Source organism: Lolium rigidum, chromosome 6 (assembly GCF_022539505.1).
Source record: "Lolium rigidum isolate FL_2022 chromosome 6, APGP_CSIRO_Lrig_0.1, whole genome shotgun sequence".
Classification (NCBI taxonomy): domain Eukaryota; kingdom Viridiplantae; phylum Streptophyta; class Magnoliopsida; order Poales; family Poaceae; genus Lolium; species Lolium rigidum.
This window is the reverse complement of record NC_061513.1, coordinates 181415940-181488028: the sequence shown is the minus strand read 5'-3', so window position 1 is coordinate 181488028 and position 72089 is coordinate 181415940.

Genomic DNA, 72089 nt, shown 5'->3' with positions numbered 1-72089 from the left:
TTGGACGAAATCAAAGCCCGGGGGCCTATTTTTCCACGAAGCTTCCGGAAGTCCGAAGGACGAGACGAAGAGGGGCCACGGGGTGGCCAAACCCTAGGGCGGCGCGGCCCACCCTGGCCGCGCCGGCCTATGGTGTGGGCCCCCGTGCCGCCTCTTGACTTGCCCTTCCGCCTACTTAAAGCCTCCGTCGACGAAACCCCCGATGCGAGAGCCACGATACGGAAAACCTTGCGAGACGCCGTCGCCGCCGATCCCATCTCGGGGGATCCGGGAGATCGCCTCCGGCACCCTGCCGGAGAGGGGAATCATCTCTCGGAGGACTCTACACCGCCATGGTCGCCTCCGGAGTGATGAGTGAGTATTCTACCCCTGGACTATGGGTCCATAGCAGTAGCTAGATGGTTGTCTTCTCCTCATTGTGCTTCATTGTTGGATCTTGTGAGCTGCCTAACATGATCAAGATCATCTATCTGTAATTCTATATGTTGTGTTTGTCGGGATCCGATGGATAGAGAATACTATGTCATGTTAATTATCAAGTTATTATACATGTGTTGTTTATGATCTTGCATGCTCTCCGTTTCTAGTAGAGGCTGCGGCCAAGTTTTTACTTTTAACTCCAAGAGGGAGTATTTATGCTCGATAGTGGGTTCATGCCGCATTGACACACGGGACGGTGACGAGAAAGTTCTAAGGTTGTGTTGTGCTTGTTGCCACTAGGGATAAAACATTGGCGCTATGTCCGAGGATGTAGTTGTTGATTACATTACGCACCATACTTAATGCAATTGTACTGTTGTTTAGCAACTTAATGCTTGGAGGGGTTCGGATGATAACTCTGAAGGTGGACTTTTTAGGCATAGATGCGGTTGGATGGCGGTCTATGTACTTTGTCGTAATGCCCAATTAAATCTCACTATACTTATCATGTCATGTATGTGCATTGTTATGCCCTCTCTATTTGTCAATTGCCCGACTGTAATTTGTTCACCCAACATGCTTTTATCTTATGGGAGAGACACCTCTAGTGAGCTGTGGACCCCGGTCCATTCTTTAATCTTGAAATACAAATCTGCTGCAATACTTGTTTTTACTGTTTTCTCTGCAAACAATCATCTTCCACACAATACGGTTAATCCTTTGTTACGGCAAGCCGGTGAGATTGACAACCTCACTTGTTTCGTTGGGGCAAAGTACTTTGGTTGTGTTGTGGGTTCCACGTTGGCGCGGAATCTCGGTGTTGCGCCGCGCCACCACGGAACAGGCCGAATATGACCGGTTGGTCATTCAGGCCGATGCACTGGCCCTCAGTAAGTCTTTTACCTTTCTCTTTGCTTATAAGCTTATTGTTTCTAGCGGTATGTCCTTATACCGGTTGTTCTTTTCTTTTCTTTCTTTCCTTGCAGAGCTTTTCCCTAACTCGCAGGCTTTCGCGCACAAGAAGGTAACAGAGCGCAGGGTTGAGCAAGCTCTCAGCAATCCAGATGCGCTCTGGGATGCTTATGACCATCTGGTCGCGCTTGCCACCCGGATCTCCCACATGAGGGATGTGGACCGGCATCTGGTTGACCTGCCGGATAGGGCCATGCAAATCTTCAAGGTGCTGTGGCCTGGGGAAGCCGTTCCGGCAAACCTGACACTCCTCTCTGATTGCCTCAAGGACGCCTGCAGAAGGTTCCGGGAGTGGAAATGCTCATCGGCCCGTGCCGGAGCTGATGCAGCGCTACGCGTTGCCTGGTCTTGGTACGAGGACCTGGACCTCGACGCCCTTCACAGCCTTCGCGGCGATGCGCCTACCGATAAGGATCCGGTCTTAACCACCAAGCGCAAGGACCGCGCCTACCGGGTCGCTGAATTTGCCCGCATCCACGCCTTCATCCCTCCTCCCGCGGACCTCAAAGACGAAGTCACTGATGACGAGGAAGACGGTTCAGGCGAGGATGAGGAGGAGGATGCTGAAGAAGGTGATGCGCCTCCAGAGCAAGTTCCGGAAGCTCCTGCAGCTGGCCCCCAGCCTCCTATCGCTTGAATATTCTTCTCACGTGTTAGTCATGCCTGTTTGTCTCAAAACAATGTCGGTTTAATTCTACCCCGGTATGCCGGGGTGTCTGATGTAAGATAAAACTTAGCAGTCTTTTGGTTGTGCTACACTGCATCATGCCAGTGTCTTTTATACCGGTAAATTATCAAGTTACGTTGGTGTGCTACTTTAGCAATTTGCCTTTGTTGTTTGCTTTGATCTTGCACTGTGAAGATTCCGGAATTGTTTCAGCATCCAATCTGATGCACACTTGGTTCTTTTGCTTTGGCTCTGCCTACCTCTCTGGATTTTTTGGCGTACGAGTCACAAAGTTCTTTTGCCAAGCAAGCAGTTTCTTGAACTTAGAAATAATTCAAAAAAATTCACAAAAAACCGGTATAACCGGGGTTAGTCAAGCTTTCTTCGGATTGCTTGTTTTCAACCTCTCTTTGCGTTTTTCACGTGCTTAGATCCTTCCTGTTTATCTTGCTTGCCATGAAGCCGGGTTTCGGACAGCAGCAAAGTCGAAGACTTCGGTAGGTTTAGCACTTTACTAAACCGGAAAGAGAAAACGTCCAACAACCAACCGGTATACTGAAAAAATAAACACATTGCATGCAACTTCGGTAGAGGCAGTCCCCGAGTTTCATTCGAGGTGCCGGCATCTTTTATTCATAGTAAATAAGGTACAAAAAGGAACTCCTTACAGCACATCCTCAGGAATAGAAGGGACGCAACAAAGCTATATTCCATGGGTGCTTGGTCTCCTCTCCTGACCTGTTCGCCTTTCCCTTCTTTGATTCCTGTGCATCGATCAAGTAGTATGCATCGTTGTGTAGAGCCTTGCTCACAATGAAAGGTCCTTCCCACGAAGGTGAGAGTTTGTGGCGTCCCTCAGTGCGCTGCACTAAGCGTAGCACCAGGTCCCCTTCCCGGAACACTCTCGGATTAACCTTCCGGCTATGATAGTGCCTGAGGTTCTGCTGGTATATGGCCGTTCTTGCCAAAGCCAGCTCTCTTGCTTCCTCGAGCAGGTCCACATCATTTTCTCGGGCCTCGTTTACCTCTTCTTCGGTATAGAGCTGAACCCTTGGTGAATCATGAATAATGTCGGTTGGAATCACGGCTTCCGCCCCGTAAACCATGAAGAATGGAGTGTATCCGGTAGACCGGTTCAGTGTTGTTCTTATGCTCCACAACACTGATGGTAGCTCATCAAGCCAGCATCCCGGTGTCTTTTCAAGCGGTTCCATAAGCCTTGGTTTGATACCGGAAAGCACCAAAGCATTGGTTCTTTCCACTTGGCCGTTGCCTTGCGGGTGTGCCACTGAACACAAATCCAACCGGATGTTGTTATCCTCACAGAATCGCTTGAACTCTCCTGTAGCAAAGTTTGTCCCATTGTCAGTGATGATACTATGCGGGTATCCATACCGCAAGATAACGTCTTTCAAGAATTTCACCGCCGTATGTCCATCACACTTTACGATAGGTTTCACTTCAAGCCACTTGGTGAACTTATCCACCATCACTAGGATGTGAGTCATGCTTCCCCTTGCAGTTTTGAATGGGCCAACCATGTCCAGGCACCAAACAGCGAATGGCCAAGTTAACGGTATAGTTTTCAGACCGGATGTTGGGGTATGGTTTTGCTTGGCGTACCTCTGACACCCGTTGCATTTTCGTACCAAATCCTCAGCGTTTTCCAGTGCCGTGGGCCAGTAGAACCCATGCCGGAACACTTTTGCCACCAGCGCCCTTGATGAGGCGTGATGCCCACATTCTCCTTGGTGAATCTCCACAAGCATCTCTTTTCCCTCTTCCGGTTCCACACATCTTTGGAGGACACCGGTAACACTTCTTTTGTACACCTCACCATTGATGATGGTATATGCTTTGGATCTCCTCTGGATCCTTCTTGATTCATTTTCGTCAACCGGCAAGGTGTCGTTGATCAGGAATTCCTTAATAGGTTCAACCCAAGTTGGTGCTTCCCGAACCAGAAACACATGTACGTCTATCTCCATACTGTCCACCAGCATCGCTTCTTCCGGCATGGACCCTACAGTCCCCGGGTTTCCTTCGTCAATGTCCATTGGCACAACATGTGACTCCGGTACAAAAATTGATTCCGATTCCAGACTAGGTTTGATCGATGGCACCCTTAGGTGAGCCAAAGCTACCCCGGGAGGGATTTCTTGTCTGGAGGAACACAACTTAGAGAGCGTATCCGCGGCTTCATTTTCCGCTCGTGGCACGTGGTGAAACTCACACCCCTCGAAGAATCCGGCAATCTTTTGCACATGAAACCGGTAGGAGGCCATGTTGGCATCTTTCGCGTCCCAATCTCCGGAACATTGTTGCACCACAAGATCTGAATCACCATAGCAAATGATCCGGTGTGCACCGATTTCTTTTGCGACCTTGAGCCCATGGATCAGAGCCTCATATTCAGCGACATTGTTCGATGCCCTAAAATGTACTTGTAGAACGTACCGGAGATGATCTCCCTTTGGTGAAGTAAGAACCACACCGGCACCTAGACCCTCTTTGAGCTTGGATCCGTCAAAGTGCATCTTCCAGTATTCTATCTTTTGTTCCGGCGGTTTGTACTGCATTTCCGCCCAATCGACCAAAAAATCTGCCAAGGCTTGTGATTTTATGGCATCTCTTCTCTCGTATACCGGTACATACGGTGATAGCTGAATTTCCTATTTGGCAATCCTGCCGCTAGCATCCTTGTTGCACATGATATCTGAAATGGGTGCCTCACTCACCACCTTCATGGGGTGCTCTTCAAAGTAGTGCTTTAGCTTCGTGGCGGCCATGAACACGCCGTAGGTCATTTTTTTGGAAGTGAGGGTAGTTTTGTTTTGAGAGGGAGAGCACCTCACTCAGGTAGTATACCGGCCTCCGCACGGTTTTTCCTTCCTCTTCTCTTTCCACCACAACCGCAACGCTCACGACCCGGTTTGTTGCTGCTATGTACAACATCATGGGCTCCCTTTCTAGAGGCGAAGCCAATACCGGCGCAGTTACTAGCATTTTTTTAGCTCTTTGAACGCTGCGTCTGCCTGAGGGGTCCAGACGAAGGTATCGGATTTTTTCATCAAGGCATAGAGTGGCAGAGCCTTTTCTCCCAATCTGCTTATGAACCGGCTTAGCGATGCCAAGCTTCCGGTAAATTTTTGCACATCCTTGAGATCTTGCGGTATAGTCATTCTTTCGATGGCCCAGATTTTTACCGGATTAACCTCTATACCGCGGCTCGATACCAGGAAGCCAAGCAGTTTGCCGGCAGGAACACCGAAGGTACATTTTGCCGGATTGAGTTTCATCCGGAACCTCCTCAAGTTGTCAAATGTTTGCCTCAGATCATCGATCAAGGTCTCTTTTACCTTAGTTTTTATCATGACATCGTCCACATAGACTTGCACGTTTTTTCGAATTTGATCAAACAAACACTTTTGCATACAGCGCTGGTACGTTGCACCAGCGTTGCGCAAACCGAAAGGAATAGTGACATAGCAATAAGCCCCGTGCGGGGTAATGAACGCCGTTTTTATTTGATCTTCCTTTTTCAGGGGAATCTGGTGGAAACCGGAATAAGCATCCAGAAAAGACAACAGCTCACAGCCAGCAGTAGAATCAATCACTTGATCGATCCGGGGTAAAGGGAAAGGATCTTTCGGGCAAGCCTTGTGCAGGTTGGTGTAGTCGATGCACATGCGCCACACCTTTGGAGCCTTGGGGTCTTCCTCCCTTTTTCTTCTTGACCAGCACCGGATTGGCTAGCCACTCAGTATGCAGTACCTCCACGATGAAACCGGCAACCAGTAACTTTGTCACTTCTTCTCCAATGATCTTTCTCCTGTCCGCAACGAACCGGCGTAAGGGCTGTCTTACCGGCCTTGCATCCTTCCGGACATTCAGAGAGTGCTCAGCCAACTCCCTCGGAACACCTACCAAGTCATCAGTAGACCAGGCAAAGATATTCCGATTCTCACGGAGGAAGTTGACGAGCGCGCTTTCCTATGCCTCACTTAGGTCAGGACCGATACGAACGGTACGCTCAGGGTATGCCGGGTCCAGCACGATGTCCTTTGTCTCCTTGGTTGGCTTGAATGCCGGTGTGCCCAAGTTGCCACTCATTGCCGCTAAGCTCAACTGTGAGGACTGAGCTAGCGCAACCGCAGTCTGTATCCTTCTTTTTTCCTCTGCAATCACCAGCGACTCAGCCAGGTTTGATCCGGCGGAAGCGGTTTCCAGTGAGACCTTATAGTTCCCCACCACGGTTAAGGGTCCGCGAGGTGCCGACATCTTCATCTTTAGATACGCCGTATGAGTTGAGGCCATGAATGCCGCCAATGTCGGCCTCCCCAGCAGTGCATGATAAGGACTGTCTAGGTCCACCACCTCAAACAGAAGGTTTTCGACCCGGCAATTGTCACGTCCTCCAAACGATACATCCACCCGGATTTTTCCCATGGGCGAACATGATAGGCCCGGAACGATTCCGTGGAATGTAGTGTGAGTTGGTTGTAGCATGTTCTCCGTTATCCCCAGCGTATGCATGGTGTGCCGGTACATGATGTTTATGCTGCTCCCATTGTCTATCAGCACCTTGCTGAACTTAACTCGAGTCGTTGGCCCATGCATGATCGGATCCACGACAAGAGCGTAACCACCCGAGTTCGGCATTATCTTTGGGTGATCCTTGAACGACCAGGTAACTTCCTGATCAGACCACATCATGTATTTCGGAACTGCCGGTATCACCGCGTTCACTTCCATGGAACGGCGATGCATGCTTTGCTTGTCTGTTGGCTCAGTAACGAACACAACACAGCATAGGTGCGGATCCTTGTAAACGTTCCGGCCCAAAGGTGCCGGCGGTGGTGGTTGGCCATTGCCATCCTCCACCTGATGAACTTGTTGTTGTTGCTGCTGCCGGTTCGGCTGAGGTTGTATCGGTAGAGCATTTGCTCCGGTAAGCGGAGGTGGTGGTGGTAGTCTTCCGGCACCCTGATCCCTTGGATCTTTCATCATGCCTCTTTCCATCAATCTCTTTGTCCAAGTACAATCCTTTGTCAAATGGTTCGCCGGCCTCGCCGGATTCGGTGTGTTCCAGTGGCACGGCTGATCCATAGCGGATTCCATGGTATACCTCTCATCATTTTGCCATGGTTTCTTTCAACCCATTGTTTCTTAGGACCCGCCCATGGCTGCGATCCGGTTTTTTGCCTCTGGCTTCCGCTGGCGCTGGAATTATCCTGCACCGCGGCTACTTGCTGCGGACCATACCTTCGATCCGGAAAATCTTCCCTTCTTTTGTTGTGCCGGTTATCCCGGTATTGATCTTGGCGCGGTTGGCTCGTTTTGGCGCCGGTTCACCTTGAACCGCCGGTTGCATTGGGTGTCTCCCAATGCGTAGCTATCTGCCACACGTATCATCTCTGCCAAAGTTACCGGCATGTTTCTCTGCAGCTTTTGCCACAGCGGTGAACCTCTTCTGCACCCATTGCAAAACCAAGCAATGGCCTGTGCCTCGATCACCCCCTCACAGGAGTTACTTATGGAGTTCCACCGGGTCAAGTAATCCCGGTCTGTTTCATTGGAGCGTTGCACGCACAAAGCGAGATGTTGTGGCCTGTTCGGCCTCCGGTATGTACTGCTGAAGTTGCTTACAAAAGCTTCCTCAAAATCCAACCAGCCGTTTATGCTTCCTGCTGGTAAATTGTTAAGCCAGATGCGTGCCGGTCCTACCAGGAAGGACGGTACGATTCTCACGGCCCAACGCCGGTTTCCTCCGCCTGTTACGGTTCCTCCGCCGCCAGCGACGTATACTGCGGTCACGTAATCCGCAAGCCAGTCTTCCGGCTTAGTGGTGCCATCATACGTTTTTGTGTCCCGGGGCAACTGGAAGTTGCGAACCGGTGGTTCCTCTTTCATGATTCGTGGGCCAAAGCACTTTGGACCAGGAGGACCTTCTGCCTCAATCATCTCAGATAAATACACCCTGTCCAGCCTGTGCCTCGCATCCTGGTCTGGCAGGCATCTTTCTCCTACGCGTTCCCCCAAAGGGTTCCGGTAGGCTGCGATTCTTTCAGTACCTGAATCAACTTCATCGTAACGTTCCGGTACCGCGGTTCTTGCCTGCCGGTACCTTGGCGGAGGCATTTCCTCCTCAACATAAGCAGCTCTTGGTGCACGATAGTTTTGCCCGGTTTCACCTCTACCGGCATAATCATTCCCGGCATAGCCATTTCCGGCATAGCCTCGACCTGCCCCTTGGCTTTTTCTTCCGGCCTCGTGTCGCCCGGCTTGTTGTTTCCCGGCAAGTACCGGATCATACACAGTCATTTGCTGCGCATTCACTTCTTTTTCTTTTCTTCTGTCCGGATGGGGGGACGATGCCTGCCCATGGGACTTGCTTCCGGCATTCTTTGCCGAACGCACCGATTTCGATGCCGCAGCTTTGTTTACTCTAGCAAGCTCAGCATTTTGTTCCTGTATCATATCAAGCAACTCCCTAACACGATCTTGCTGTTTTGCTAAGGCATCTCCGGTAAGCGAGTCACACAGCTCTACAGCAGCCCTAGCAGCTTTTATGGTTTTATCCGGGCTACTGTACTTAGGTTTTTCTACGATGCTCAGAGATGCAGAGGTACTTTTTCCGGCAAGAATCTCCTTACGCAAATCCTGATCTAGATTGCGAGCTCTAAGTCGGTTTTCCGGTACTCTAGTAGCCTGAGCGCTAACAGAAGCAAAGCCATGGGCAGCGTTATACTCACGTAGGGTTAGGTTCAGCTCGCACTGCGCCCGGATGATGTCCACGCCTCCGGAGAGCAACTTCTGTCGCTGCGTCTCCAACTCCGCCTGAGCCGCTGCTGGGTCGATGTTCTGTGCGATGGGCGTCGCCAGCACGTTCGTCGCCGCTTGGAGAGGAGTCTCCGGTGGCGCTGCAGAAGCACCCGCAACCCCTTGGTCACGCTCCGTCGGCGGCTTGGCCGTGCGCGTGGACTTCGTCTGTCCAGCGCCTTCCACCGCAACCTCCTTGCCGGCGTCAGCCGCGCCAACCACCAGCACCTCGACGCTGCCAGCGGCGTGGCCGCTGCGAGCTGCAGATCTTGGCGGGTCCGGCGCCACCAGCACCGACGAGAGGCAATGGCGGTCCGGGAGGGTGCCGTAGTAGACGCGGAGGCTGCCGAACTCGATGATGCGGCCGTTCTTGGGGAACTTACCGCCGTTGGCGAAGCACCCAGTGTTGTCGTTGATGAAGTCCATGGCGAGGACGCGGTCGACAAGCGCAGTGACCACACGCTCGCCGGAGATGGTGAGGAGGCCCGCCTGAATATGAACTCCAGCAAGCGCAGCTGCTGGCCCCACGGTGGGCGCCAACTGTCGTCGTGGTGAACAGACAGATGCCATGGGATGGCTTAAGTTGGGGCCGAATGTGCGCTAGAGGATTCGGGGGAGGGTTTTGGTTATATGGGGATGGATTCCGGATGGAATACCGGATGCTCTCTTGATGAACTTAGCCTTGGCCAGAGGTTGAAGAAGAAGAACAAAACAACTAGCTCAACTTTGGATCTCTCTATTCCATGGTCGAACAAGGTTACAGGTTTTCAGTACAAGGTAATCGTCGTCCCCACGCAAGGGTGTGCCCCATCTCCTTATATAGGGGAGAGGGTGGCTTACAGGGGAAGAAACCCTAGGAAACCCTAATGGCATCTTTGACTAGACAAACTACTTTACAAAGCCTCTTTGGCAGCTGATGACACCGGTAGACCTTTAATCAGGAACGGTGACATCCCCCGGTACCTTTTACGTCATCATCTGCTTTGGCCTCAGAGCTTCGATTAAAGCTGAAGTGCTTCGCTCATCTTTGTCCTCTAGCTCTTGAGAGAATCTTTGACCAGCTTGCCGACGTGCTACAGTGTAGCCTGTACCGGTAATCCGGTACCTTCTTAGCCTATTCCGCTATACCCCTCCTGGGATACCGGCATAAGCTCACTTAGCCATCAGCTTAACTCTTTTGTCCGGAATAATCTTTAAACCGGTACCTTATCAGCCTAAACTAGGCAAGCTCGGCATGCCTTTGGCATACCAGGGGTCATCCCCCCAACAACCCTAGAAATTAACTTCCCTTATATGAATCTTATTCTCCGGACCATTCCGGACCTCCTCGCGATGTCCTGCATCCCATCCGAGGTACCGAAAAACATTCGGTATGCATCTCATATTCCGAATCTACTTATACGACATCGAACCTTAAGCGCGTCACCCTATGGTTCGTGAACTATGCGGACATGATCAAGACTCCTCTCCGATCAATAACCAATAGCGGGACCTGGAGATCCATAATGGCTCCCACACATTCAGCGATAACTTAGTGATCGATTGAACCATTAACATATGATACCAATTCTCTTTGTCCCGCGATACTTTACTTGTCCGAGGTTTGATCATCGGTATCTCCATACCTAGTTCAACCTCGTTACCGACAAGTACTCTTTACTCGTACCGTGATATGTCATCTCGTGTGACCTTATCACATGCTTGTAAGCTAATTAGATGACATTCCACCGAGAGGGCCCAGAGTATATCTATCCGTCATCGGGATGGACAAATCCCACTCTTGATCCATATGCCTCAACTCATACTTTTCGAATACTCAATCCCATCTTTATAAACACCCATTTACGCAGTGGCGTTTGATGTAATAAAAGTACCCATCCGGTGTAAGTGATTTACATCATCACCTGGTCGAAGGACTAGGTTACTATGTATCGAAAGCTTATCGTAAGATGAACTTAATGACTTGATCTTATGCTACGCTTATTATGGGTGTGTGTCCATTATATCATTCACCCAATGACATAACCTTGTTATTAACAACATCCAATGTTCATGATCAGGAAGCATGATCAGCTATTAATCAACAAGCAAGTTTAACAAGAGGCTTACTAGGGACTCTGGTTGTTTACACAACACACATGTATTAATGTTTCCGGTTAATACAATTATAGCATGGGGTGTAAACATTTATCATGAACACTAAGATATAATAATAACTACTTTATTATTGCCTCTCGGGCATATCTCCAACACCAACATATGATACAGCAAACAAAACAAAATAAAACAAAAAACAAAAATAAAGATGCTCCAAGAACAACACATAGCGTATGAAGTAATAAAATATAGCGCATAGAGAGATGACCTATTGCTTTGTTGATGAAGAGGGGATGCCTTTGGCATCCCCAAGCTTTGACGCTTGTACCTCTTGAATATGTCTTGGGATGCAGGGCATCCTCAAGCTTGAGCTTTTGTCCATTCTTCATCTCATCACATCATTCTTCTCTCCCTACACTTGAAAACTTCCTTCATACAAAACTTCACACAATTCTTTATTAGCAGAATTAGTACAATCAAAATAAACAAATACACTTGGGTTCAGTTCTAACATATATCAAACATCTATTAAAGCATTGGATACTGTAGCAACTCTTCAAAAATCTCTTTGATCAAAAGAACTCAAAAAGAAAGAGATTTAAGAGACAAATGCAAAAAGTGCGGAAATCTATCAAAACAGAACATCAGGTAAAGATCGATTTTTCTGAAAATCCTCTGTTGCTCATCTCGAAAAGTGGTCAACTAACGAAAGTTAGATAATAACCAGGGGCATATGCATAAAAATGAAAACTCAAGATTTTGCTCTGCATATTTTTACGAATGTTTATGGTAGCAGTACATAATCTGTTTTCAGGACAACAACTTCTCCAAATCTTACTTTCTTCCTATTAAAGGGTATCCTTGACACAAAATTGAAATAAAATGATAAGGAGAGGTTATTACAGAGGTAATAACTTCCAAGACTCAACAAAAGAAAAATTACAGAAAATAAACATGGTTATCTCCCAAAAGTGCTTTTCTTTAATGCCTTTCAGCTATGCACGGGAAAAGTGCGAGCATCAAGTATTATCAAGTGAAGAAGCATCAACATCATAATTTGTTCTAATAATAGAGTCATAAGGTGACTTATTTCTTTTTCTAGGAAAGTGTTCCATACATTTCTTGAGTGGGAATTGATATTTAATAATCCCATCTCTCATATCAATAACAGCACCAACTGTTCTAAGAAAACAGTCTTCCCAAAATAATTGGACAAGAAGCATTGCATTCAATATCCAAAACAACAAAATAAACGGGGACAGAGTTATTGTTAACCATAATAAGAACATTATCAACTCTCCCGAAAGGTTTCTTTGCAGGAATATCAACAAGATGAACATACAAATAACATTGTTCTAACGGTGGCAAATCAAGCATATCATAGATTTTTCTAGGCATAACGGAAATACTTGAACTAAGCTCACATAAAGCATTGCAATCAAAGCCTTCTATTTCATCTTAATGATGGACTCCCAGCCATCTTCTAACTTTTTAGGAATAGAGGCTTCACGTTTTAATTTCTCCTCTCTAATTTGCATAAGAGTATTTATAATGTGCTTTGTAAAAGCCATGTTTACAGCACTAGCATTAGGACTTTTAGAAATATTTTGTAAGAACTTAATTACTTCAGAGATATTCAAATCATCAAAATCAAAGTCATTTTTATCAAAGGTAAAAGGACTCTTGTCTCCCATACTCCGAAAAATTTCAGCACACTTATCACGAGCAGTTTCAGTGGTTCTAGGAAATTTTGTAGAAGGAGCTGGGACTTTTCCTACACCATTTATTTTACCATTAATAGTAGGAGAGTGGCTAGAATTTGAAACTTCATTACTACTGGTGGTGGTGATGGTACAAACTTTAGTCAAATTATTATTTCTAGCAATTTCATCTTCTCTTTCCCACCTAGCATGCAATTCCACCAACATCCTAAATTTTTCATCAATTATAACTTGAATGGCTTCCAAAGTTTTACTTTCTTTAACATCATGAGGCAACACTTTTAATTTAATAAAATCAACATCATGAGCATGGCTATCAACTTTAGAAGCAAGAATATCAATTTTGCCAAGCTTTTCCTCAAAAGTTTTATTGAAAGCAGTTTGTTTACTAATAAAATCTTTAAGCATGACTTCAAGATCAGAGGTTGCAATTTTATTGTTGCGTTAGGAATTACCATAAGAATTGTCATAAGCATTACTAGTATTAGAAGGATATGGTCTATAATTGTTGCTACCAAAATTATTCCTATAAGCATTGTTGTTGAAATTGTTGTTTTTAATGAAATTCACATAACCATGCTCTTCTTGAGCAACCAAAGAAGCTAACGGAATATTATTTGGATCAACATGTGCTTTACCAGTAATAAGCATAGACATACTAGTATCAATGTTATCACCCCAGGAGGAGGATTCTTTGACAGAATTTGCCTTCTTACCTTTCGGAGCTCTCTCAGTGTGCCATTCAGAATAATTTATCATCATATCATCAAGTAATTTAGTTGCAGCCCCCAAAGTAATGGACATAAAGGTACCTCTATCAGCTGGATCCAGGAAATTTCTTGAAGAAAAATTGATTCCTGCATAAAAAGTTTGGATGATCATCCAAGTAGTCAGTCCATGAGTGGGACAATTCTTTACCAAAGATTTCATTCTTTCCCAAGCTTCAGCAACATATTCATTATCAAATTGTTTAAATTTCATTTTGTCACTTCTCAAAGATATAATCTTAGTAGGAGGATAATATTTTCCAATAAAAGCATCTTTGCATTTAACACAAGAATCAATATTATTTCTAGGCAAAGATAGCAACCAATCTTTAGCTCTACCTCTCAAAGAGAAAGGAAACAATTTCAGTCTTATAATGTCACCATCTATATCCTTATATTTTGGCATCTCACAAAGTTCAACAAAATTATTAAGGTGAGAAGCGGCATCTTCAGTACTAACACCAGAAAATTGCTCTTTCATAACAAGATTTAATAAGGCAGGTTTAATTTCATAAAAAGCTACTTCGGGAGCAGGTGGAGAAATAGGTATACAAATAAAATCATTGTTGTTGGTGCTAGTAAAGTCACACAACTTAGTATCTTCAGCTGAAACCATTTTAGCAAAATTAATACTAAGCAATAGAAATAACGACTATAACAAAAACTATTTTTTTGTGTTTTTGATATAAAGACAACTATAAAAGAAACTATTTTTTGTGTTTTTGATATAATAAAGAAAACAAAACAAAATAAAGTAAACTAAGCAAACAATAACAAAGTAAAGAGATTGGAGATGAGAGACTCCCCTTGCAGAAATCCTCTTCCTCCCCAGCAACGGTGCCAGAAAATCTTGATGGTGCTCCGGTGATGGCGCCAGACAATCTTGCTGAGCGTTGTTGTGGAAGCGGTTGGGAAACCCCAAGAGGAAGGTGTGATGAGCACAACAGCAAGTTTTCCCTCAGTACAAAACTAAGGTTTAATCAACAAGTAGGAGAAAGGCGTGACTTCTGAAGGTATTGCTAGCTGACTAGTGGCAGGGCGCACTACAGGCGTCAGCAACAACGTGGAACCCGCACACAACACAACCAAAGTATTTTCCCCAACTTACAGTGAGGTCAATCTCACCGGCTTGCTGAACACAAAGGATTAGACGTATCAAGTGAAAAGAGATGATTGCAGTAATTAAAAAGAATAGGAATTGCAGTAAGTAAAAAGAACAGGATGATTGTACCAGTATAAAAGAAATGACCGGGGTCCACAGTTCCCTAGAGGTGTCTCTCCAAAAAGATAAATAGTATGTTGGGTGAACAAATTACAGTTGGGCCATTGATAGAATATCGACCATACATGACAAGATGATTACTATGAGATTTAATAGGGCATTCCAACATAATACATAGACCGTAATCCAACTGCGTCTATGACTAATAATCCACCTTCTGGTTATCGTCCGAACCCCTTTCAGTATTAAGTTGCAAGCAACAGATTATCGCATTAAACAATGTGTGTAAAGTAACAATAGAATTACCCTTGGATAAAACATTGTTGTTTTCTCCCTAGTAGTAACAGCACATCTACAATCTTAAAAGTTATTGTCACTCTCCCAGATTACTAGAGGCATGAACCAACTATCGAGCATAAATACCCCCTCTTGGAGTCACAAGCATCTACTTGGCCAGAGTATCTACTAGAAACAGAGAGCATGCAAAATCACAAATAACATATGACATGAATATATAATCGACCTCAACATAGTATACAATATTCATCGGATCCCAGCAAACACAACATGTAGGATTACATAAGGATGATCTTGATCATGTAGGGCAGCTCACAAGATCTAAACATAAGGCACAAATTGGAGAAGACAGCCATCTAGCTACTGCTATGGACCCATAGTCCAGGGATGAACTACTCACGCATCACTTCAGAGGCAGGCATGGAGATGTAGATGCCTCTGGCGATGATTTCCCCCTTCGGCAGAGTGCCGGGAAGAACTTCAGAACCCCCCGAGATGGGCTTTGCGATGACGGCCGCGATGGAACTTTTCGTGGATGGAGCCTCGGGTATCCAGGGTTTTCCCAAGATCGTGAATAAATAGGTGGAGGAGGCGTGGTCGGTAGCCGCCTGGGGGGGTCCACACCACCCCATCGTGCGGGCTACACCAAGGCCGCGCCATGGGGTGGTCTGGCCGCCCTGTGGCGCCACTTCGCTCCCCTCCGGACTTTGTCTTTGTTACGGTAAAATATTGACTTTAGCTTTTGTTTCGTCCAATTCGGATTTTGTTTCGTCCAATTCCAAGAATATTTCTTGTACAACTTTTCTGAAATACAAATACAACATAAAATAGCATAAAATAGGGAACTGGTGCTGTGGCATCTTGTTAATAGGTTAGTGCCGGAAATCATATAAAAGTGCATCGAAGTGTAAGCAAAACATATATAAATTGGTGTAAAACAAGCATGGAGCATCAAAAATTATAGATACGTTTGAGACGTATCACCGGCGCACTAGGTAGGTGCGTCGGGGATAACTCGTGTTACCGCCGGCAGTAGCCCATTATCACCGGCCCGTTCACATCGACGGGCGTTGGTGCGCCGGCAATAGCCAAATTTGGTGCACCGGCCATAAGCATTTTCCTAGTAGTGGTCCATCAGACCATCGATCCCCGTATGTATTTTTATCTGATTTCAAGTACTCAATTCTGATTTCTAGATGCAGTGAATTATAAGCAACATACACGTGTTACCAAAACTACCACATGACAACGAGTTTGGATTACAACTTGTTGGTCTGGTTGATTAATATACTTGCTCATTAGACTATGTATTTCCTTACTAATGTAGTGTATCTTTAGTTTGATTACTTTATCTCTAAGGATGAATAGGAAAACTATATCGATATATCAATTAATTTATGCCTAAGAATAAAGAGGAAAACATCACCAACAATTATGAAGCTTCTTTGATAAATACCTAGCCATCTAATGAATGAAATATTAGGATATATAGTGATGCTCCATCTCTTGTGCGATAATTTTTTTTTTCCACCCGCTATACCCAAATCCTGGCTCCACCCTTGTGTCCAACATAGGCAACCATATTGCAACAAATAGCGATGATTGCCTACACAAGATACCGGGGTCAACAGTATTACCTTCAGGAACACTTCTCCCATCATCTTTAGAGATGATGTCTGTCATAGGTTTACATCATGAGTCCATCTTTCCAAGCTAGCTAAGACATGTAAACACAAGAACAAAGTAAGCAACATTTGTATACCCCTGGATGTTGAAGCCATAGCTAAATCTTGATACTCTAGTAGCAACATGTGCACCATCCTACGCCAACATGAACAAGTTGTCATCTGTTTTTAGGTAAAACACGAGCTTTATTGACTAGGTGACAACGTTTATAAATTCATTCGCCATCAAGGTCAACATGCGACCCGGCGCTAAATCACATAACACAAGATCTTGGTGATATTTACATACCATGGGCACTAACAAAGTGTAGCTTACCTTGAACTGTGGATACATGGGCTAGTTCTTATCTTTTATGGTGTGTAACTACTTGGTGGCTCGATCATATCACCTCTAAGTTCTACCGACACGACTTGCTTGCAATATCAGTGAGTCGTATATGATGATTGGCTATAGGTGCTGTTTGAATCATCTAAACCTTTTGGGTATGACCTACCCCATGAAGGGACATTTCTACATGCTCTCCCACAAATGTGGAGATGATATCTTCTAGCAATCCTATGTCCTGAAGTGTGTTGCATATGTGTACAAAAGGGGGATCTTCTCATCCTAAGCATGCTCATCCTCTACATCATGACAATTGCTGATCTTGTGCAAGTTTTTCTTCCTCTCTTAATCTCATTTGGACATTGGACCACATCTTATCATATGTAGATTAAATAGCCCTCATAGAGACCAAAAGCAGCTGAATTACAATTATGGACAGACCAACCTATATGATAAGACTCGTTCGCCATCCCAATAAAATGTAACCGTTTCCTGTAAGTACGGGTAAATTTGTCGGTCCATGGTTCAATCTATTATATCCGAGTGAATTAGACTAACATATATATGATGGGTTCGTTGCATGGAAAACAAAATTTTTCTACCGTGAACATGAACAAAAACCAAGATCCAATCTAGGAAGAAGCAAGATCTAATCTACGAAGATCGAAGCAACGAGATGTATGTGAGACTAACCCTCGAAGATTCCAAAGCTTACGAGATTAGATCTCGTTGTTGATGTAGTCGATCGTCCCGTGCTGCAATCCGGCAACACTTCCGTACTCGGTCGTGCGTACGGTGTCGATGAAGCCCGTCCTCTCCCCGTTCCAGCGGGCAGCGGAGGTGGTAGATCCCCTCGGAATCCCAGCAGCACGACGGCGTGGTGGTGGAGGTGGAGGAGAAATTCCTGCAGGGCTTCGCCAAGCCTGCGCAGGAAGAAGGAGGAGGGAGAGAGAGGGGCGGCTAGGGCTTGGGGGGATGATGTGCTGCGCCCCAGCCCTCCCCTCCCTCTTATATAGACATGGGGGGGTGCTGCCTTGGCCCCTCCTACAAGCCCTAGGGTCGGCCAAAACAAGGGGGGCAACTTCCCCCCCCCCAAGTTAAGTCACTATTTTCAAGGGATTTGATCTTATCCACTTGATCCAACCACATGGGCCTTGGGGGGCTGGTGTGCCTGGCCCATGTGGGCCTATGCGACCCCTCCGGTCCATGTTCATCGTCCGGGATAGGTGGGCCCCACTATGGTACCCTATGGAACCTTCTAGAACCTCCGATACAATACCGAAAAATCCTGAACTTTTCCGGTAACCCTGAAAATGACTTCCCTATATGAATCTTATTCTCCGGACTATTCCGGACCTCCTCGTGATTTCTTGGATCCCATCCGAGACTCCGAACAAACTTCGGTCTCCATCTCATATTCCGAATCTACTTATGCGACATCGAACCTTAAGCGCGTCACCCTACGGTTCGTGAACTATGCGGACATGATCGAGACTCCTCTCCGACCAATAACCAATAGCGGGATCTGGAGATCCATAATGGCTCCCACACATTCAACGATAACTTAGTGATCGATTGAACCATTTGCTGACGATACCAATTCCCTTTGTCACGCGATACTTTACTTGTCCGAGGTTTGATCATCGGTAACTCCATACCTAGTGCGACCTTGTTACCGACAAGTACTCTTTACTCGTACCGTAGTATGTCATCTCTTGTGACCTAGTCACATGCTTGCAAGCTAATTAGACGACATTCCACCGAGAGGGCCCAGAGTATATCTATCCGTCATCGGGATGGACAAATCCCACTCTTGATCCATATTCCTTAACTCATACTTTCCAAATACTTAATCCCATCTTTATAACCACCCATTTACGCAATGGTGTTTGATGTAATCAAAGTACCCTTCCGGTGCAAGTGATTCACATGATCTCATGGTCGAAGGACTAGGTAACTATGTATCGAAAGCTTATAGCAAGTTGAACTTAATGACTTGATCTCATGCTACGCTTATATGGGTGTATGTCCATTATATCATTCACCCAATGACATAACCTTGTTATTAACAACATCCAATATTCATGATCACGAACCCATGATCATCTATTAATCAACAAGCTAGTTATACAAGAGGCTTACTAGGGACTCCTTGTTGTTTACATAACACACATGTATCAATGTTTCGGTTAATACAATTATAGCATGGGATGTAAACATTTATCATGAACACTAAGATATAACAACAACTAATTTATTATTGCCTCTTGGGCATATCTCCAACAATATATATATATATAGTTTAGGAGGGTGGGGGAGTCAGCTGCTTACCATAGGAGAAATAGGAGACCACCGCTGCTACTAGAGAGGGATACGAGCATTGTCATGATTTTCTAAGAGGGAGGAGACCATTGCCACTTTCAATAAGGGAGGAGAGAACTAGAAGAGAAGGCGAGGATTTCTTTTTCCCTACTATCGAGCTGAGTGAGTGAAAGAGAGCTAAGTTTTGAACTCCGCCAAAATGCATAGTCACCCACCAACTCCCTTCCCTTTCTGCGTCGCTCCCACCGAGCCACCATGTTTCCACTTTGTACCTGAATGGGCTTGGCTAGATGGAAATGCTCGAACTTTCCCAATGGTCTAGTTGAGAGATGGTTTAAGAACCATGCAATTCTGACTAATCCCCTTGTACATAAATCAACCTAGAAATGGTGGACGCATGCAGAGAGGTGGCATTGCCTGGCGACGTACGCAGTATGCCTAGCAAGGTTAATGCATTGATCTCTATCATGAAGATGGTCCAATGGAAGATAGAGGTAGCAACTTCTGGAGCATGTGTAATGGAGTGCGCTAAGAGATTGCTGGACCAGTTTGTGGTCCTGCCTCACCCTTGGACGGGTTGGTGAGGCCTCCAGTTTATATGATGTGCGTAGGTGTGAGGTCAGGGCACACGATTCCAATCATGACTACACCTTCGTCAAGATTATAGGTGTTACGACCGATGTCCCTCATGAGGTGGCTTTCATCTAGTCATTATATTTTTTCGTAAGGATTTGTTGAATAATAATAAAACTCAAACGATTTTTTCTCTTTAATATAATGGCCTACATATAATGTACAGAAGCAAGAAAAAATTGTGCTAATTACAAGATAATTGTACCCACAAGACCAGAGAATGATTAATCAAACCCCAAGGATAAATTTTGATTTGTTTTGGTTTCTACACTCCGCGTTGAACAAGATGCTCGTCATAGGCATCGCTACCACCGGTAATGTCAATGACAACCGTGGGCTCCATTTCGACATTATCAAAAGTGAATAATGAAAATTCTACATCTAAACAAAAGGAAAACCCTATTAAAATAAGATCAAGAGTGAAAACAAGAAAATCCTATTGAATCGACTAAGCTTTGTTGGGGGAGATTAATATTCATCTAAAATCGGTACAACTACTACAGGTACGAGGGACATCTAGCTTCACCTACACCTGGATATAAATAATCCCCTCAAATCCGATAAGTACCGAGGCTATTTCGTGTGAAAAACGATCTAATACTACAGGGGGGGGGGGGGCAATAGTAACTAACCTTGTGCGTTGCAGATATGGAGTTAAGGAGGCAGCTTCTTCAGTTTGTCGCCCGTCGACCAAAGAAGAGAAGATGAGGAAAGTGAAAATAGGAGACAAGGGCTCACAGTTCCCCACTTAAATACAAGATGTAATGTGCACTTCCATCATCCGCCCATAAGTACTTTAGAAAAAAAACGTGCATGAAAGATATACTTATTAATAATTATTTAGTCTGCGAAATTACTTACGTGCGCTGATATAAACTTATAACACCCTTCTCCCTCAATATGTTAGAAAATTGTTTTTGAACTAATTTAGACAAACATATGAGGGAAATCCTACACACGACGAAACTACAAAAAGCGTTTTAGATAGCTAATGACATACACACGATTTATGCAAAAATCCCGTGTGCAAACATGCCAATGTACACTGGAGATTCTTCCCTACGGAATTGTTTGCAAAACATCACACACAATCTTGTTCTATTTTTCCGTGTCATGGCCGGCCGAGTCTAAGCAGATGGTCAACTTTTTAGGAGGTCAGCATTATACAGCACAACACACGATAATAACGACCTTACGTGTCATGGGAGGTCTTAAAAGGCTGGTCTATACTAGTGCAACCTCCTTTTCGAAAGAAAGAATACTGGATTTGATGATGTGAACTGTGAACATGACAACTGCAGTAAGCATAGTTGTTCAGATGAGAAGGTGCGATTCATTAGCGCGTCTTCTAGCTCACTGAATATTCAGAGAGTTCAGACGTTGGTTTGGCTGACGCCATAATCGGATTGTGTTCACCCGGAACTGCAAACGAGCTGTAGAAGCACTACAGATTGGAGGTGGTGCTCGCTTCTGTGAGCCTCGTTTTACTAAGGTTTTCTTTGTATACAACCGAGGAACTTCAGACTGGTGAACCATGTTTTGCCACGGTTGTCTTGTATATTATCGAATTGTATAGTTTCACATTTACAGGTTTACATGTCTGCCTCAGGACGAATGTCACTGAGCTCTAGCATGGGCGTAACAAAATATATTTTTCAACATTTTAAATCAAAGATCAATGGGAGAATTGCAATGGGTCGGGTGGATAAACGCACAAATGAAAGAATCATGAATTGGGCGCATTGTTCTTTTTAAATCTAGATACACTTGTATCTTGGATATAAGTTGTTCTTGTTGACAATCTGGTATTAAGAAAGATGACAAACAATTTGGAAATAAGAACAAACAAGAAGAAACAGAACTCAGTGTTTACCAATTTTCTATGACATAACAGCCATCAGCCTGTGTTAGCTCTTATCATGGCGAAGGTAAGGGAATAACTCTGCAGCATCCGACAGGCGAAATGCAATAAAGTTCACTTTGTCAAGCTAGTTTGACCGATTCACCTGTTCTCAAACTGAAATGCAAAATAAGGGTCAAAATCCATCGGTATGTCAACTAGGGTCTATCTTTTTTTTCCTGAAATATAACTAGGGTCTAAATTTCAGAGATTGAATGGCATGGAGCATTCAGGGATTTAGGCGGCCTCACATCCCAGAGATTCAGACAAACTTACCGCTCCGAAATTTGTAACTCACTGCTAGAAGGAATCTATTTGCAATCAATCCTTATGCACAAATGCTTCACAACTTCAGTTCAATACATCGTAAACGAACGAGTGGGAAGCTATTGCGTTGCAGTGCTAATGTGCTATGACTGATCAACATCGAAGGATATATGGTAAGGGCATCATTAGCTTCCTGTTATCCCAGGTCTGCCTCCTGAGTCCTGCCTCAACAGCATAATTGTATATTCTCTCAAAGGCGGGATCTACATACAGATCTCTTAACTATTCACCCGAGATCTCTGGCTAGTTAACCAGGGGACCAGGTGGACTCAGCATACTGATCAAAACATTTGACAAACCCTCACCGGACTCTCCAACATAAACCCATCAGCAACCTAAATGTTTGGCGTTTGTGTTTCTAAGAGCATACACTGATACACAGTGCGGCTCTTATCTGCCGACGCCAGGGTGAAAATCTGGCCAACAAGCAGCTACCAACTAGAATCCCAAGCACCTGACGCAAATCCAATCGCCCGACCCTACATGGTTTCTCACTTGCGGCCGGCAAATCGCATGCGTTCGCGAGAGCTAATTAGCGTCTCAGCCAAGCGCCCAGCGTTGCGTGAGTGAGCACTTCACCTACTATTTTATTTTGTTGATTCTAACTAAGTGTTGCTGCATTGTGGATGCTCTAATCTGCCTGTGCCACAGAACGTTCAATTCTATCTGCTTGCCTTTGTTCATGCTTTACAACTTAGCTAGATGGCAAACTGCTCTGCCAAAAAAAAAAACTACATGACAAAGTGGCAAGGTGCAATCATGAAAGCAGATCAACAAAATGTTCCCGCCAAAAAAAAAAACAGTTAAACCAAAATAAACACATGGCAACGAGCCAGCTCACGGGAATACAGGATAAGGCTCTAAATAGTAGCGATAATAGCACGTTCACCAGTTCATAATATTGCAGAATCTTAGAAGCGGCACAGTGCAAAAGTATAGTTGTGCACGATGACAGAACTAACAAACAAGTAGTTTCACTATTGCAACGGCCACGGCAGCCATCCCTACAGCACTACCGACTCTCAGAAAGCCAAATCAAAATCTTACTACTCTTTGCAGTGACCCAGTTGACGTTGACGGTTGGATGCATCAGCCCCTCTTCATGGCGTTCTTGGCAAAGTCTGCAAATTGACAAACACTTGTCAATCTTGAGAACATGTACCAGCATCAATAGTTCCACCAGATAATCTAGTTGCAAATGTGACTCCCAAATAGTAACAAGAAAGCAAAGATGTCAAAATGCTACCAAATTAAGTAGTACCTAGAGTGTAGAAGCTTGTGTATGGAGTGATATAAAGGGCGGCGCTTCTCCTGTCGGATATCTTCTTCACTCGGCCAGAGTTGATCTCAAATGTGAATATCTCTTCATTTGTCCCCAAGATAATGATGCCGGCGCCCTCTACGAAGCCATTCACAAGGGGTCTGGCTTGGAGGGCACGAGGCGGGAGCACCGTCCCAAGCTCGACGACTGTGCGTTCCACCCATGCCACAGCGCCTTTGGCATCAGCACTCATCGACCACATGGAAAAGGTGGAGCCATGCACGCCTGCGAATCCCAGCGCGCCGTCCTCGGTGGCCACGAGGACAATGTTACAGTAACAACCGTTGATCCTGCAGGCCTTGGGGCGGTCGATGACCGATAGTTCCCGACCAGCCAGATCGTAGCGCAGAATTTTGGTGCTGGGCTCGTAGAGGAAGTAGAGCGAATCCCCGACGAGGACGCTGGATCGCATCCCATATTCGGGACTCCCGTGATCAATGGAGGTCTTGTCGCTCCAGGCACCAGCCTCCGTTGAGTAGACACGGGCGCTCGTGACCCCGTCGTCGTTGGTACCCACGACGGCCACGATGAACGGGTCCCCGCCGTGGCAGCCGCGGTGGTCGCAGCCGGCCTTGCCGCACAGCACGGCCGCGCTAAAACCCTCGGGGCGACGCGGGAACACGGGTAGGCGGAACTTCCAGTCCGTCACGGGGTCCCATACCCAGAGGAGGAGGTCATTGGATCTTGTAGTGGTATCTTGGAAGAGGGCGCGGCCGTGACGGGCGCTGATCGCGCTCCAGCCGCGTCCGGGACGCTGGCGCGGGCAGAACGCAGCTGTGGAAAGGAAGCGGGAGGAGATGTTGAAGTAGCGGTCGTTGTCGTTGCAGAGGTAGCCGAGCATGGGTGGTGTCCGGTGGAAGTCGCGGTAGTGGCGGCAGAAGGTGGGGTCGGTGAGGACACGGCGCCAGGACTTGCGGACGAGAGAGGCGCGGACGAGGCTTTCCGGCTCGTCCGGGGGGATGCGAAGGAGGATCTCGCGTATGGCGTCGGCGGGCAGCTCACGCGGCGGTGGCGGTGGCGGTGGCGGCGAGAGGGAAGTCATGGTGGTTCGTGCGGCGGCCGGAGGACTTGATCTGAATGGATTTGACCTCCCTCTTTACTGAGAAGACTCTGGGCTTGCGACGTGGTCAGTTTTGCCACAGCGGGCCGCACGACCGCTTTTGTCTTGGGAGATGGGCCGACGTGGAGCTAGTGGCAACTGCCGTTTTCTAGAGCAAACCGAGCACCTCCCACGTTTCATGGCACTGGAAACAACTAGTTGAATGCCTCTGCATTACCACGAATTTTACAAATTTAGATCTTGATATGTTGATCAAAACATCTACAATTAACAATATATATATGCATCACATAAAGCTTATGTGTGAGTTGCTACAAATATCACATTGTATTCTACTCAATAAATTTCACCTGACGCTTTCAATTTTATTTTCTCTCTGCATATTTAAAACAATGCATGTGAAAATTGCATAGCTTGTGGTGTATGGATCTTAAAAATTGGTCACTACACATAGCGGTAGCACACCAGTGATGCCACACTTGACTTCGAGCATCCGCCATCTTCTCTAATTGCCCTCAGAGAAGGATGCACTTGTCTCGAGGCTGTTGTGGCTCCTCCCCAGAAGACCAGAATCACTCCTTTTATCTAGATCGAGAATAATCAGATAATGAAAATTTGTGAATAACTAAGTGAGAGCAAAAACATATACTTGATTGATGCATATTATGTGTTACAAAATAAAAATAAAAAAAAAATTGACCGGCCTCCACATCCAACCTCACTACCTCCGTCAGCTCTTCCAGCACCGCACCATCCTCTGTTCCCAGCCTTGCCGCCTCCGCCAGCAACTCTGTCTCAACCTCCGCTTTGCCACTGATGTTGACCAGCGTTGGCAGCATCAAGATTGGCTCCATTGCACTGCGAGCCGTTGCTAGTGGCAGGGTGTCGGCGCCAGAAGCGACAACCCTTCGTCTGAGCCTTCTTTCCCTAACCTGGCAACCACCTCTCTGCTGCTTTTTCGCTTTCCAGCATGTCGTGGTCCATCCATGGTGGGGGCATCGACGACCACCCCTGACGCAAGCGTCCTGCCACCTGTCCCTCCTCTGTCGCCGCCCGTTGGAGCCGAACTTCCGTCGGGCGCGCCGTCGCCGCCAGAGCCAAGGAGGAAGTCTGGCGCCCCCGGAGTGTAGGGGTAGTGATGCCGAGTCGGCCATGCCGCCGCGCCCCCATTAGCAGCCCCACCGCGACCATCACCACCACCCACCCGAGGCGCCGTACTAGTACTCGGGTTACCATCCTCCGTCTAGATCAGCTCTCCATTCTCAAAGATATGCACATGGAGAAATGTAGTAGCATAAGGACATACAGAGATATCTATATGTGTATTATTTGTGTATGCAAAATTATTTTGGAGCCCAGTTCTGTCCAACGAAGAAAATTCAGGAGGTAAAAAAAATGGCATACATAGCTTGGTTCTAGCATGGTCTAAATAATGATTTAGGAGGAAAATAACATATGGTTACACAGCTTTGTTCTAGCAACGTGTATGATCATTTTGCATTAGGAAAACGTATTTTCTTCCTATTGAAAGTTTAAGTCTGAACTCTGACAGCATATACATGCATTGTTCATTGTTTGGTACTACTATCTTTGCTTCTTCAATCTTAAGAATCAACTGCTACTGAATTCCAGATTGGTTGGAACCAAACAATTGGTTCATATGCACATATCCTGAGATTCAAATCATCGAGGATTACATACATGTTCAGAGCCATATATTTTGCGCCACATATATAATATACATACTTGTATCATTATAGATTCTATTCCACAGGTAATAGCATGCCTACACCTGAGCCTATGTTGAGCGTTGCGCTTTCCTATCGACCATAAGCGGGAGCCTGTGGCGTGCCTGACCCGTGAGGCCGTGACGCCCACGACGTTGATGTTGATACAATGATACCGTTCCTCGTCTATCTCGTGGTAGTACCGCAGTATCAGGCGTACGGGTAGGAGACATCGGCGTTGTTGATGAGCACGCCGTCGTCGTGTTCCCGGATGCTCCTGTTGAGCGCCTCCAGTCTGACAGCGAGGCCCCCAACGGCGGCGAGCTTGTCCGGATGGTGGTCGAAGAGCACGAGCCGTGGGCCCGAGGCAACATGGTGGAAGGCGATGGCGCGCCCAGGGCCGGCTCTAGGATTTGGAGGCCCTAGGGCAAATTTATAACTGGGCCCAATTTAAGCTGCGTGCATGGTAGATGGACTTAAATTTTTTTCTTCTACCTTTTCTTATATGCACTATGACAGAAATAATGAGCCCCCGTTTTGGTTGGACCCCGAGCCGTCGCACTTCTTGCCATGGGCCAGAGCCGGCCCTAGGCGCGCCCAATATCGTTAGTGGCGCCGACGATGAAGGACGGCCCAGGGCCTTAGCACAGGGGATTGCCCGAGCTTAGGGCCGCCAGGGTGGTGACGAGGAGTAGGCGAGAGGAGGTGCCAATGCAAAAACAAATATCTTGGATTGATGGTTAATTTCATCCTGATTGTGGCAGGTTGCAGGTTGATTGCTTTCCATGTAAAAAATTAGACTAGTCACAATGCATAGTATCATATAGAATATCATGCGTATGATACTTTTACATGTTACTATATCCATAATTCATAGTATCATGTACTAGTATCATAGTCTTCTTATATTAATTGATTTGTAGAATCTCAATGCAAATCTATGTGTAAGATGTATTTGACATTAAGTTTTTCTAGTACTACGTGCTATGATACAGTATCTACCTATGATACTACAACCCTCTCTCTCATCTTTAATTGCACTGCCACATCAGCTTTTTGCATTCCATTGTGGGGGTTTGGTGTTTTTGTGAATGCTTTCCATAAATGTGTGTGTCTTGATTAATTGTCCCTTGATTATAGCAACCCCATAATCAAATTCTCTATTTACTCCTAAAAAATAATGTTTACTTCCTTATCTGCCACATCGGGTGCTACGGTGTTGATTATTATTTGTGGGCGATCTGATATTTGACATCAACCATTTCAATGACGTACAGACTGCAATATAATGGTAAAGAAAGATATGTTCAAACTAACTTTTAAACTAGTTATTTCTCTTTCGCGGAGGCACTTTCTGCTCGTCACCTCCTCGGAAGAGCTAGTGGCCATCGCGTCCGAGGAGCTTGTGTTCCTCTCCGATGAGTAGTTATTGCCATCTTCGTCGTCGTCGGTGCACGTCTGTTACGCCTTCACCTGCGCCTTTGGCCTTCGCCTTCGCCCGGGCCCTTGCCTCCTTCTTTGCCATCGCCGCCTCCTCGGCCGTCTACTCCACCTCCAGCCGTCTCCACCTGGCATCTTCATCTTCTTCCTCTTCCTCCTCCTCGTCCTGGCCGTCGTTAGCAAAGGCGTCCCCCTCCTCGTCCTAGCCGCCATCGGTAACAGCGTCCCCCTCCTCGTCCTGGCCGTCGTCGGCAATGCCCCCCTCCTCGTACTGGCCGTCATCGGCGACGACCTCCCCCTGCTCCTCCTGGTCGTCCGTCCACGAGGAGCTAGAGGTGCTCGGCGTGGCAGTTCTCCCACCAATGGCGCCATCCGGGCAGCTTCCCCTCGCTACCGGTGTCCGATGACAAAGAGAGGTTGCTCATGGCTCAATCGTACAGATGAATGGCGCCGACCGGTTGGAGATCCTTATGCGCAGACGTCGGGATCTTATTGAGCGGGGAGTAATGGCGACGAAGATAACCGAAGAAGGTTGCGGTTGCTCTTCCGCGGTGGTTCGGGCTCCATTCCGGCGGTTCGCGCTCTATTCCGGCAGTTCACACGTCGATCGACGTGGTTGCCACTCCGGCAGTTGCCCTTCCTGGCAGTTTTTGTGCTTAAATTCGTGCCAGCTCGAGTGTAAAATCCCAAATTTTCAAACAAGAAGAAAATGAATTTCCTTTTCCCAAAAATGAGAACCAACAAAAACTTTTATTACATATTGTGCTATGCATAGTGCTCCTACTTAATTCTTGTGCTATTGCCATGATAGTTGTTGGTATGCTTATCAAATGTTCCTAAAACCCTAAACCTTACGTTCTTTTCACCTTCCAAGTTAAAACAAAATAAAAAGGATTTAAATAAGAAAAGGCCTATGTAAGCCTATGGCTATCCTTGCAAATTATGAACTAGGCCTTGTTCTACCTTGTTGGATGATTTGAAAGACCTCAACAAACCCAACCTATCACTTACCACCAAAATCAAAGGTGAAACAAAAATAAAATAAAAATATGCATAGAAGCATATGTGGCACATAGCCATAATGGCAAATCTTGCCCTATGCCCTCATACTCTACCCAAATGGTATGAAACCATCACTAAGCCTAATCTAACCCTAAATGGACCCTAGACCATGCCCAGAGGAATCAAGTGAAACAAAAGAGAAGAATAAGAAAAATGCAAATAGCACCACATCTGGTTTATGGCCATTTTTGAAAATACTTAACCTAGGCCAATTTGACTTTTGCCAATGGTTGGGTAATGTTACTAAACACTTAGGAAACACTTTGGAATCAAAGAAACTCAAATCAAATCAAATCCAAATGCAAAACTCACTCACATGAGATAATGGTCACTTGTGCCATTTTTAACATCTTACCCACTTTGAGCCCTTGTATTAAGAGTTTTTCAAACCAAACCCTCTCAACTCTTTGCACCTCATCCAAGACCTCATCAAGATGAACAACTTTTATGTTGACCACGTTGACCAGATCATTTACCATTGCTCAAAATAGTCAAGCCAAGATGCTATGTTGAAATAGATTCTAGATTCCCACACTTTTTAGAATTTTCGCAAAACCCTTCCGAAATTCAAACCAATGCCACACATTGTTGCCAAACATTATATAGAGCACATTCATGAAGAATTTTGGTCAAAATTACACACAAGAGAGACCTTTTCTTGTCACATATGAAGTGCACATAGTTTAAATTAGAAGTACAAACCACTTTATCAACCACTTTTCACTTTTCCACCCACTCTCTCTTGTCCTGCTTGAGAGTACACATTGTACCCTAAAGTGCCCCAATGAAGTGACCTAACCTTGCCATGATCACCATGCCTCAAGCATGCCACATCATTGTATGTGCCACATACACTTTTCACTTTAATCAAATGTGCACACCCGTAGTCCTCTCCAACCTTGCCCACTTTGTCAAACACACTCACCTCACCACACTCAACCTTGCAGCACTCAAAGACCAAGGAAATGATGCACACAAGGACCATGCCATGCCTATGCCATTGATTTGCCCTCACCATGCCAACCCTTGACAATCCCACTCCCTAGTCCCTCTCACCTTGTCACATAGACTCACCTTAGCCTACTGATCATCACCAAGCCAGAGTTGACCCAAGGAGAACCCTGCACACTCCAATGCCACACCATGTCGGCCATCATAGTCACCACCATGCACTCACCTACCCCTGGCCCTTTTCCCTCTCTCTCACCATGTCTTTTCACTCCTGACCCTCCACACCTGCCAGACACGACCCTTGGTGGAGGAAAGCAAGACTTGACCCAAAACCACTCGTGCCATGTCACATGATCACCACCCGTGGCCACCACCGTCCCCTCGCGTGCCCACTGCAAACCAACACGTCCCACTGCGCCACCAAAACCCTCTCCCTCCCGCACACCTGCCAGACATGATCGCTGACCCTCTCACGCGCCAGGACGGCGACACGACGCGACGCCCGCAAGTACGCCGATGTCGGCATTGTCCTCGTGCACCCTGCACACGACGCCAGCGAGTTAGCCACTGTGCACGCATCCTCCCCAACCTCTTACCTCACCGTCTGACGCCATAGCCACGCCGAAGACCCCTGTGCATGATGAGCTCGGCGACGTCGCCCGCCATGCCGACCTGCCGCGCCCCTCCTCCCTGGAGCCTATATAAACCGCGCCCCTGGACTTGGACAACACCACACCACCTAGCAGCCTCCCTCTCTCCCTCGTAGAGCCTCTCTTCTTCCCTCCTCGCAGCTCCCCGGCGCAAGAAGCTCGCCGGCGTGCACCCGGCGGCATCCCCAAAGTCGCGCCATTTTTCACCACCACAGCCACCAACCCCTATACCATCTTGAAGCCCTTGAAAATCCCTGTCCAACGAGCCCAACCCCGCCGTCATCCGAGCCCCGAGGTGAGAGATCTAGCCCCCGCAAGCTCTATGGTTCGCGAGGTAGACGACGGCCCAGAGCTATTGGATCGAGATCCAACGCTCTGCGCGCCCCGCGCGCGGGCGACGTGCATGCGCCATGCAGCCAGGCCCAGGCCGCAGCTGGGCCGGCCCAGTTCGTTTCCCTCCCGCGTTAAAATTCAAAATTTCGTTTATTTCTTTTACCCTAATTCAAATACTCATGCTTTGTTAGAAATTAAATATCTCCAAATCTACTAGGCCAAATTTCATGAAATTTATATCTTTCGAAAGCTTGTGAAAATATCTAACTAACTACGCTGGGTTCAACCCTAGTTTTTCTATAGAATTAATGTAGCAAAAATAACAAGGCAAAGCCTTTTCAAATTTCAAACAATTATTAAAAATCAACCATAAATGCTTTTGAGTTGATTCCAACTCTCCTAAATCACATTTCACATTGTCTTTTTGATTATGTAAAAATATGACATGGTTGCTTCATATGATCATGGGCTAGAATCAAAAATTGGCTATGTAGTCAATACTAGCCCATTTAAATCATTTTCAAATTTAGGATTTTAAATCTATGAGGTGTAGCACCTCATTTAAATCATCTTCCCAAGTAATGTGAAGTAAAGTGATGACCTTAGTTGCATGGTCTCATCATTGCTTAGTTGAGGATATTAAATCAAAGTAGGATTTAAATTGCATGAGGTATAGTACCTCATTTAAATCATATTTCTCAAATAATAAGTGTGAAGTGTTGACCTTGGTCAACAGGTGTTCAGACCTTGTTATTTAAGGAGATTAAATCTTAACAAGATTCAATGAGAGGAAATTATTTCTCCAAAGACTAAATAGCAACCCTAATAGAATTTTGGGATTTCTATTTTCGTGCCCTCGGTTCCTTAGTTGTACTCAGTTTTCCCCAGCTCCTTAGTTTTTCCTCAGTTTTACCCAAACTTTTGTCTGAAACCATCACACGTGATGTAACGGCCAGTTGCCCGACGGTTGACCGTTATCTTCTGACTAGTGGGGCCACGTAGAGCCCGCAAAGACACGTCGGACCATCCATCTTTGTTTGACCGTAAGCATCGCTGTATCCACGACCAAAACGCGAACGAGTGGGGCTTCGGTATATCGAATGACAAGTGGGGCCATGACGCCGATACAAGGGGCAATACACGGGTAGGATTAGATTTTTAAATGGAGCTCTACGGCGATGGCACGGAGGAGGTGGCATGCGGGGTGCCGAGATGAGATCGACGTCCACAATGAACTGCATGAGGCGAGACCCGAGACGCATTAGATAGATATGAACTAGACGCGTTTAACCATGCAAAGAAGAGAAGAAATGGTCGACGACATCGAAGACTACGTCAAAACTTTGACTCGGCCGGTGTCGGACACGAACACGAGCAATGTAGAGAAAACTAGTGTCTCTCCTTTACGGCGTGTATAGGTGGGTGCTAGGAGAGTGTGGTGGCGAAGGGAAAGACCTCGCGGCGGTCCGTGGCGTCCAGCATAGCGGGTCGGCGTGGCCGTGCCCACGGCGGCGTGCATGCATGTTCGGCATTGGCATCGGCATGTACGTTCGGCATTGGCCTCGGCGGTATCTCCGGTGTGTCGGTGATCGAATGAGGGGACGGGATTGAGGGTGCATCCCGACGTTGACCTAGCGATGGCGGCGAGCATAGCCGTTCCGACCATGCCGATATCGGCATCGGCATCGTTTGGAGTCCGTGGTGCTCGAATCAAGTTGGGATTTGTTTCTCGTAGGCCAAAATGAATTTGAAACAAGTTTCATGTTGAAGGTTAGGTAACGAAAGTTTGTAACTATCCCAAAATTATACTAGCGCCATGGTGAGGTTCTTTTTGATAGAGCTATACGGTTGGGCAAACTTTTTTGACACTTTTTAGATAGGGTTCCTTGTTGTTACACGTATGGCATCATGTATGGAAAATTTGTGGTCATTTGGAGATGTTCGAAAAAATCACTTTGCTTAAGCGCATGCCGTTTCGTCTCGCTGAAACCAGCTTTTCTAACAAGGTGATTTTTTCTACCTTCTCTAAATAACCTCAAATTTCATACAGCTGATCTTCTATACATAGATAGATAGATTGTTTCGTTTTTACATTTTTCGAACTTTTTATTTCCCTTTATAATACCCAATTGATTTTCGGGTCAAAACCTCGAAAAACAGCATCATGTATGGCATCATTTCACCCTAAATTTCAAATTTTCCGAAACTTTCCCTTTTAGATATTCCTTGTTGTTATAGGTATGCCATCATGTATGCCAAACTTGGTTAGGTCTCACTCGAAACCAGCTTTTGTAACAAATTAGGTGATGGTTTATCATTTTTTTTGCGTGAAAAGTAATGGCAACAACAAATCGGTGATGGTTTATCATTTTTTTTGCGTGAAAAGTAATGGCTACAACAAATTGTTGATGGTTTATCATTTTTTTGCGTGAAAAGTAATGGCAACAACAAATCGGTGATGGTTTATCATTTTTTTTGCGTGAAAAGTAATGGCTACAACAAATTGTTGATGGTTTATCATTTTTTTGCGTGAAAAGTAATGGCAACAACAAATCGGTGATGGTTTATCATTTTTTTTGCGTGAAAAGTAATGGCAACAACAAATCGGTGATGGTTTATCATTTTTTTTGCGTGAAAAGTAATGGCTACAACAAATTGTTGATGGTTTATCATTTTTTGCGTGAAAAGTAATGGCAACAACAAATCGGTGATGGTTTATCATTTTTTTTGCGTGAAAAGTAATGGCTACAACAAATTGTTGATGGTTTATCATTTTTTTGCGTGAAAAGTAACGCCTAAAATAGTTTATAATTTTTAGCGCGTGAAAAATAATACGGAAAACCGCCCTTCGACATACTTAGAGGGTGGAAGCTAATTAACCGCCAACGAGAGAGAGAGAGGGGTTATCCTGCCCGTTCCCTATATCATACGATCAACGGTCGGCGGGCACGATCCGCGTGACATGGGCTAGACCAATCAGGGCGATGATGCACGTCTGCGAGAATTTGTGAAGAGAGAGGGCAAAAGCTGAGTACTATCAAGAAACCAAGGGCACACTGAGTAGTAAACGAGACTAAGGGATTCAAATTTGAGATTTGAAAAATGGAAAATGTGTGTTTTGTACAATGAAACCCATCTTGGCCTACCTCAAACTATTTGCAATACCAATATACATCAGTGTGAGAATTGTGGCCTCATTTAGACAAAGTATGATTTGGGGAAGGCTGTTTTGGGAAGGGCTTGTTGTGGAAAACCATGCACCTTCATAGCTACTAGGTGATTTGAGAAGTGGCAATTTGTGGTAAAACTTGATTTATCTATGATTTATCTATGATTTGAGAAGTGGCAATTTGTGGTAAAGACTCCATGAGTAAGTGCCACTCTTTTTAGGATTTTTTTGCACATTAAATGACTCATTTAACTAGTTAATCCCATTTGTTGACTCTCTGTTGACCAGCCACTTGAGGGTAAAGCTGAGTATATTGCACTAGCCGGTATTAGCACTCGAGGGGAAAATTGAGCACACAAAAAATGCTAGTATAAGACTCGAGGGTATACCCGAGTATATCTAAATTTCCGGGGTTAGACTCGAGGACACGTGCAATTGTTGACGCGTAGACGCGGGTCGCGGTGGAGAAGTCGAGACGTGCAATCGTGGACGCGTGTCGCGTTGCGAAGTCCAAGACGTGCAGACGTGCACCGGTGCACGCGTAGGACGCGGGTCGCATTAACCACCCCTCGCCTTTATAGACGCCTCCTCGCACTCTCTCTGTCACTCTCACTCGCTCACGCATCGCCAACTCTCTCACGTCCCATCATCTTCTCCAAAGCAAAAAACCCTCTCCCTCTCCCTCTTCCTCTTCCTCCGCCGTAGAGATGGACAAGGAGAATGCCAATCCCATCGTCGAGGTGGGCGCAAAGCGCGACGCCTCCATCTTCGGCGCCGTCCCCTATACGGACGACGACGCCTCCGCCGCCGCCGCCGCCGCCGGTGCATCGGACGCTGCTGCCGCCGGTGGCGGTCGGATCCCGGCGGGATGGGTCGACCCCTACGACCCCGTGCCGTACGCCCCGCCCCCGAACCCCTACGACACCTCCTGGAGGACCCATGGAACGAGGTAACTACGGTTTGCTTCCTTTTTTGTTCCCCATTCCTTTTTGAACCCTATTTTTGCTGGTGTAGATGGATACTGTAGATGGATGAGTATTGGGCTAATATTTGCGCCGATTTTATTCCATTTTGTTTTGATCACTTCTTGATTTCGTTTAAGATTTGGGGTTCGGTCTGTTCGGTTAATTTATGCAAGTAATATTGGATCTCAATCGGTTAATTTATGCAAGTAATCATGGGATCTCAATCAGTTATTTTATGCACTAATCAAAAGATATCAACCGTTTAATTTTGCAAATAATCTCGAATGTGTTCAAGTTTAGATCTAGTTCAGATCTAGAATCCGTTTCTTTGCCTATGATGAATGGTTGGGCACAAATTTTTACGGGGAGGGTTCGGCGAACCATTGCTGTGTACAAATCTGTTGTGCATGAGCTTTAGTTCGCTAACACCTTCCCTGTAGATATATAATCATGTCCACTCTAATTGAGGCTGACTCTGTTTTTCTTAACTTTGTTATCATGTACGTTAGTCATCGTTGCAACTCATTCACTAGTTTACGTTTGATATGGATCGGATGTACGGCAGCGACGTCGGCAGCGACGAAGAGGAGGAGGACGTCAAGACTCGCCGAGTCTGCGCGGAGGCTGCGGGTCGGCCAGTACATCTCCTACTTCGCCAAGGAGGTGTACGGGTGCCCCTTCCGCACCGGAGACTCGGCGCCACGGACTTCAACTGCCTCGTCACGCATGCTGAGAACATCAGCAACACCTTCCCCAACGTCGGCACGACGGTGAACGTCCACTCCTTCCGCACCAAGCACGGGGCGCTCGGCATGCACCTCCGCGGCTTGCGGCGGGTGGAGATCTCCGCCGGCCGCATGCCTCCGCTCAAGCCCAAGGCTCCCAAGGGGAGCAAGAGCAACAAGTGGAGGCGAGCCGGATGGGGTAGGCGGAGTCCCCGGACGTGTGCTGCTGCTGCTTCGCTGCCTCCTAGTTTGTTGTTGGGATCCCTTTGTTGTTAGCTAGGGATCCCGTTGTTGTTATGTTAATATGATGGTCTTTGTGAAGAACTCTGTTACTATGTTGGCTGCTGTGTATGCAGCCTATTATCTATCCATATTATCTAGGGATTATCTATCCCTAGTCTACTATATTTTGTTGGCCGTACTTAGTTTTCTTGATTTACTATGATTGTGAATTTATCGTACATTATCCTGGAGATTTGCTTCTAGATTTAACTACATACATATGGACCGGAGGGAGTACTAGATTTGCTGCCATATTGGGCAAACAACGAGGGCCAAAAGGCACAAATAATTGAAGAAAGTCAGAAATGCAAGCTTCTCTAGATTTTATACTAATTTGGTGAAAAGGACGAGAGAGAAAGAGGGGAAAAAGGTGCACTAAATAATGCCAATTTGGGGCCGAGAGAGACGGAACCCAGCTCCTGCTCACGTGCAACCAAACGCTTCTCGTCCTGTCCCACGCGGTCCCTTTCTACCAGCCCCACGCGACGCGAGCCCACACGACGCGGCCCCACACGACGCGGCCCCACACGTGACAGAACGGTCAACTAAACGGGAATCCTGCCGTCTGAGTTGCTTCTGCGGGTTTCAGACAAACGTTTGGGGGTAAAACTGAGGAAAAACTAAGGAGCTGGGGAAAACTGAGTACAACTAAGGAACTGAGGGCACGAAAATAGAAATCCCTAGAATTTTCAATAAGAGGAAAGTATTTTACAGACACTAAAGAAGAAACCCTAGCTTAATGTTGAGTAATGTAGATGACGATGCTAGATCATCTTGAGTGAGCCATTAAGGCTAAAATAGTCAACTTAAGTGTTGTTTGGTGATTGTATCCTCGTATTCGTTTATAGACGCTAGTACCGGAGACTATCAAGAGGAGGAGGTCTTCTACCAAGAGGAAGAAGAGAACTTTGATCACTACCCCAATCAAGGCAAGCTATACCCTTGCAAGTTACCCTAGTGCAAAGCTCTACAAAAGCAAGGCACCATTACATATTACTTTATGCTTAATGATCCTATCCCAAGTTTTTACGTTACAAGTTTTGAATTTGGTTTATCACAGTTTATTTTTGATTCATGATTCACTTGGTTTAGTTATGGAGTAGTACTAGAGCATCACACTTAGCCTAGAAAGATATAAGCTAATTAGCACCCCTCATAACTAGTTGCTAGTGCTAGAATTAAAAGTGACTACTCTAGCTGGGAACTTGTGAAAACCAATGACTTTGAAAACCTTGGAATGATGAGTCATTCTATTGAAAGATTTTGTAGGTGAATATGACTTGTGAATGACTTGGTGAAATTTACCAAAAGCTGATGGTTGGGTTCGGATGCGATACCATTCCAATTCTTAAGTACCCCCACAATACCTGAATCTGGGTAAGGCTTAACTGGAAACTTATGTATTTTAGTATGGGTTCCCTCTGAACAAGCGTCATAGGGGTTATGCCGAGGTTGCCTCCATTGAAAGTGAAATGACGTGAAATGAGGTGAATGTCCTACCCAAGCCCTGTGCAGTTCCCGGGTTGGCGGTTTGCTCTCACCGGGAGGCCAAGCTCATGGGAGAGGTGCCTATGCTAGGGTATGTAAATGAAAGGTTATGATTGGTAGTTCGCGCACTGAGTGCGATAAATCAGGGCCAGTTAGCCCTGACGGACTATTGCAATTATTGTGGCACAAGTGTACGACCTCTGCAGAGTTTAAACTATTTGAATAGCCGCGTCCGTGGTCATGGACAGTTGGAAAGACCATACTGTTCCGTCATCACAACTTTTCCCAAAATATGAATGGTGACTTGTGACTTGAGTTTGAAAGGTGACTTTGACTTTGAATCACAACAGAGTTGTGGGAATGACACTAATGTTCCCCCTTGAGTTAAGTTAGGAAAATGAGGAGTCTTGTTTACTAAATACTTGTGAAATAAAATTGGCTTTATGCAAATGAACTTAGAGCTTAGAACCCCATTGATATATTTGAGAGTGCTTACATTAGTATTAGTTTGCGAGTACTTTAAAGTACTCATGGCTGTGTCCCTGGCTATTCAAATGGCCAGACTATGAATATGAGCCCCAGTACCAGGATGAAGGACAGCAGGACGTCTACGACAACTAGGACTACTCCTGACGTCAACAGTTGCCTGTGCAGCAGATGGACCACTACTACGCTACTTCCGTTGTGTGTCTTGTATTGGATCCTTAGATCTCCTATGTTGTATTAAGACGGGATCATGTGATCCTTTGTTGTAAGACAATTATGAGTTGTAATGAATGATGTTCTGTGATATCAATCTATTATGTCTCGCAAAACCAATATTCCTGGGATTGCGATGTATGGCATAATAGGCATCTGGACTTCAAAAAGACTAAATAGCAACCATAATAGAATTTTCAATAAGAGGAAAGTATTTTACACACACTAAAGAAGAAACCCTAGCTTAATGTTTAGTAATGTAGATGACGATGCTAGATCATCTTGAGTGAGCCATTAAGGCTAAAATAGTCTACTTAAGTGTTGTTTGGTGATTGTATCCTCGTATTCGTTTATAGACGCTAGTACCAGAGACTATCAAGAGAAGGAGGTCTTCTACCAAGAGGAAGAAGAAGAGAAGTTTGATCACTACCCCAATCAAGGCAAGCTATACCCTTGCAAGTTACCCTAGTGCAAAGCTCTACAAGATCAAGGCACCATTACATATTACTTTATGCTTAATGATCCTATCCCAAGTTTTTACCTTACAAGTTTTGAATTTGGTTTATCACAGTTTATTTTTGATTCATGATTCACTTGGTTTAGTTATGGAGTAGTACTAGAGCATCACACTTAGCCTAGAAAGCTATAAGCTAATTAGCACCCCTCATAACTAGTTGCTAGTGCTAGAAATTAAAGTGACTACTCTAGCTGGGAACTTGTGAAAACCAATGACTTTGAAAACCTTGGAATGATGAGTCATTCTATTGAAAGATTTTGAAGGTGAATATGACTTGTGAATGACTTGGTGAAATTTACCAAAAACTGATGGTTGGGTTCGGATGCGATACCATTCCAATTCTTAAGTACCCCCACACAATACCTGAATCTGGGTAAGGCTTAACTGGAAACTTATGTATTTTAGTATGGGTTCCCTCTGAACAAGCGTCATAGGGGTTATGCCGAGGCTGCCTCCATTGAAAGTGAAATGACGTGAAATGAGGTGAATGTCCTGCCCAAGCCCTGTCATGGGGAGAGGTGCCTATACTAGGGTATGTAAATGAAAGGTTATGATTGGTAGTTCGCGCAATGAGTGCTATAAATCAGGGACAGTTACCCCTGACGGACTATTGCAATTATTGTGGCACAAGTGTACGACCTCTGCAAAGTTTAAACTATTTGAATAGCCGCGTCCGCGGTCATGGACAGTTGGAAAGGCCATACTGTTCCGTCATCAGAACTTTTCCCAAAATATGAATGGTGACTTGTGACTTGAGTTTGAAAGGTGACTTTGACTTTGAATCACAACAGAGTTGTGGGAATGACACTAATGTTCCCCCTTGAGTTAAGTTAGGCAAATGAGGAGTCTTGTTTACTAAATACTTGTGAAATAAAATTGGCTTTATGCAAATGAACTTAGAGCTTAGAACCCCATTGATATAGTTGAGAGTGCTTACATTAGTATTAGTTTGTGAGTACTTTAAAGTACTCATGGTTGTGTCCCTGGCTATTCAAATGGCCAGACTATGAAGATGAGCCCCAGTACCAGGATGAAGGACAGCAGGACGTCTACGACAACTAGGACTACTCCTGACGTCAACAGTTGCCTGTGGAGCAGATGGACCACTACTACGCTACTTCCGCTGTGTGTTTTGTATTGGATCCTTAGATCTCCTATGTTGTATTAAGATGGGATCATGTGATCCTTTGTTGTAAGACAATTATGAGTTGTAATGAATGATGTTCTGTGATATCAATCTATTATGTCTCGCAAAAACAATATTCCTCGGATTGCGATGTATGGCATAATAGGCATCTGGACTTAAAAATCCGGGTGTTGACAAGTTGGTATCAGAGCCATTGTTTGACCTTAGGAGACCCTAGTTATAATGGACGTCTGAAAAACTTAGTTTCAAAACAAATGAAGTGAATATTTATGAAAACTTATTCTCACTCTTACCCTTGAGATCTTTTCAAAATGAGAAACCCATGCTCTACTTTTCCTTATATTACGACATAAAATTTTGACACACTTGCTCACTTCTCTAACTTACTCATCCTAATTGCTCACAGATGGAGTACCACTATGAGTCCTATCAGCTTGGCCACGGAGGAAACCTAATGTCCGAGAAGGATTTGAAGCAATTAGTTGAATATCTAGGACCCCCGTATCCTGAGTTCTTTGGAGTGCCACTCAATAATCAGCCGGGAGGACAACGTCAGTGGAAAGTTACTGCAGATCTGAGAGGAAAGCTTGGAGCCCCAATTTGGGAAACCATCTGGTTTTCTGTAAGGGGAAACACTTGGAAGGAAGGAATAGCCAAAGCCATGCAAGAAGCAATTGCCCGTCTGTGTGGACAAAATGTGAACAAGATCAAGAACACTCGCTTCATTTACTACCCAAGACATGACCCCATGGGAAGGCCAATAACCATGCCACCACACCCGGAGATGAACCACTATGTGGCATATCTGGATTTCATGATGTACAAGACCTGCAAGGAGTTGGACAACACCCTCACCTTTCGCCAAGCACGTTACCCGTGAAGACGAAGAATCCACCCTGAAGAGTAGTATCACTAAAGCACTTGAGTAGGTGTGAGTTTGTATCAGGATCCCCTTGTATCGTAGAACGAATGAATGGTTCTTAAAACCAACGGTGTGTTAGTTTGTAATATGTGATGCTTGGTATGAATGAAAAAGTGTTCTTGGTTTTTACCCCCTCAACACTACTCAAGTTTTCAAGTTTTGAACTTTTTGAACTTTAAACCAAACAAACCATAGAAATTTCCCTCTTATCTTATCATCTACCTCAATGTTCAGATGGCCCCACCAACCCGCAGCACCAACCAAGACGCCATGTTGCAGATGTTGCAGATGATGATGGCAGACCGAGAAGTAGAAAGAGCTGAACGACAAGCCAATATTGCCGCACTGCAGCAAATAGCTCAGAACAACCAAGGCCATGGAAACCATGACCACCCTGGGTCAAAGCTGAAGAACTTTCAGAACACCAACCCACCCATGTTTAGCAAGACAGAAGAGCCCCTAGATGCTGATGACTGGCTCCAAACCATGGAGAACAACCTGGAAGTTGCGGGAGTAGAAGCCGCAGAGAAAGTACTGTTTGCCACCCACTACCTGTCAGGACCTGCAAGAGCCTGGTGGACAAGTGCCCGTGCGATGAATGCGGGACAGATGATGACTTGGGAAGACTTCAAACTCAAGTTCAGCAAATACCATGTGCCCCAAGGACTAATCAAGAAGATGAGAGACGAGTTCCGCGAACTCAAACAAGGAAGGATGTCCGTGGTAGAATACCGCGACAGATTCCTCACTCTGTCAAGGTACGCCCCGGATGAGATCGACACCAACGAGAAGAGGAAGGAAAGATTTCTGAACGGACTGCATGATGAGATGCAGACAGTATTAGTGAACATCCCGTTTGCTGACCTCGAAGCCCTGGTGGACTCTGCCATCCAGATGGAAGGAAAACTGCACCAAGCCAACGAGAACCACAAGCGCAGGATGATGAACCAGAATGGGCCCAGCAATGCACAGAAGTACCGCAACAACTCATATGGAGGATTTGCCCCAAGACACAACAAGTCGCCCGCTCAGACGTACCGCCCAAACTACACCAACAACAATGGAGGACCCCCGAAGCCCGGAGGGAACCACAACAACAACAACCACAACAACAACAATAACAATGTAACAACAACAACACCAATACTGCCCCAAGGACTGGGAGCAATGCTACCCCCATTGCCCCAAAGGACAAGTCAACGGTAACCTACTATGAATGTGGAACTGTTGGGCATTACTCCAATGAGTGCCCCAAGAAGCTAGCCAACACAGCCCCCAATACCACTGCACCTGCCCAGCAACAGCGCCGCTTTGCAGCCAGAAGGAACCCGAACAACCGCAACGGCCGTCTCTACCACATGAATGCAACAGAAGCCCAGGAAGCCCCTCAGGCCATGCCAAGTATGTCTTCCTGTTAATCCAATTGCTCAATCTCTCTTAGGAACCTAACTTTTCTTAAAATCTTGGGACGAGATTTGTTTAAGGGGGAAGGGTTTGTAACATCCCAAATTTTCAAACAAGAAGAAAATGAATTTCCTTTTCCCAAAAATGAGAACCAACAAAAACTTTTATTACATATTCTGCTATGCATAGTTCTCCTACTTAATTCTTGTGCTATTGCCGTGATAGTTGTTGGTATGCTTATCAAATGTTCCTAAAACCCTAAACCTTACTTTCTTTTCACCTTCCAAGTTAAAACAAAATAAAAAGGATTTAAATAAGAAAAGGCCTATGCAAGCCTATGGCTATCCTTGAAAATAATGAAGTAGGCATTGTTCTACCTTGTTGGATGATTTGAAAGACCTCAACAAACCCAACCTATCACTTACCAACAAAATCAAAGGTGAAACAAAAATAAAATAAAAATATGCATAGAAGCATATGTGGCACATAGCCATAATGGCAAATCTAGCCCTATGCCCTCATACTCTACCCAAATGGTTTGAAACCATCACTAAGCCTAATATAACCCTAAATGGACCCTAGACCATGCCCAAAGGAATCAAGTGAAACAAAAGAGAAGAATAAGAAAAATGCAAATAGCACCACATATGGTTTATGGCCATTTTTGAAAATACTTAACCTAGGCCAATTGGACTTGTGCCAATGGTTGGGTAATGTTACTAAACACTTAGGAAACACTTTGGAATCAAAGAAACTCAAATCAAATCAAATCCAAATGCAAAACTCACTCACATGAGATAATGGTCACTTGTGCCATTTTTAACATCTTACCCACTTTGAGCCCTTGTATTAAGAGTTTTTCAAACCAAACCCTCTCAACTCTTTGCACCTCATCCAAGACCTCATCAAGATGAACAACTTTGATGTTGACCATGTTGACCAGATCATTGACCATTGCTCAAAATAGTCAAGCCAAGATGCTATGTTGAAACAGATTCTAGATTCCCACATTTTTAGAATTTTCACAAAACCCTTCCGAAATTCAAACCAATGCCACACATTGTTGCCAAACACTATATAGAGCACAATCATGAAGAATTTTGGTCAAAATTACACACAAGAGAGACCTTTGCTTGTCACATATGAAGTGCACATAGTTTAAATTAGAAGTACAAACCACTTTATCAACCACTTTTCACTTTTCCACCCACTCTCTCTTGTCCTGCTTGAGAGTACACATTGTACCCTAAAGTGCCCCAATGAAGTGACCTAACCTTGCCATGATCACCATGCCTCAAGCATGCCACATCATTGTATGTGCCACATACACTTTTCACTTTAATCAAATGTGCACACCCGTAGTCCTCTCCAACCTTGCCCACTTTGTCAAACACACTCACCTCACCACACTCAACCTTGCAGCACTCAAAGACCAAGGAAATGATGCACACAAGGACCATGCCATGCCTATGCCATTGATTTGCCCTCACCATGCCAACCCTTGACAATCCCACTCCCTAGTCCCTCTCACCTTGTCACATAGACTCACCTTAGCCTACTGATCATCACCAAGCCAGAGTTGACCCAAGGAGAACCCTGCACACTCCAATGCCACACCATGTCGGCCATCATAGTCACCACCATGCACTCACCTACCCATGGCCCTTTTCCCTCTCTCTCACCATGTCTTTTCACTCCTGACCCTCCACACCTGCCAGACACGACCCTTGGTGGAGGAAAGCAAGACTTGACCCAAAACCACCCGTGCCATGTCACATGATCACCACCCGTGGCCACCACCGTCTCCTCGCGTGCCCACTTCAAACCAACACATCCCACTGCGCCACCAAAACCCTCTCCCTCCCGCACACCTGCCAGACATGATCGCTGACCCTCTCACGCGCCAGGACGGCGACACGACGCGACGCCCGCAAGGACGCCGACGTCGGCATTGTCCTCGTGCACCCTGCACATGACGCCAGCGAGTTAGCCACTGTGCACGCATCCTCCCCAACCTCTTACCTCACCGTCTGACGCCATAGCCACGCCGAAGACCCCTGTGCATGATGAGCTCGGCGACGTCGCCCGCCATGCCGACCTGCCGCGCCCCTCCTCCCTGGAGCCTCTATAAACCGCGCCCCTGGACTTGGACAACACCACACCACCTAGCAGCCTCCCTCTCTCCCTCGTAGAGCCTCTCTTCTTCCCTCCTCGCAGCCTCCCCGCGCAAGAAGCTCGCCGGCGTGCACCCGGCGGCATCCCCAAAGCCGCGCCATTTTTCACCACCACAGCCACCAACCCCTATACCATCTTCAAGCCCTTGAAAATCCCTGTCCAACGAGCCCAACCCCGCCGTCATCCGAGCCCCGAGGTGAGAGATCTAGCCCCCGCAAGCTCTCTGGTTCGCGAGGTAGACGGCGGCCCAGAGCTATTGGATCGAGATCCAACGCTCTGCGCGCCCCGCGCGCGGGCGACGTGCATGCGCCATGCAGCCAGGCCCAGGCCGCAGCTGGGCCTGCCCAGTTCGTTTCCCGCCCGCGTTAAAATTCAAAATTTCGTTTATTTCTTTTACCCAAATTCAAATACTCATGCTTTGTTAGAAATTAAATATCTCCAAATCTACTGGGCCAAATTTCATGAAATTTATATCTTTGGAAAGCTTGTGAAAATATCTAACTAACTACACTGGGTTCAACCCTAGTTTTTCTATAGAATTAATGTAGCAAAAATAACAAGGCAAAGCCTTTTCAAATTTCAAACAATTATTAAAAATCAACCATAAATGCTTTTGAGTTGATTCCAACTCTCCTAAATCACATTTCATATTGTATTTTTGATTATGTAAAAATATGACATGGTTGCTTCATATGATCATGGGCTAGAATCAAAAATTGGCTATGTAGTCAATACTAGCCCATTTAAATCATTTTCAAATTTAGGAATTTAAATCTATGAGGTGTAGCACCTCATTTAAATCATCTTCCCAAGTAATGTGAAGTAAAGTGATGACCTTAGTTGCATGGTCTCATCATTGCTTAGTTGAGGATATTAAATCAAAGTAGGATTTAAATTGCATGAGGTATAGTACCTCATTTAAATCATATTTCTCAAATAATAAGTGTGAAGTGTTGACCTTGGTCAACAGGTGTTCAGACCTTGTTATTTAAGGAGATTAAATCTTAACAAGATTCAATGAGAGGAAATTATTTCTCCAAAGACTAAATAGCAACCCTAATAGAATTTTCAATAAGAGGAAAGTATTTTACACACACTAAAGAAGAAACCCTAGCTTAATGTTGAGTAATGTAGATGACGATGCTAGATCATCTTGAGTGAGCCATTAAGGCTAAAATAGTCAACTTAAGTGTTGTTTGGTGATTGTATCCTCGTATTTGTTTATAGACGCTAGTACCGGAGACAATCAAGAGGAGGAGGTCTTCTACCAAGAGGAAGAAGAAGAGAACTTTGATCACTACCCCAATCAAGGCAAGCTATACCCTTGCAAGTTACCCTAGTGCAAAGCTCTACAAAAGCAATGCACCATTACATATTACTTTATGCTTAATGATCCTATCCCAAGTTTTTACGTTACAAGTTTTGAATTTGGTTTTATCACAGTTTATTTTTGATTCATGATTCACTTGGTTTAGTTATGGAGTAGTACTAGAGCATCACACTTAGCCTAGAAAGCTATAAGCTAATTAGCACCCCTCATAACTAGTTGCTAGTGCTAGAATTAAAAGTGACTACTCTAGCTGGGAACTTGTGAAAACCAATGACTTTAAAAACCTTGGAATGATGAGTCATTCTATTGAAAGATTTTGAAGGTGAATATGACTTGTGAATGACTTGGTGAAATTTACCAAAAACTGATGGTTGGGTTCGGATGCGATACCATTCCAATTCTTAAGTACCCCCACAATACCTGAATCTGGGTAAGGCTTAACTGGAAACTTATGTATTTTAGTATGGGTTCCCTCTGAACAAGCGTCATAGGGGTTATGCCGAGGCTGCCTCCATTGAAAGTGAAATGAAGTGAAATGAGGTGAATGTCCTACCCAAGCCCTGTGCAGTTCCCGGGTTGGCGGTTTGCTCTCACCGGGAGGCCAAGCTCATGGGGAGAGGTGCCTATGCTAGGGTATGTAAATGAAAGGTTATGATTGGTAATTCGCGCACTGAGTGCGATAAATCAGGGCCAGTTACCCCTGACGGACTATTGCAATTATTGTGGCACAAGTGTACGACCTCTGCAGAGTTTAAACTATTTGAATAGCCGCGTCCGCGGTCATGGACAGTTGGAAAGACCATACTGTTCCGTCATCACAACTTTTCCCAAAATATGAATGGTGACTTGTGACTTGAGTTTGAAAGGTGACTTTGACTTTGAATCACAACAGCGTTGTGGGAATGACACTAATGTTCCCCCTTGAGTTAAGTTAGGAAAATGAGGAGTCTTGTTTACAAAATACTTGTGAAATAAAATTGGCTTTATGCAAATGAACTTAGAGCTTAGAACCCCATTGATATATTTGAGAGTGCTTACATTAGTATTAGTCTGCGAGTACTTTAAAGAACTCATGGCTGTGTCCCTGGCTATTCAAATGGCCAGACTATGAAGATGAGCCCCAGTACCAGGATGAAGGACAGCAGGACGTCTACGACAACTAGGACTACTCCTGACGTCAACAGTTGCCTGTGGAGCAGATGGACCACTACTACGCTACTTCCGCTGTGTGTTTTGTATTGGATCCTTAGATCTCCTATGTTGTATTAAGACGTGATCATGTGATCCTTTGTTGTAAGACAATTATGAGTTGTAATGAATGATGTTCTGTGATATCAATCTATTATGTCTCGCAAAAACAATATTCCTGGGATTGCAATGTATGGCATAATAGGCATCTGGACTTAAAAATCCGGGTGTTGACACCGAGCCAGGGTCGCTACTAGGCGGGTCCGTGGGAGAAGCGAGCGGACACACGGCGCGACCGCGCAGCGTCCGCAGAGACGCAAACGTGTCGTATATTTGGGCCGCGTTTGCGTCTCCGCGGAAGGCCCTATCACTATGTGTCGCCCCACTGGAACAAGGTGCATGCGTATTTTTTGACCGCGTGGTCACAAACGATCGATCAGTGTATGTTTGCGTCGCGTTGGAGATGCCCTAAGAGAAGAAAAATGATATAAAGGAAGATAAGGGCAGGTCGCTTGTGCGATATGACGACCCATAACCGATGCGCCCTTAGAATTTGTCCTACCATGTTACAAGTAGGATGACAGAAATTGTACGAAACCCCAGGATGACAGAGTATCAAGCCAACACCTTCAAAATAGGATGTGACGTCAGCAGAACGTTGTTGTCTAGACCAGTGAAGTGGTCCTAGGGTTTCCCCGACATTTAAAGAGGAGCAGAGAAGGGGTAGCCTCGATGTCCTACAAGGAGGAATGGCGACACCTGCATGCGTCGCAGCCTTAGCGCTAGATGAGCCAGCAAAAATTTCTCCCAATACCCCAAACCATAGACCCAAAAGATATATGGCCCAGAACCTTGTGAGGTCGTGCAAGGACGTGGAAGGGCAAATTAGCAGAAAGGCGACATGTAGGACAACCGCATCGAGCCCAAAAGCTTAGACCCGAAAAGGCTCATAAAAGTAGGCGCAAGATCTGGTTAGCAAGCTTGTGGTGGCGCCACCTCTGCCTTGCCAGCGCCTAACCAACCATGCACGGTTGTCGACACATAGATCAAAAAGATATGGCTGCTTGGCGGCCAACACCTCACCACCAACATCCCATACCATAGACCCAAAAGATATATGGCCCAGAATCCTGCGGCTCAGCACCCGGTCGACGTTCAGAGGTTCATGCATGGGAGTCTTGTAGTGATTTATTAGGGTTAAATAAAAATAGACCCGAGATATATATGCAACTGCAATCTTTGTTTTGAGCACTACATTATCCTTAATTAATATGTATATATGTAACTCTAATCTCTGGTTTGTGCATTATCCTTAATTAATATCTATATATGTGATTATATGATGGTTTCTATAACTTGCAAGTCTTTGCAGAAACTATGGATGCTAACAGAGACAAAGTACAAGAAGAATTGATGGTGAACCTCATAGCCGGTGGACATGCCGATGTGACTGCAACTTATCTGAATGACTCCAGTGAGGGAGCGGAGGATCTTGAGTGAAGAGAAGATGATGGCTCCGGTGAGGGAGAAGATATAGGCTCCGGTGAAGGAGAAGTTGACGGCTCTGGAACCTTAGTTATTTAAAAGTCCACTAAGGTATATAAATTAAGTCGTTGCTAACTAGATGCATTAACTGATTTTATATATATATTGACGATGAATTCTTTCTTTTTTAGCTCTACGGGTCGAACCAATCTTCTGTACAGTCGAAGCGAGGCCCGGCTAAAAAGTTGAGCGATCGTGCTAGATTCGACATCGTCGAAATCGCTCATGATGGCCGACCGACAGCTCCCTTGAAGGCGGCAAGATTATTTGTAAGTCAATGCGGAGTTGTTGTTAGGGACTGCATCCCGATCCCCGTTTGATACTGGCACAAGCCAAAGGCTGAAGAGGTTGAACAAGGTATTTATGTTGATGATATAGCTAAACACAACCTTTGGCGTGAACTCATGGCACATTGCATCCTACCTCTAGAGGAGAATCCCGATGTCAAAAAGATAGAGGAGAAAGTCAAGGAGTGGGCTCTAAATAAGATGGCCGAACATTTCAAGAATCACAAGAAAAGATTGTTCCGTGACTATGTCCAGAAAAACAAGACTCCGGACTTCACTGGAGCACATGAGAAGATAAAAAATCACTGGCCCGAATTCGTGAAGTTCAAGCTTTCATATGAAGCTAAGAAGAGATCATCAACTCCGAAGAGGTCTAAGACTCCTGAGAAGTTACTATACGAGAAGACTGATGAGGAAAACTTTGCTCAATCACAGACCGAGGTGAAGGCGCATTTTGCACCCAAGAAGCCCCCGCCAAAGTTTTTTATACCACCGAATACAGTGAGGCACTTTGCCGAGATGAGAGCAAAGCAAGTTGAGTTGGCAACTGATTATGACCGCTCTCTTGGACAGTCCTCTAGAGCGGATTATGAGAGAAAGTATGAAAGTAGACCCTTAAAAGGGAAAACAATATACCAGCTCGGACAACAGAAAAATCAATCGGTACCTGATACGTCTCAAACGTATCTATAATTTCTTATGTTCCATGCTAGTTTTATGACAATACTCACATGTTTTATATACACTTTACATCATTTTGATGCATTTTCCGGCACTAACCTATTAACAAGATGCCGAAGCGCCAGTTCCTGTTTTCTGCTGTTTTTGGTTTCAGAAATCTTACACAAGAAATATTCTTGGAATTGGACGAAACAAAAGCCCACGGTCTTATTTTCCACGGAGCCTTCCAGAACACCGAAGGAGAGACGGAGAGGGGCCAAGGGGGCCCCAAACCACCTGGCGGCGCGGCCAAGAGGGGGGCGCGCCGGCCTATGGGGTGGGACCCTCGGGCGCCCTCCGACTTTGCCCCTTCGCCTATTTATTCTCTCCGTCACGAAAACCCTAGTACTGAGAGCCACGATACGAGAAAAGTTATTGTGACGCCGCCGCCGCCAATCCCATCTCGGGGGATTCAGGAGATCGTCTCCGGCACCCTGCCGGAGAGGGGAATCATCACCGGAGGACTCTACATCATCATGCCCGCCTCCGGATTGATGCGTGAGTAGTTCATCCTTGGACTATGGGTCCATAGTAGTAGCTAGATGGTTGTCTTCTCCTCTTGTGCTATCATGTTTAGATCTTGTGAGCTGCCTATCATGATCAAGATCGTCTATTTGTAATGCTACATGTTGTGTTTGTTGGGATCCGATGAATATGGAATACTATGTCAAGTTGATTATTGATCTATCATATATGTGTTGTTTATGATCTTGCATGCTCTCCGTTGCTAGTAGAGGCTCTGGCCAAGTTGATACTTATGACTCCAAGAGGGGGTATTTATGCTCGATAGTGGGTTCATGCCTCCATTGAATCTGGGACAGTGACAGAAAGTTCTAAGGTTATGGATGTGCTTGTTGCCACTAGGGATAAAACATCAATGCTTTGTCTAAGGATATTTGTGTTGATTACATTACGCACGGTACTTAGTGCAATTGTCCGTTGTTTGCAACTTAATATCTGGAAGGGGTGCGGATGCTAACCCGAAGGTGGACTTTTTAGGCATAGATGCATGTCTGGATAGCGGTCTATGTTCTTTGTCGTAATGCCCTAAGTAAATCTCATATTAGTCATCATGATATGTATGTGCATTGTTATGCCCTCTCTATTTGTCAATTGCCCAACTGTAATTTGTTCACCCAACATGCTATTTATCTTACTAGAGAGACACCACTAGTGAATTGTGGACCCCGGTCCATTCCTTTACATCTGAAATACAATCTACTGCAATCATTGTTCTCTGCTATTCTTTGCAAACAAACATCATTCTTCACACCATACGTTTAATCCTTTGTTTGCAGCAAGCCGGTGAGATTGACAACCTCACTGTTAAGTTGGGGCAAAGTATTTTGATTGTGTTGTGCAGGTTCCACGTTGGTGCCGGAATCCCTGGTGTTGCGCCGCACTACACTCCTTCACCAACAACCTTCACGTGGCCTTCATCTCCCTACTGGTTCGATAACCTTGGTTTCTTGCGAGGGAAAACTTGCTGCTGTACGCATCACACCTTCCTCTTGGGGTTCCCAACGGACGTGTGCTTCACGCGTTATCAAGCTCTTTTTCTGGCGCCGTTGCCGGGGAGATCAAGACACGCAGCAAGGGGAGTCTCTCACATCCAATCTCTTTACTTTGTTATTGTCTTGCTTCACTTTATTTTATTTTCTGTTTTGTTTGCTTTCTTTATATCAAAAATACAAAAAAAATAGTTACTAGTTTTACTTTATTTAATTCTGTTCTGCTTAGTTTATTTTTACTACTGCTAAAATGAATACTCCCGAGAATACTAAGTTGTGTGATTTCACTAGCACAAATAATAATGATTTCCTATGCACACCTATTGCTCCACCTGCTGCTACAGCAGAATTTTATGAAATTAAACCTGCTTTACTAAATCTTGTTATGAGAGAGCAATTTTCTGGTGTTAGTTCTGATGATGCTGGCTGCCCATCTTAATAATTTTGTTGAACTTTGTGAAATGCAAAAGTATAAGGATGTAGATGGAGACATTATAAAACTGAAATTGTTTCCTTTCTCCTTAAGAGGAAGAGCTAAAGATTGGTTGCTATCTTTGCCTAAGAATAGTATTGATTCATGGACTAAATGTAAAGATGCTTTCATTGGTAGATATTATCCTCCTGCTAAAATTATATCTTTGAGAAGTAGCATAATGAATTTTAAGCAATTGGATAATGAACATGTTGCCCAAGCATGGGAAAGAATGAAATCTTTGGTGAAGAATTGCCCTACCCATGGACTAACTACTTGGATGATAATCCAAACCTTCTATGCAGGATTAAATTTTTCTTCGAGGAACCTATTGGATTCAGCTGCTGGAGGTACTTTTATGTCCATCACTTTGGGTGCCGCAACAAAGCTTCTTGATGATATGATGATCAATTACTCTGAATTGCACACTGAAAGGACTCCACAAGGTAAGAAGGTAAATTATGTTGAAGAAACCTCCTCCTTGAGTGATAAGATTGATATGATTATGTCTATGCTTGTTAATGGTAGATCTAATGTTGATCCTAATTGTGATGACCCAGCGTACCACTGCATGGTGTAGTACACAAGTCGTTGACATAACACAAGTGAAACACCGTTCCACTCATATTACATCTCTCAGAGTGGTACAACAGAAACATATGCGAGTCCAAGGTATGTCTATAGAAGTACACACGAGCTGTTTACAGAAGATCAACACAACCTCCTACTTTACAGTGAGGTAAAACTTCAAATAAAGCTCCATAAGAACGACTCGTAGTCTATCTTGTTGCTAACTCAAGCTTAAGAGCTAATTGGCTTGCTACAGAAATCTAGCTACTTAGGTGCTATGATTAGGGAAAGGTTCCCTTCTATTACTAGTCTAGGTTTCCATTATAGCTGATGCAGAAGTTGACTCCATTGACTTCTTTGATTGGATTCTTTTTCTTGTTGCAGTTGACTCCTTTGTCTTCTAGTTCCACGGTAGTTTCTCCTTTGATGCCTTGATCTAAGAAGGGGGTTCAAATGGGATAGAATGAGTACGAGCGTACTCAGCAAGTTCATATTAGGAAATAGGTGTATCATGCACTAGCTACAGCCATAGACCAGAAAGTCATAGGCCAATGCAAGTTTTCATAAACATTTCTTCAAAAGGTTTATTTTATTCTGAAAACTATGCCCGTCGGTCTTCACGGGTTGAACAGAACTTCGTGGAGTTCCTTTCTGCCGCGTTCGCAGTTCCCTTCCCGGAACAGGGAGTGACGATCACAATTCGGTATCCTCTGCGGAGGTGCGTTACTTTTCCCATAAGAGACCTTATCCTTGATACCTATCCGAGATGCATGCTCATCCACACTTCCTTGGTGTGGGGCCGGGTGTAAGATCCAAGCCAATCACTGCCTTCTCCGCGACCACCGCAAACCCACCCTTTTGTCCACCCGTACACCCCCGAGTAGACTTCTCCCGATAATACGGCTTTACTCACGGTGCACTTTGGACAATCCATCATAGATCGTAGAGCCCGACATCACACACGGATGGGGATTTAAAAGGCTATCCCAACCTACGGCGAGTGCCTCCAACACCCCGCGGCTCTACCAATCCGTTGGCGTGCGAAGGGAAAAGATACGGTGACTTCCCCAGAGCCATTATAGATCTTATGGTCAACGCGATATGTACGGCGCTAGAATCACTGGACGGCATTGGTACTTAGTCCTAGATGAGTAATACCCATGCAATGGAACCTCCACCATATCAACACATACCATGGTTCCATTGCCCACCACATAGTCATATTCATAATTGTAAAATAATACTTTGCTTTTCAATGCATGAGTGATAAGTATAGTACTTTGCATATAGTTTGATACAAATAATCAAATGACATGAGCAAGCGATGAACTTGCCTTTCTTGACTGCAAGATTATGCAGGCAAAAGCTTCGATATGTGATAACTCCAAATTCTGAAATACCATCATCGTCCGGTAAGGACAATGTTTAAAGAACTGGCAAAGATGCTATAATGCATAGTATGAGATGCAATCGTCCCGAGCGTAACCTAACCTCGATGATTTAGGATGTATGAGTTATAAAGATTTCTTTAGGGTTTGTGGCACTTTTAGAATGGTTCTCAAACAAGGTTCTTATTAGGGTTTGGTTATATAAGCATCATAATCAAGTGATATAAGACATCATAACAAGCACACACATAAAGAATGGTGGTGGAACAATATGTAAAGAATAGTGGTCAATTTTAAGTTCTACAGGACATGGTTGATGATTATTTATATTATACTTCAAAAGAATAACTTTTGAAGAACATGTTGATTTAGAAATAGTAAGTACTTTAAATAGGAATTAGGGCTTCTATGGTTTGATTAACATTTGTACTTCAAAAGAATAACTTTTGAAGAATAGGTTAAATAAGAATATGAACTACTATACATAGGAGTTATGGCTTTCTAGGGTTTACTATTGGATTCATTTAGTTCTCTAATAGGAACTAGTTGGGTTGTTAAATAGAATTGGTCTATACATAGCAAGTATTAGCAAATTTATTACTATGGTTGATTATGGGTATCATATCAAAGAATGATGGTCAAAGTGTTGCTATAAGTTAGGGTTTACTATGGCTTCACATTTGTTTCACTAAGTAATGCTTAATGGCTTCTAAACTAGATGGTTTCTTATTTCTTTAACAGGGTTTAGTTGGATAGGAGCATGTGTTGTGAATTGCTACACAAGGTTGATACTAGAGTTCATCATTATAGTTCTACTAGGGTTTGATGGTTGAGGTTGATCTTATTGGTATGGTATATAGGAGTGGTGATCAATGGTGCTAACATATTAACAAGCTAGGGTTTATATCTATGTGACATTAGTGGATCATATAGGTTTTAATTAGAAATAGAGACATGAAATGATAATCTTATGTGAATTGGTTTTATGTTAGTGGATCATGAACATGCATTCATTGGTTACTTATCAAGGTTCTACATATCAAGTAAATCTCACATGATCCCATGTGACACATAACTAGGGTTTTAGAGTTGTTTCTAAGGTGGAATGATCACATGAAATAATGGGATCAAGGTCTTACTTAAATTGAAACTAGGGTTTCTAAATTATGGTACAACTCCTAAAATGATGATTGGCAATATAGGTGTGGTAACTAATTAATTTGAAACAAATTAATAATGGTTTTAGCATTTTATTAATTTTCACAAGAATTAATAATTAGGGTAACTCTTATTTAAGTTTAATTCAAAACTAGGGTTTAACAATTGTTATTAGGTTTTAAAATATGTAACTTGTTAACTAAAGATGTTCAAGTAAACAAGTTTTGAATTACCAAAATGATATTAGTTCATAGCATTTTCTTGTTTGATTATTATTTAAGGAAATGAGAAATAGTGATTTGCAAATTAGGGTTTATGAATTACCACTAATATTTTAAGTTAATGAAAATATGATAAAGAAAACTAATCTTAATATTTTATTTAGTTACTGAATATCTAATATTTAATTTTGAAACTTCACTAATTATTGAAGTCAAATTGTATTCAAAACAATTGAAAAGGTATAATTAATAAAGTTAAAAATAAGTGAATTTTTATTTTGTCACACATTTTTGTTTTATATTTTATTTGAATAGAGTTTATTTTTGTGAGCATTTTGATATATTATTTATATTTTTCTGAGCTAAAGTGAATTTTATATGATTTTGCAAAGTTTCAGCAATTTACTTGGTTTTTAAATTAAACGAGAAAATGCTATTTATACCGATTCGGATCTAGCTACTCTCACGGACAGGTGGGGTCCGGTCCGAGGTCAGCTGCCTCGTTGGCGGTTGACTGGGTCAACTACGACCGATGGGTCCCTCCTCCACGTCATCTCGCCGGAGAGAGCGCCAGACGAGCAACGGCAAGGACGGTGCTGGGCACTAGAGCCGATGATTCGAGGCGCGTTAGAACCGCGAGTCGATGCCGAGTACGTGAGCATCAACGCCACCACCGATAGGTCACCGGAGCAACTCCGGCGAGCATCTCTGCGGCGGCGGGCTCCGGCCAAAATGCAAATATAGGCTACAGACGATGCCGAGAAGGAATAGAGGAGTCCAGAGATGCGCAATCTCACCCTGAAGCGAATGAAGTGCTCGGTGGAGTCGATTGTGGATGAGAGTGAGCCCTATCTCACCATTCCCGGCGATGGCCGGAGAAAGGGAAAATCAAAATTGTCGTTGCACCGGGCTTCCCTTCTCGATTCCTTCCGCCAGGAGAGTCCACGTCGTCAGGCGCATCCAATGAACTACTCCAAGGACTCCAGGATGCTCTCAATCGACGGTGCCATGGTGGTCACCGGCGACAGAGAGTTGGGTTTTGTGGAAGGAAGAGAAAACGAGAGAGGATAAGGATGAGCGTCTAGGGTTTCTAGAGCTGTGGCGATCTCACCGGCACTTTTATAGCTCCCGACATGGTCACGTGTCGACGGCGAGCATCGGCGACCAGCGGCCAGGATGCGGAGACGAAGTGAGTTAGGGTTCCAGTGCACGAATCTTAACAATCCTACTGGCAACGGATTCCAGGGTTATGCGGTCTAGCTCTGGAACATCTGACGAGGTCCGGGCTGTTCTTATCATCGTCGAGGACGTGGCCGGGGCCTCGCCGGTGCGTTGTCGATGTTGGGGAAGATGACGAAGCTCCTTTTCTTCCTCGCCGAATCGGTACGGTGTTTTGGGTCGCTTTGTTGGTGGGCTGGGCTAGTAACATGGGCTGCTGCTGGGCTGTGGTGGCCCGACGAGGTTAGTCTCTCTCTTTCTCTATTTCTCTTTTCATTTTACTGTTTATTATTGATTTGAATTCAAATTTGATTTCTGTTTTGTCTTGTAGGTTCTAAAACATTTGAATTTTGATAGAATTTGATCATTATACATACTGCATAGTTGTGTTGTTCAAACAAGTATGTAATTTATGATTAAATTGATATATTGTGAGATCATATAAACTAGACATGGATCTATGTGTTTATTTTAGTTCCTTTTTATTTGGAAACCAAAATATGTTTAGGTGATTTAAAAATTATACCATTTTCATGGTGAACATATTATTAGGTTTAGCTAGTGTGATTAACCACTTTGATTATTCATATATATTTTAATTATGGATAGAGTTTGAAATGAATGGTAATGAGGATGGGTTGGATCATGATTTTATGTGAATAATTGTTTCTAAGGGTTTGGAAAAGTGGTTGGATAAACTCTATAATCTCTAATCTTAACTAACAAACTTTAGCTTAAATTATTTAGGATAGATCCTATGCTTATCATGGTTGATTGACTTGCTTATATGGGGGTACTACTTCATGAAATACTACTTTCTTTGGTCTACTAAACAAGGTATTTGGAAAGCAAAATAGAATTGGATATTGGTTCACTCTTCTCACCAAATGGTATTTAATCTTTAGGTATATAGGCTTGGTTCATACTTGTGATCCATGATACACAAGTTAGGACATAATATTTTATGTGAGGTGAATCCTATGTGAAAGGGTTTAGGGTTTTGCATAATCTTCACTACTTTGAACATAAATAGGCATGAGGCATGGCAAGGTTCTACTTATGATCCAATGATGCTTAGATTGGAATTCAAATATGACCTAGGGTTTTAGTTATGTTTCACTAATAGAACATGGCTTTCATCTCCAAGATTAAAGGTTGATTTGAACAAGTAAGATTTAATACTACTCTAGTATTCTCTAAGATAGACATGGCTATGGTTAGTATCTATAACCTCTCTCACTTCTCAATGTCTTGGAATATCCTAAGGTCCTACTTAAGAGATGATGATATGATCCTCTAAATATATGGTTTTCCTAGGAATTCTACCTTGCAATCTTCTGTAGCTTGTTCTTCAGGAAATCTGATAAACCTTCATCTTGTGGTATGCCTCCACCTCCTAGCTTCTTCATCTTGATCCTAGATAATTCACATGGAGTGGCTCTATGTGTTTGTTCCCATGTATGATGGTACTTGATGATCAAATGGATGAAGGGTGTGGCTCTATTTATAGGCTTGGGCAAGCTCTAGTATCATGACACATAAGGGGTGACTCTTGTGTTGGTTTGATGAGTAAGGTGCTTGGTTGTCATGCCCTCATCCATAGCAATCCCTTGAGCATGAGGTGGCAAAGCTTGAAGTGCAAGTCATGTAGATATTTTCATCCTATGTGGCAAGATCATTATCCTCTCATATGATTTATTTTTGGATAGCCAAGTGGCATTTGCTACTAAATATCTTGTGGAGGGTTTTATTATTGTGGATGAGTCATCATACCATCTTTGATTGGATTTACATTATAATATTGGTCAAAAGGTTAATGTTGAGGGTTATTTCTCAAGTTTGGATAGTTGGTGTTTGAATTCACCAAGGCATGATCATATGAGTTTCAAAATACTCATAGTTAGTTTTATTCAAATAGTTTGAACTATAATTCGTAATGTAAATGGATTTAGTTTTATGATATTCCATATACTTAATAAGTTATGATTTAAATAAGAATGTGTGGCTTTTATGCACTTTAGACCCTGTGGTTTAACTTATTTATAAGTGAATTAAATTACACACAAAGATAGTTGCTAACTTTCAAGTGTTAATAAGTTAGGGTTTGATTCTTAAAGAATGTGTTGTTGTAAATCTAATTCCATTTGATCTAATCCATAGATCACAATCATCTCTACCCAAAACAAGGTTTTAGCAAAGATCACGGTGAAGTTTATAGCGCTTGACTTGATGAGCTACTTCAATTCCAGCAAGTCAAGTGAAACTTCAGTTACTGTGACAGGTTTTATTTGAAAGCGCGAAAATTCCCCGGATTTTCTATGCATGAATGCAATGCACACTTTGGTGTTCTCTCATTTTATTGACTCTAAACCTGGGATATTACAGCCTCTCCCCCTTAAACTGAACTTCGTCCCGAAGTTCGAACGCTCTCACGTTTCGGAATGTGGAACGGACTTGAACAGATCACAATCCTTTCAAACTCCCTAGTGATCTCATTAGATATAATTGAATATATCCCTTGTCCAGATCCTTCATGAAGTCTTCGATGTCTGGCACTGATACTTTCTTCAATTCTATGATTTCTTCCAACACTCTAAGCTTATAGGCTTACTCTCCAAAGATTCTTGGATTAGGACATCTTATTGTGTTAATGGACTTTACTAATGGTTGTGGTGACATCTTTGTCGCGACCCCGGAGGTCAGGGCTAGACAAACCCAGATATCACATCTGGCATAAGCCTAACCTAGATCTCTAGGGCCTACAGGGTGAGATTCAGTAACACAACAGTGACTCTACGACTGAAAGCAAATATATTACAACTCTTAGCAGAGTTAAGATCCAAATTTATTACACGCAGAGGTCACTGACCACAATTCAACAAGAAACGGAAAGCAAATTATGTTATCTAGATAACAAGATCGCAAAGGGCCTAAGAGGCCATAACATAAGGCGACGTCCCAGCCCATAAGTCTCGGGCTGCCGCCCGAGGAACTCCGAACTACTCGTCGACGTCAAGGTAGAAGCCACCATCTGTTGGAAGGACTTCGTCCGAAACAAAGCATGCAAGGCTGAGTACAGGGACTCAGCAAGACTTAGTACAACCTGTTAGCAAAGCGGGTATGCGAGGCTTTATGTGGAGCTTATTTTGCGGAAAGCTAGTTTTTCTTTGTAAACAGGAGGGAGCAGAAGCTCGTCTATTCAGACCATTTTAAAAAGAGGTAAGAGAGCGATATCAACTATAGCTCTAAGATCATCATGTTGAATCCACCGAATCTTCATCATTACCTGAACCTATCACCTAGGATCACCCCTCGACACCCTGAGAAGGGATCCTTGGTCACACATTAACATCAAGTTTTACGATTAGGTTCAAGTTATCTATGATCATCACGTCCTTTCCCAAGTCGTCCGTAACCGTGGAAACGGCTTTTCGAAAAGATTTACCCTGCAGGGGTGTACAACTTTACCCTCACGCGCCGACCGACTCTTAATGCCACTATAGATTAACACACTTCCTTGGTGTGCTGGCAGAGGGTGGACGACCAAAACCTTTCCCTTACTTCGCCTATTCCATGAGTCAAACTAACTGGGGAGCTCCGTCATCGTAGGTAGCCACACTCCGAGGCGGTCCCGGTCATTATGCGCAGGGGATCCAGTTCAATGCCTCCAGCATCCTTCACCCTAGCCACGCCCTGTATGATGCATTTTGAAAACCTTTTCCACCTTTCCCCATGCGTATGGCAAATGGAACTCGCAAACTAATTGACTCATGGGTAAGCTAGGTAAGTTCGGGCCAAGGGGTTCCCATGGGCCCCGTGTGGTTGTACGCTCAGTCTTGGTTCCGGAGGCAAGAACTCGGGTCCTAGTATCGGTGAGAACGAGTCAAATCACCACATCCCCATGTGGCGGCCCATCCAAGCCTTTAGCATGTTTATTAACATCATCACCGATCTTACCACGTCATCTCGTCAAACTAGGTTCATTCGTAGCTCCGATTCATCAACCGGATGGATCGGACTTCAACGACTAAGCATGGCTAAGCATAACACATATACGGCTCTAGCGATGCGAACAAGCTCGGACCTAGTTTTCTTTGGGAGCGGTGGATCGGTAACTACTGGGCTACAAGGATGGAATTATGCACACATAGGATATCTACAACTGCCGATAAAACATATTTGAAGCGGATGCAATATGTAAGAACCAGAAGTAAAGCATTTCGAAACCATATATGAACCAGGTTAGGGCTTGCCTTGTCCCTCGTTGTTCTGACGCTGCTCTTCGGTGGCGTTGATCTCAGGTTCGCGTTCGGTCCCTATCGATGAAGAACCAAACACCGGAAATGGAAGAGCACAATCAAGACAAGGTACAATGCAATGCACATACAATATGATGACATGTCATATTAAGGGGGTTTGGGTAACCCTAGGTGCATCGATGGAAATTAAAGGGGTTTCGGCATCGATCCCGACATATGAGAGGGGTCGAATTAGGGTTTCTAGTAAGGCTCATATTTAATTGGTTCAAAGATGTATGAAACATGGACAAACAACTAGGATTTGTTTTTTTGATCATTTTGATATATAATTTTATATTTTTCTTATTTAAAATGAATTACTTATGAATTTCCAGAATTTAATTCATTTTAAATCATTTTCTGAAAATTATACAAAAATAATAAAAGTTGGACCCACATGTCATAATTTTATTCTTTTCTAAACATTTATGAAATTATTAAAATTCTGACCCGGGGACCCACATGTCATATTATTTCCTATTTAAAGAAATACAGAAATGATTTACTGAAAATACAGAAAATAGAAAAAAGGCAATTATGGCGTCATGCTGACGTCATGCTGACGCCAGCATGGCCATGAGCTCTCAGAGAAGCTCGGCCGGGATGCAATCGGCCGATTTGGCCCGAAATCGCTGCGCGCGTGAGGGGGAAAAGGAGCAGCTCGCCGTGGCGAGCCGTTTGGTGGCGGCGCCGCCCTTGATTGGTCGCCGGAGCGCGGCTACCGGCGACGAGCGGCGGAGGCCGGGGCAGGTGGCCCGTGGCGGCGACGATACAGAGGGGGAGAGGGGAAAGCGAGGGGATGGGGAGGAGCAGCACCTCACCAGGAGCGTGATGGCGGGGTCGGCGGTGGCCGGGGGAGCTCGCCGGCGCCGGAATCGAGCGGGGCAGGGCCGGCCAGAGGTAGGCTAGGGTTAGGGTTTCTGGGCCACGGGAGAGCGCGAGAGAGGGGGAAAGTGGGGGCTAGGGTTCGACGGCGCGGCGGCGCGGCTAGTTATAGCCGCCAGGGGGCGACGGCGGCGATCTTGGCGCGGCCGGCCATCGGGTGGCCACGGCGCTGCCAGCCAGCAGCTTGGCTCCGCGGGGAAGAAAGGGATTTTTGCAAACCCCCCCCCGCGGGAGTTGCTGGGCTGGTGGGCTGTTGGCTGGGCCGACGTGGGCTTCTGCCAGGGAGAGGAGAGAGGGAAGGGAAGGTGGGCTGAGCCCAGGGAGAGGGAGAGAGGGGTTTTCTCTCTTTTTTCCTTTTTTTCTAGTTTTTTTCTTTCTCTTTCCAGTTCAATTTTCAAATCTGTTTGAATTTTGTTTGAAACTCAATTTTGCCAGAGAAGTAATAAACACACATGGACTTGTTGAAAACAACAAAACCATGTGACTTAGTGTTGAAAATCTTGAGAGATTTGAATGAGAAAGAAAAGAGAAGGGTTTGCATAATTGGAAAATTGAGATGCAAATTTTGCTCAAATGCAAACTAAATGCATGAGATGCACATGATCACTCATTTATTTATGATAACAAGGTTGGGATGTTACAACTCTACCCCCCTTACAAGAATCTCGTCCTCGAGATTCCTAGATTTTAGAAAAGAAGGAAGGGTACTCAGATCGTAAACGATCTTCTCGTTCCCAGGTTGCTTCTTGCTCGGAATGATTAGACCACCGAACTTTCGGGAACTTGATACTACGACGTCGAGTTTTACGCTCGGCTTCATCAAGGATACGAACAGGATGTTCTCGATAAGTTAGATCCTCTTGAAGGTCAAGAGTCTCGTGATCAACACCACGGATAGGATCTTTGAAGCAACGCTTGAGTTGGGACACATGGAAAACATCATGAACTTCAGGAAAGTTGGAAGGTAACTCCAACTTGTAAGAAACATTACCACGCTTGGCAAGGACGCGGAAAGGACCAACATAGCGAGGAGCTAGTTTGCCTTTGATACCGAAACGACGGACACCCTTGAGAGGAGTGACTCGAAGATAAGCTTGATCACCAATTTCATACTTCACTTCTTGATGATGGCGATCATAGTAGCTCTTTTGACGTGGTCGAGCAGTTTTCAGACGCTCGCGAATGATGCGGACTTGATCTTCTGCTTCATTGATTATATCTGGTCCAAAGAACTTTCTTTCTCCGGTTTCGGACCAGTTCAAAGGAGTTCTACACCTTACGCCATACAAAGCTTCAAAAGGTGCCATGCCCGAGGCTGGATTGGAAGGCTGTTGTTATAGGTGAACTCGGCAAATGGGAGGCACTTTTCCCAATCTTTACCGAAGGATATAACACAGGCCCTGAGCATGTCTTCAAGAATTTGATTCACTCTTTCGGTTTGACCACCGGTTTGAGGATGATAGGCAGTGCTGAAGGAAAGACGAGTTCCCATAGCTTTCTGAAAACTTTCCCAAAATTTGGAAGTAAACAAGCTTCCACGATCAGAGATAATCTTCTTGGGAACACCATGAAGAGTGACTATCCGGGACGTGTATAGATCGGCCAGTTGATTAGCACGAATATCTTCCCGAACAGGAAGGAAATGAGCAACCTTGGACAGACGGTCAACCACTACCCATATAGCATCCTTTCCATTTTTGGTCTTGGGGAGACCGGTAATGAAATCCATGCCAATTTCATCCCATTTCCACTCTGGAATTGATAGAGGTTGGAGGGTGCCAGCAGGTCTTTGATGTTCAGCTTTTACGCGATGACAAACGTCACATTCAGCAACAAACTTAGCGATCTCTTGCTTCATCCCGGACCACCAGAATCTTTGGCGAAGATCACGATACATCTTGGTACTACCGGGATGAATGGAGAGGGGTGATTCATGAGCTTCTTTAAGGATTAGCTCTTTGAGATCCGATTTATCCGGCACGACTAGACGCTTACCGAAATAAACGATACCTTGATCATCGATGGAGAAACATTTAGCAACTCCGCTAGCAATGTTCTTCTTGATCTCGGTAATGCCAGAATCTTGCTTCTGAGCCTTATTGATCTGGTCTTCAAGAGAGGGCTTCACCTCTAGATTAGCAAGGAATCCACTAGGAACAATCTCAAGGTTGAGTTTTGCAAGTTCCTCATAGAGAGAAGGTTGCGCTTGCTTAACCATCGGATTGTTGCAATAGGACTTCCGACTTAGCGCATCGGCAACGACATTGGCTTTGCCGGGTTTATAGTTGAGACCCAAGTCATAATCTTTTATGACTTCCAACCATCTTCTCTGTACGTTATTCAGATCCGGTTGGGTGAAAAGATACTTCAGACTTTGATGATCCGAGTACAACTCGCAACGATTACCATAAAGGTAAGGTCGCCATTGCTTAAGAGCATGGATCACAGTGCAGAGCTCGAGATCATGAGTAGGATAATTTAGCTCATGTGGTTTCAAGCTGTCGAGAGGCATAGGCCACCACATGGCCATCTTGCATCAACACACATCCGAGCCCTTGGAGAGAGGCATTGCAATAGACAACGAAGTCTTTGCTTGTGTCCGGAAGGACGAGCACGAGAGCGATAGTCAGCTTGGTTTTCAAAACACTGGAAACTCTCTTCAGCCTTTTCGACCATTCGAACTTCTTGTCTTTCTTGAGAAGATCGGTCATTGGCTTGGCAATCTTGGAGAAATTTTCAATGAATCGGCGGTAATAACCCGCCAGACCGAGAAAACTTCGAATCTCCTTAGCTGACTTAGGTGTCTTCCAGTCAAGAACGGCTTGAACTTTATCTGGAATGACTGCAACACCTTTTTCAGAGATGACATGACCAAGGAAGATGAGCTCTTTTAACCAGAACTCACATTTGGAAAACTTGGCGTAGAGACGGTGTTCACGAAGTTTGGTTAACACCAAACGAAGATGTTCATCATGTTCATCTTCGGTTTTGGAGTAGATCAGAATATCGTCGATGTAGACCACGACGAACTTGTCAAGATACTCCATGAAAACAGAGTTCATGAGCCGCATAAAAGTGGCTGGAGCATTTGTGAGGCCAAAGGACATGACAGTGTACTCGTAAAGACCATAACGAGTTGTGAACGCTGTCTTTGGAATGTCCTCCTTGCGGATTTTGATTTGATGGTATCCTCGATCTCAAATCCATCTTTGAGAAGAGCGTGGCACCGGACAAGCGATCAAAAAGATCATTGATTATAGGAAGAGGGTATTTGTTCTTGATTGTCCACTGCGTTGAGCGGACGGTAATCAACAACCAGCCGCGGAATGTTGGTATCTCTCTTCTTGACAAAGAGGGCAGGGCAACCCCAGGAAGAAGTAGTGGGTTGTATGAAGTTCTTCTCTTCCAACTCCTCTAACTGCTTCTTCAGTTCAACCAACTCTTCCGGAGGCATACGATATGGTCTCCGGGAAACAGGAGCAGTTCCAGGAACCAACTCAATGACAAAGTCCACACTTCGATCAGGTGGCATGCCAGGTAGCTCTTCAGGGAAGACATCTGGAAAGTCACGAACCACCCAGACATCGGGGATTTCTGGTTTAGGCAGGGCTTCAATGGCATACAACTCGGCTTCAGGGGTAAACCTTGCCGACGGAGGTACTGCGGATGAAGCCCAGTATAGAACACTTTTGCCAGAAAGATTGGTCAGTACAATAGACCTGGCTGAACAATCAATGACAGCCTTATGTTTTGCTAGCCAATCCATGCCCAAAATGACATCAATGTCAGTTGACTTGAGGGCAATGAGAGAGGTGGGGAACCACACTGGCCCTATACTGATTATAACCTCAGGGGTAATCCAGATAGTTTGCCAATGAGAACCAGGAGTTGTGATCTCTAGAGGGGAGGGCATTGTCTCGAAGGGTATATCATGCTTTCGTGCAAACTCTTGAGATATGAATGTATGCGATGCTCCGGAATCAAACAGAAGCTGTAGCTAGGATTGAGTTTATATAGAGCGTACCCATTAGGACGCTTGGATCCTCTTCAGCCTCATCAGCAGAGACATGGGTCAGACGAGCACGACCAGAGGCGGGATATTTGTCATCCTTCTTGGGCTGAGCATATCCGCGACCAGCAGACTTCTAAGGGCACTCCTTTGAGTAGTGGCCAGGCTGACCACAAGAGTAGCAGGCACCACTAGGAACAGTACCCATGGCAGGACGATAGCTTGAACCACCAGAGGGTGGCTTTGAGTTATTTCCAGAAGACCTTGGTGCATAGGGAGCACGAGGTACGAGCATCGTAAGGAATCCAGACTCGGCGCTTCTTGTTGTGAGAGGAAGACGCACGAGAATCACCTTCTTCACGCTTCTTGGATTTTTCCATATCCTTCCTTCCGTTCTCCATCAGAAGAGCACGGTTATGCAGGTCTTGGAATGACTGGAAGGTGAAAGGCAGCATCTCATAGCGAAGCTCGGGGTTAAGTCCCTTGCGGAACAGATCTTGCTTGTCAGCATCATCAACCACATCACGTGGTGCATAGCGAGACAGCTGAGTGAACTCACGTCCATATGTCTCCACATCCGGCTTCCCCGAGCGAAGTCCAGGAATTCCCTCCTTTTGATGTCCATGACGAGTCTTGGGGATATAGGCTTCACGGAAAGCTGTGACAAACTCCTCCCAGGTAACATCATGTCCTGGCGCTTGAAGAGCCAGAAAACCTTCCCACCAAGAACCAGCAGCACCTTCTAACTGGTAGGTGGCGAAGTTCACGCGTTCACCTGGTGGCACATGAAGAGCGTTGAACTTGCGTTCGATGGTGCGAAGCCAATCATCAGCATCAAGAGGCTCCTTGGGGTGGGTGAAGACAGGAGGCAGTGCAGGGATGAAGTTTCCAAGTGTGACACAGTTGTCGGGGCGACGCTCTGTGTTTTGAGCTACACGCTCCAGAAGCTGTTCATTCCTCAGGCGGTTGGTCTCAATGTTGTTAAGAACCTGCGCCATTGGGGGAGGTGGCGGCAGTTCCTGTTCAGCATTGTTTTGTCCACGTCGGTTACGACCACGACCACGACCAGCCATCCTGAAGAGAAAGACAAAGACCATGAGAAACAGATTCCTTGGAAAGAATTCAACGGAACGATAACATTCACTGAATGGAAGGAACAAAATTCAGATCAACTGATGTAACTTTAGGAACACTGAGTTAAGCAACCAGGTACGGAGTACTTTTAGAGAAAACAACCCAAACCCGTAGATCCTAGATGTTTTGGAATAACAGGGTAGAGGTAAAACCTTTTTCAATCAAAACAAGGTAAGATGACTCAGCATCAGAGTGACACCAGATAAGGAGTAAAAAGATTCCTATTCAGATGTTTTTGCAAATACTTTTAGGTTTCAAATAGTTTTCACAACTACTAGACTCAACATCGACCAGTCGAAAGGGTTTCTATAGGCAGTCCTGCTCTGATACCAAAACCTGTCGCGACCCCGGAGGTCAGGGCTAGACAAACCCGAGATATCACATCTGGCATAAGCCTAACCTAGATCTCTAGGGCCTATAGGGTGAGATTCAGTAACACAACAGTGACTCTACGACTGAAAGCAAATATATTACAACTCTTAGCAGAGTTAAGATCCAAATTTATTACACGCAGAGGTCACTGACCACAATTCAACAAGCAACGGAAAGCAAATTATGTTATCTAGATTGCAAGACTGCAAAGGGCGTAAGAGGCCATAACATAAGGCGACGTCCCAGCCCATAAGTCTCAGGCTGCCGCCTGAGGAACTCCGAACTACTCGTCGACGTCAAGGTAGAAGCCACCATCTGTTGGAAGGACTTCGTTTGAAACAAAGCATGCAAGGCTGAGTACAGGGACTCAGCAAGAGTTAGTACAACCTGTTAGCAAAGCGGGTATGCGAGGCTTTATGTGGAGCTTATTTTGCGGAAAGCTAGTTTTTCTTTGTAAACAGGAGGGAGCGAAGCTCGTCTATTCGGACCATTTTAAAAAGAGGTAAGAGAGCGATATCAACTATAGCTCTAAGATCATCATGTTGAATCCACCGAATCTTCATCATTACCCGAACCTATCACCTAGGATCACCCCTCGACACCACGAGAAGGGATCCTTGTTCACACATTAACATCAAGTTTTACGATTAGGTTCAAGTTATCTATGATCATCACGTCCTTTCCCAAGTCGTCCGTAACCGTGGACACGGCTTTTCGAAAAGATTTACCCTGCAGGGGTGTACAACTTTACCCTCACGCGCCGACCGACTCTTAATGCCACTATAGATTAACACACTTCCTTGGTGTGATGGCAGAGGGTGGTCGACCAAAACCTTTCCCTTACTTCGCCTATTCCATGAGTCAAACTAACTGGGGAGATCCGTCATCGTAGGTAGCCACACTCCGAGGCGGTCCCGGTCATTATGCGCAGGGGATCCAGTTCAATGCCTCCAGCATCCTTCACCCTAGCCACGCCCTGTATGATGCATTTTGAAAACATTTTCCACCTTTCCCCATGCGTATGGCAAATGGAACTCGCAAACTAATTGACTCATGGGTAAACTAGGTAAGTTCGGGCCAAGGGGTTCCCATGGGCCCCGTGTGGTTGTACGCTCAGTCTTGGTTCCAGAGGCAAGAACTCGGGTCCTAGTATCGGCGAGAACGAGTCAAATCACCACATCCCCATGTGGCGGCCCGTCCAAGCCTTTAGCATGTTTATTAACATCATCACCGATCTTACCACGTCATCCTGTCAAACTAGGTTCATTCGTAGCTCGATTCATCAACCGGATGGATCGGACTTCAACGACTAAGCATGGCTAAGCATAACACATATACGGCTCTAGCGATGCGAACAAGCTCGGACCTAGTTTTGCTTGGGAGCGGTGGATCGGTAACTCCGGGCTACAAGGATGGAATTATGCACACATAGGATATCTACAACTGCCGATAAAACATATTTGAAGCGGATGCAATATGTAAGAACCAGAAGTAAAGCATTTCGAAACCATATATGAACCGAGGTTAGGGCTTGCCTTGTCCCTCATTGTTCTGACGCTGCTCTTCGGTGGCGTTGATCTCAGGTTCGCGTTCGGTCCCTATCGATGAAGAACCAAACACCGGAAATGGAAGAGCACAATCAAGACAAGGTACAATGCAGTGCACATACAATATGTGACATGTCATATTAAGGGGGTTTGGGTAACCCTAGGTGCATCGATGGAAATTAAAGGGGTTTCGGCATCGATCCCGACATATGAGAGGGGTCGAATTAGGGTTTCTAGTAAGGCTCATATTTAATTGGTTCAAAGATGTATGAAACATGGATAAACAACTAGGATTTGTTTTTCTGATCATTTTGATATATAATTTTATATTTTTCTGATTTAAAATGAACTTATGAATTTCCAGAATTTAATTCATTTTAAATCATTTTCTGAAAATTATACAAAAATAATAAAAGTTGGACCCACATGTCATAATTTTATTCTTTTCTAAACATTTATGAAATTATTAAAATTCTGACCCGGGGACCCACATGTCATATTATTTCCTATTTAAAGAAATACAGAAATGATTTACTGAAAATACAGAAAATAGAAAAAAGGCAATTATGGCGTCATGCTGACGTCATGCTGACGTCAGCATGGCCATGAGCTCTCAGAGAAGCTCGGTCGGGATGCAATCGGCCGATTTGGCCCGAAATCGCTGCGCGCGTGAGGGGGAAAAGGAGCAGCTCGCCGTGGCGAGCCGTTTGGTGGCGGCGCCCCCTTGATTGGTCGCCGGAGCGCGGCTACCGGCGACGAGCGGCGGAGGCCGGGGCAGGTGGCCCGTGGCGGCGACGATACAGAGGGGGAGAGGGGAAAGCGAGGGGATGGGGAGGAGCAGCACCTCACCAGGAGCGTGATGGCGGGGTCGGCGGTGGCCGGGGGAGCTCGTCGGCGCCGGAATCGAGCGGGGCAGGGCCGGCCAGAGGTAGGCTAGGGTTAGGGTTTCTGGGCCACGGGAGAGCGCGAGAGAGGGGGAAAGTGGGGGCTAGGGTTCGACGGCGCGGCGGCGGGGCTAGTTATAGCCGCCAGGGGGCGGCGGTGGCGATCTTGGCGCGGCCGGCCATCGGGTGGCCACGGCGCTGCCAGCCAGCAACTTGGCTCCGCGGGGAAGAAAGGGATTTTTGCAAAAACCCCCCCGCGGGAGTTGCTGGGCTGGTGGGCTGTTGGCTGGGCCGACGTGGGCTTCTGCCAGGGAGAGGAGAGAGGGAAGGGAAGGTGGGCTGAGCCCAGGGAGAGGGAGAGAGGGGTTTTCTCTCTTTTTTCCTTTTTTTCTAGTTTTTTTCTTTCTCTTTCCAATTCAATTTTCAAATCTGTTTGAATTTTGTTTGAAACTCAATTTGGCCAGAGAAGTAATAAACACACATGGACTTGTTGAAAACAACAAAACCATGTGACTTAGTGTTGAAAATCTTGAGAGATTTGAATGAGAAAGAAAAGAGAAGGGTTTGCATAATTGGAAAATTGAGATGCAAATTTTGCTCAAATGCAAACTAAATGCATGAGATGCACATGATCACTCATTTATTTATGATAACAAGGTTGGGATGTTACAATCTTCTTATTTGGATACTCAAAGCTTGGTCCTACCAGCTGCGATAATCCAGTTGCGGTGCCCAAACCTTAATTTGTCGTGGTATCGTCACGGCATATGCCATAGGGTGGCTAATCGAGGTGGTTCCTAGTGGAATCACGGCGGTATCCGGATGCGGGTATGGGCACGAGCGACACGGCGACGTACCCAGGTTCGAGGCCCTCCGATGGAGGTAACACCTCTACTCCTGCTATGTGTGTATAAGATGATATCACAGTACAATGGTGCTCCTAGAGCTGTATCCGGCTGCCCCTGGGAGGCTAAGGTAGACGAAGGTCTCTCTCACAGGGCAGCGCTAAGTCTAGAGTGAAGTAAGAATGATCGATCGTCCCCCGCACGAGGGGGGTCGCCCAGCTTATATAGGCGCTGGCACTTTACATAGAAGTCCCTATGGTCTACTGGCCGGCTTGGCCGGCTCCGGCTTCCGCTCCTTCCCGGGGCGTTGACGTCATGGAGCCGTTGAGGCGTAGTGGCCTGTCCCGTCCGCCAGAGGGAGTCAGCGGCATGGCGAGGAGATGTCTCTGTCGCCATCATGTCCTGTAGCCGGTACGGACCGGCGTAGGCGATGATGGCATGTCCGCCACGCGGCACTGTTGCTCTACAGTGCCCCGTGCTTTACGGTAAGTGAGGTCAGCGTGGACCTTTGAACCCGGACCACCTACCCAGTTCCTTCTCATGCAAGACTCGCCAGCCTCGAGTCGGTCTGAGGTATAGACCCCAGTCGGATATGGCTTGTAGAAGCCGGCCTAGCCACAGCGCAGATGGCCGTAGCTAGGCCGACTAGGACTTAGAGCCAGCCGGCTTCCGAGGCAGCCGGCCACGGCTCCAGCCGGCCTTTGCCGCGAGCCGGCCAACCTCTAGCCGGCTGCTCCGCGTCCATTGCCCTACCCGGGGTCTTCCCCCCGACATTAGCCCCCGAAGCTGGCAGGGTCCTGCGTTAAGAGGGACCTAGGCAGGTTTCCCTGGCTCTAAGATCTTCTGAGTACGTTGGGCGTTTCTTGGAGGGGCCGACTGAGAATTTCCATTCAGCCGGCTGCGCCCTCATCCGGCCTGCCCCGTCCGGCTGCTTCCAGCCGGTTGTCATTTTTGCTTCGGCAGCTTTTGCTTTTTTACAAGTATTGGCGATGTCTCCGCCTTGCTAGGAGAGTTTGGGGCCGGATTGATTTTAATGTCCGGCTTCGGCTGGGAGCGCCGGGGTTTCCGCCGCCTTGGGCCTCGCGCCCGACTTGACTGGTCTGACGGCAGGCTCCTGTTGCCGCTTCCTCTGGTCACATCAATGTCCCCTCCGGATCCGGTGCGGTCGTGGGGGAAGTGGCTTGGCAGTTTTCGGTAACCGCAGCCGTCGTGGGGTAGTTATGGCCGCAGTAAATCCCAACGTGGCCCACGATCGCCACGTGGCCACGCAACCGGCGCGCCGGGCGGCTATAAATGCCCCCGGAGCGGTACCGAGGCATCTTCTTCTTCCTCGCGCTCCACTTCGCCCCTTTCTCCCGTTCGAGCTCTCCACCGATCCGGCGCGCTCTTCTTCACCATTTCCCTGGCGAGCTTCGGCGAGCGGGCGCACCGACGTTCCTCCGTCGATCCGGCGCCGCAACTCCGCCAATCCGGCGCCATGGGGCCGCGCGTGTCGACGGTGCGCTCTTCTCCACCGCGATCTCCTCCGGCGAGGAGCGGCTCCTCTTCGCCCTTCCGCCTTTCGTGGAGTTCTTCTTCTTCTTCCTCGTCCGCAATGGCTCAACCAAGCGGTTCTTGGAAGGGCTCCTACATGCGGGAGGACGACATCGCTCGGCTCGTGCGCCTCCGCCGCATCCCGGCGGGGGTGATTACGAGGGCGCCGGGCGCGGAGATGGAGCCCCAGCCGGAACCCGGCGAGCGCGTGGTCTTCGGCGCGCACCTCGACCGCGGGTTGGGCCTGCCCGCCTCCAACTTCTTTCGCCGGTTCCTCGACTACTTCGGCCTGCAGCCGCACCACCTGCCGGCCAACGCCATGATCCTCCTCAGCTGCTATGTGGTCTTCATTGAAGGCTACGCCGGCCTGTGGCCGGATGTGGAGTTTTAGAGCCGGCTTTTCTACATCAAGGCACAGACGACTGAAGGCCGTCTGAGGACCTGCGGCGCCGCCTCCATCTATCCTCGCACGGGTACGTCTTTCCCGCGGATCCCGACTGTCGATTCTGTGAAGAATTGGCGGATGTCTTTCTTTACGTGCGGAACGAGAGCCCGGCCTTCGACCGGCTCAACCTGCCGGAATACAACCCGGCTCCGCCAGTCGGCCGGCTCAACTGGGGCCACAACGCCAAGTCCTCGGACCCGGACGCGGAGGTGAACCTCCTGTGGGACTTTCTGGGGGAGTGCGTCACGGGAGGCCGGCTGAGCGCCGAGGACCTCCTCTGCACCTACGTCATGCGCCGGGTCATACCGCTCCAGT